The sequence below is a fragment of the Amblyomma maculatum genome, unplaced genomic scaffold (genome assembly GCF_055883805.1).
Source record: "Amblyomma maculatum isolate TAMU_Amacu unplaced genomic scaffold, ASM5588380v1 scaffold_15, whole genome shotgun sequence".
Classification (NCBI taxonomy): domain Eukaryota; kingdom Metazoa; phylum Arthropoda; class Arachnida; order Ixodida; family Ixodidae; genus Amblyomma; species Amblyomma maculatum.
In genome coordinates this window covers 10,547,921-10,620,009 of record NW_028146740.1, presented here as the reverse complement: position 1 = coordinate 10,620,009, position 72,089 = coordinate 10,547,921, and the positions used below count along the sequence as shown (strand labels likewise).

The 72,089-nt window shown below is 46.6% G+C and overlaps 1 protein-coding gene and 1 pseudogene across 1 annotated transcript; both read left to right on the top strand.

Annotated features, from left to right (window-relative positions):
- Positions 1-50,208: 50,208 nt before the first annotated feature.
- On the top strand, positions 50,209-60,084 carry LOC146172027 (uncharacterized). Its single transcript, XM_084586237.1, has 10 exons — positions 50,209-50,910; positions 51,619-51,771; positions 51,828-51,896; positions 51,960-51,986; positions 52,070-52,108; positions 52,926-53,045; positions 53,919-54,124; positions 54,895-55,054; positions 57,969-58,072; positions 58,814-60,084. The coding sequence occupies exons 1-10, from the start codon at positions 50,727-50,729 to the stop codon at positions 58,850-58,852; spliced, it is 1,101 nt and encodes a 366-aa protein (XP_084442363.1). The 5' UTR covers positions 50,209-50,726; the 3' UTR covers positions 58,853-60,084.
- Positions 60,085-70,803: 10,719 nt separating this feature from the next.
- LOC146172026 (uncharacterized) overlaps positions 70,804-72,089 on the top strand; it is a 1,355-nt pseudogene continuing 69 nt past the window's right edge.

Sequence of the window (72,089 nt, the reverse complement as noted above, 5' to 3'; positions counted from 1 at the left end):
GTGGCCGTTCATGTCCCCCACCAAAATAATATCGACCCCGTCTCCAACCGGGCTTATATCGTCACTGAGACATTCAACAAGATCCTGGTTTTCTTTCCGGCATTGGTGTCCTGTTTCTAAATAAACTACCCCTAGCCATGTCTTTATGCCGGCAATGGTTCCTGAAACCCAGATATGTTCTTTACAAGATGATTTAATTATTTGCCAGTTTGTACCAACATACCTACCCCTCCACCCTTTTTTTTTCTGTTCTCGTTCTGTTGCACCCTCGCTGCGAACAGGCAGCGCCACGAGTGGCCGGCGCGGCCGCCTGGGCAGGGCGCGCGCTTGAAAGAGGCGGCCGTGGGAATGTAATCGGGGTCTATGCAGCGAAATGGTGGTAGTTTCAATCAGTTGGAGTAATGTAGGGAAGCATGAACAATGCGGGAGCAACACGACACAAGACAGAGAGACACAGGCGAGCCCTGGCTGCCTGCTGGGCGTTTATTTCCAGGCTGGAAACACGAGAAACGGAAGACGACAGAAGAGGCGTGTGCAGTTGGAAAAAGCCAAGCAAAAAACGAAGAGTTGGGGTGGGTAAGATGAAAAAAGAAACGGTAAAAATGTAGAAAAATACATTAAAACATATGCAGCGAACACACCTCCTCCCACGTGTGGCACAACTTCACACAAATCCAGCCTCAAACGCTCCAAGCGGATCTGGTGGGAAAAAAAAAGAGGAAAGCTGTGGGGTATTGAGCGGTTGAGAAGGATGAAATGAGTATGGGAGAAGAATACGGTGAATGAAGGTGGAGCCGAAGAGGAGAAAAAAGCCTGGAAAAAAACATAAAACGCGAAATGGGTGAAAACTTAGGAACGATTACCGGGGCTTGACAATGGCTTTAGCTTATCTTTCTGGAGAGCCGGTTGCCACTTTTCTCGACTATAAAGGGAAGGATGGCGGATTCACACCGATCGCTCTGTTCTTGCGGTGTTCGTGCACGCGGTCACTGATACAGCGACATAGCCATGAGAATGGAAAACTCCATTACGGCACAACACGCGATCTAGGGTTGCTGCATGTAGGGATTGTAGCATGCAGGCTTTTCTCTTTCGTCGAAAGAACGTCTTGCCCCAAATCCCGACTTGAATGGTGGCTTTTTTTTCGTAACGATACGTATTGCCTCTTTAGCCGTACTTTCAAGTTCTCTGCCAAAAATTAAGTTAGGACAGGGGAAGGTAACGGGTGGCAGCCAGCCGGTTTTTTTTTTTTTTTCTTTATTGCCGGTCATCACTCGACCACTTGTTTGGAGCAGGATTGCGGGTACAATGAATGCAAGATTTGTTTAGAGCGTCCACGAATATGTAAAAAAAAAGTAACGTTTACCAATGTTACTACTCGATTGAGCAGTATGGCATGAGAAACAGTTCATCATTCGAGGTTGGGCGAAGCTGACAGCTGGTTCTTCCACGTCAGATAGAGAAGTTTTTTTAATTATTTTTATTACACATTTTCGTTTGGTTTGCATTACAAAAGCAATGAAAACAGGGGGAGAGCAGGCAAAAGGTGTATCGACACTTGACAAATTAAGGGCCACCCATCCGGTAAAAACACTTTACAGAGATTAACCTAAAAAAAATTGCATAAAGACATACAACACAATATGCACATAATTATACAATAGAAAACAAGTTATATTTATTTGTTTATTTATTTACTCTCAAGGTCAAGGCATTACAGAGAGGAGTGGGTTAGTGGACACATTAAGAACAAAAACAAGAACGAAGAATTGAATACATTATACAATATTAACAATGGTACAATAAACGGTATTAGCAATGGCTGTTTTGAAGAGACTGGTGTCAATAATGGCAGCGAGGGAGGCAGGAAGGTGGTTCCAGTCAGAACAAGTCTTTGGTATGAAAGAATTAAAATGTAGATTCGTCCCGCAGTTGGGTATGGCAGCCTTGAACTTGTGGGCGGTGCGGAATGAAATATATGATGGTGGCTGAAACAGAGAAGATCTAAGAGTGGAATTAAAATGAAAAATTTTATGAACTAAGAAGAGGCGCGATATTTTTCGGCGAAGAGACCGATCAGGTATATTAATTGGTTTGACTTCATTATGGAGACCCTGGCTGTACGCTGGTAGTTTGATACTATGAAATGTGCAGAACGATTTTGGATGGCTGCAACATTAATAGCGAGTGTATTGATGTGCGGATCTCACATTGATGACGCATACACGAGTTTCGGTCGGACTAGGGTTTTATAAAGCATCAACTTTATATTAGTAGGAGCAAGAAAAAAATTCCGGCGTAAGTAACCTAGTGTACGACTGGCATTTTTTGTTGCGTAGTCGATGTGAGTTTTCCATGAAAGGTCATCAGAAATTTGCAAGCCGATATATTTATAAGATGCAACTTTGGTTAGATGGGCACCATTAAGCTTGTAATCGAAGGGAATGTAGTTAGTAAGATTACTTGAATCTCTCATTGTCTTGCATTTAGTATGGTTTAGTTTCATTAACCAAGTGTCACACAGAGAACATAATATCTAGATCAGATTGAAGGTCAAGGCGATTGGCAGGATTAGGGATTTCCCGATAAATAACACAATCGTCAGCAAACAGTCTTATTGAAGAGGATATGTCAGGTAAGTCATTAATGTATATTAAAAACAGAAGAGGTCCTAATACAGATCCTTGTGGTACGCCAGAGGTTACAGGGCATGCGGGTGAATTGCAATCATTAGCTGTTATGAACTGCGTGCGGTTAGAAAGAAAGCATTCTATCCACTTAGGAACGTTTAGATCGAAGTTCAGTGCACTTAGCTTGAGCATCAGTAATCTGTGGCACATGGTGTCGAAAGCTTTAACGAAGTCGATGAATATGCAGTCTATAGTGGATAAACGATCAATAGCAGAAAATAAGTCATTAGTAAAGCAGAGCAGTTGCGTTTCACTGGAGTAGCCTTTTCCAAAGCCATGCTGATAGTTACTAAAATATGAATTGGACTCGAGGAAGGTTACAGTGTGGAAGTAAATGATGTGCTCAAACATTTTGCATGGCACACTAGTTAACGATATGGGCCTGCAATTTTGTGGACAATCAGGGTTACCTGATTTGTGCAATAGAACCACCTTCCCCACCTTCCAGTCATGAGGGAGAACACATGATTCCAAAGACTGCGAAAAAATACCTTTGTTAGTATCACTGAAGAGTATATGGAAGTATTTCTTAAAATTTTTGGGTTTATTCCATCTTCACCAGGAGAAGAAAGCTTTATATTCTTGATAATTTGCTAATGCCAACCCAGTCAACTACAATCGGGTCCATCACTGAAAAACTGCAAAAAAGTAGGAAATGAACATGGCACAATGGTACAAAATGAAAAAAAAAATGGAGTTTAAGACAGTACAACAATGATTTCTTGAAATAGGCAGATTGTCATCAGATGTAAGGTCTATGGGTTTTTCTTTTTTCCTATTAATAATGCTTCAAAACGTGCGGGGGTTGTTGTTTAACAAAGATGAAACTGTTTTATTGAAGAAAGCGTGTTTGGCGACAGATAATGCATTTGTGTATTCATCAGCCACACTGTGATAAGCGGCCCACCTTTCCTGACTCATTGTGAGCCTTGCACGTCTAAAAATGCGCTTCTTTTTGTTCAAGAGCCGTTTCAGCGTCGGCGTAAACCAAGGCGAGCTTGTACGGTTTTGTATTCTACGCAGGGGCACATATTTATTAGCCAGGTCAGCAATTTTGGATCTATAAATGAGCCAGTTGTCATCAACCGATCGCTCGGAGAACATCTCAAGGAATTCATTTATGAAATCCTGAAGTTCGATATTAATTGATGAGTAGTCCGCTCTTGCGTAATGCCTAATTAGTTTCAACCTGTTTTGCTTACGAGGTGAGGCGGTTGACACATTAAAAACAACGACTAGAGAGATCGTTCAGACCTGGTAAAACGGAAAGGGAATGAACAAAGTCTGGGTGTGTGCTTAGCACTGGATCCAAAATAGGTGCACTAGGCTGAGTAACGCGAGTTGGACTTTTAACAAGCTCAGATAGATTAAAGTCAGAACATACGTCAATGAAATAATCATATTCTGAAGAATTAACAGTAGGGGCAGGATCGGATAGGAACCAGTTGATGTTTGGAAAATTGAAGTCACCTAGGACAAAAATGGGGGACCGAGGAAACTTTTGATGCAAGGTATTCAAAGCTTCATGAAAGTCGATAGAGAAGCCGATGGGCGAACTAGGGAAACAATAGCAGGCACATAAAGGAAATCCTTGTGATTGAAACGTATGCTGACACGAACAATTTCAAGTGTAGAAACCAAGTGAACGTGAAAAGAAACAAGTGTATCGGAGACTGCAACCAAAACGCCGCCGCCAGGCCGACTGTCCCGGTCGCATCGATATATGTTGTACTTCTTTTGGCAGTCGAAAATTTCGCAGTTTTTTATGTTCGCGGAGAGCCACGTTTCAGTTAAGACAACAACTTCAGATGAGCATGTGTCTATAAAAGCTGACAAAGCTTCTCGTTTGTTTATGATGCTTCGAATGTTGCAAAGCAAAAAGAAAGTTCTTGCAGCGAAGAGCGCAGATGTCATCTCGCTTGTGGCTATGAAGGGGGAGGCGTGACATCCCTATTAGAAGATGACGGTTGGGACACATCTGGAGAGTGCTCGCGGCTTGGTTCAGCTTCAGAAACGCAGTCAGTGACAGGACAGTACACATAGCTCTTGCCGTTTGTAACCACTCTGTTGTATTTTAACTGACATTTCTTCCTGGAAGATTTGGCAAAATCAATCAGCTTTTTACGGGTGGCTCTTGTGGCTCTGCAGAAGTCTTCGCCGATTGAAATGCCGGTATCTCGCAGTTTCGACCTTTGTGACAAGATAGCGTCTTTAGTTTTAAACTTTAAAAAACGAACTACGACAGGGCGGTGCCTGTCCTGGACAAATGCACCTAATCTATGTGCACAAGAAATAGCGTCGTCGGCTAACTGCAAATCAAACAACTTCGCCATTATTTCTCGAACTTTTTCTTCAAAGGCAGCCCAAGTCTCAGATACACAATCAGAAATCCCGTAAAACACTAGGTTGTCCCTGTGCGACCGGTCTTCATATTCATCTAGCCGTGATTGAAGAGAGACACTTTCGTTTCTAGTTACAGTTGTAATAAATTTTCCAAATGCGTTTCATCGCATGTACTTTCAAATGAGTGCACCTTTTCTTCCAGCGTAGCAAGTCTCTCAGTTAGCGCGGATACTTTGCTATCCAACTGTCTTTGAGTTTCTTTTATTTCATCGATACAAGTTATCAGTTTGTCGTGTCGCTCGTCAAGATGCATGGTTAGATTCTGAATAGCAGTTAACACTTCACTGTGGCTCTTGCTGCAAAATTTGTTTGGGCCGGAGTTAAGGTCCACGTCTCCACTTAGCAGAAGCATTTTTGTAACATGAACACACTCGGCCGGCAATAGAAACCAAACTACTTGGGCATGAGAGTAGGAGCAGAACGCTTTGAAAAAAGGGGTGGAATTTCACTGACCTGGACGAATAAACAGAAATGGTTTTGAGCGACCATTGTCACCGCTGCCATCCCATGCCCACTGAAGGGCGAAAAGGTTCGGGGCGTGAATTTATAGCACGATGGAAAGGTTGGCGATGTTGATGTGGCTGTCCCAATGAATTCCCGGGTCTCACTGTACTGTAGATAGGGCCGAGCCGAATGATCAGGTTCGCAAGACTGGGGACCGTCCCAAGCCAGGCACATGTCAGTCTGGAGCCGTTGTGTAGATGCTTCAACGCAGATAGGCAACAGTAGAAGGCGAAGACAGGAAGGCACGTGGCGATGACTGTAGCCTGGACGAATAAACAGAAATGGTTTTGAGCGACCGTTTTCACCGCTGCCATCCCATGACAGCATATTGCTGGGAAACTGATTATACAGGATGTAATATCACATTACTCCGAGGAACAAAAATTGTGTGTGTACAAAAGGAATGCCAATGGCACCATGCAGATAGTGGAGATGGCTATGAGTTGACCAATTTGTTTTTGACGAGTTGAGAAAAACTGCTAACGCTAAGTGAAGGTAGTGTGTCCTTTTGTGGGAAAAACGCTTCGCGGGAAGTCTGGACGTGGCTTATCCGGGCATGATTACCAGCTCACTGCTCGTTTGACAGCAGTGACCCAAACTTAGCGTCGCTTCGCTTTGTAAAGCTTATTTGGGGACGTGAAATTTTTTTTGTCAGGCCAGTGAAAATGTGTGCAACCCAGCGACTGCAACTTAACAATGCATTTATGACCATATATAATGCCGCGAATTGAAAGAACGACCGGCGAATGCGACCCACGCACTGCAGATCCGCCGTGTCTCAGCCGCGCGGGCGCTCGCATCGCGGCCGGGCGCACCGGCCACTAGAAAAATCTCCTTCCCGCCGCGAGGGGCGCTCGCATCGCGGCGCGAGCTGCTCCTGCAGGGTGCTGTGTCATACTGGTGAGGTTCGCAACCTTCATCAGATTTTTTTGTGCGGGACCACCAAGCCATCCAAGCTTGGATGGCTGCGTCGTTATGATGAGGTTTCCATTTGCAAAGACGCAGCGAGAAGCCTGATTACCTGGATGCGTTATCTGGCAGCATGACTTGGCGTGTATTCTCAGTCTACACTCCATCCCAGCAGTTCGCTTCAGCACTACCAAAGCTTCAATGAGTGTAGAGGCGGCGTTCTGCGCTGTGGAATGTAGCCCCAGACTAAAATGGGCATACGAGCTAATCAGTGTGTATGTATGTACTCATGAAATTCTCTTTCAAATCGAGCTTTAGTGCGCGCTCGCTTTGCATAAGCGATTTCTCTAGTGCTTGCAACTTCCGCGCACGATAAAATTGCTTTGCCACCATGGCGGCGCGGTTCGAGGCCATACATCTCGCCTCGGAGTGACCTTGTACTTTTTGGTGCGTTTGTTAAACATGCATACCACTTCGGTCTTTCGTTTGGATCTTGCGTACAGCAGCCAGAATGAGCGTAAATTGCTTTTGTTTTCTTTTTATTTCGACTCATGATTCTGCCTCTCCTAGGCCTAAAGTAGAAAGTCGGCACGTTTAAAAAAATGGCTCCAGTCTGAAAAAAGATATTATTTCCCCGTAACAATATGTCTCCATTTAGCTCAAATTGTCACGCTCTCGTTTGCACAGCTGAACTAAAGATACGGAAGTGGTAAACAGCGAAACGCCGCGCGACATGCTATACTAAACCCGGGAATGTCCGTTCAGGGTTGGACATGTCCACATCGCATATGTAAGCTAGTTTAAAGCCAGATCTGTATACGACGCGAAAAGACGACTTGTAGACAACGCGGCGCGGAAGAACACATTAAATGCACTCATGTGATTCGCTCCTAGCTTCGATAGTACTGAAGTTTAGTTATAGGACGAAGTATTGCATTAATGTGCCTTCCGGTTAAACCAGTTGAAGTACGCGCTTCGTCTGTGAGTGTTTGCATGACGTCTTTCTGTACCAGTCAGCGCGACATAACCAGCATGAAACGTCAACTAGTTAGCTCCCACTCTTGTTGATGCTGCCAGCATTGACCGAAATTGCTTGATCGTGAACAAGCACGTGTCCTGCGGAAGTCAATTGCACTCAAGACTATGCTTAGCCTAAGTCGCTTTGGGACGTTAAAGGCCACAAACCAAACCAAACCAACATGCTTGCTCCGGTGACAACGCACGCTGCTCGAGTAGACCACTCTAGCGTCATTGCGGAGAATTGGGCAAAGCCGGCACTTTATTGCTTCGCTCCCATTAAGTGTCGCCTTTTATTACCAGGATATTTAGCTGGAATGACCCATCAGATATGGACACTGAAATATTAGTATTATCTGACGAGGTTTCGGTCGTGTTCGGGCGTCGTCAATGTAGAAAAGACATATGCGGTACTGTTAACTTTGTTCCTTAAGGGCCAAATAAGTAAAAAAATTATGTTCCTAAATTGCCAAATTTTTTTATTACGTAAAATGATTCAGCAGCGTGTTTGAAACACAAAAAAATCACAGAAACAATTTCTGCCAGATAATTAAATTTTATTAGTCATTACCTGCCCTCTTGTGCAATACTCCATATCTTACCCCTTTGAGGAGCATTCAGAAATTTAAAAAATAAATTCTTGAAAGTACAGATAGTACGAAGTGGCTTGGAACTGTTATGCAAAAGATGCACCATTGCTTCTAGATCCATTCAAACTAGATGAGACCACTATCCGTGTGGTAGCGTTCGAAGCATGGCACTGCGCAGAGGGCCTTCTCGCACCACCAGGTCTATCTGGCACCATTCACAGGAGCTCGCCGTCGTGTCATCGCTGCTGTCTTCCGCTTCTGACTCGCTGTCGCTAAAAATGTCATCACGATCCTCTTCACTTGAAGAACAAAAAACGGCATCGTCATCACTCGCGCTATCATCCGACGCAGAATAATCTCCCGCACCAGATCCACGCACGCATGATTCTGTGTTTTAGAAAACGCGGGAAACGGGATGCAGGAATTCCGCCATCTAGTGTTCAAAATCGCATTCAAGAAAAACGTCAGCGATGGGACCCTTGCTGCCATCTGTGTTTTATATGCTAAAGTATCGTTTTAAGAGCTGGGCTCGCCAAAAGCCCCTTGAAACATTGCGAAAAAGCTATGACGACCTCATCGCAAAAAAGTGCTTGTGACGTACTGAGCTCGTCATAAGCCCTTAAGACAAGAGGGTGCGACTAGCGTAGGCCGAGGCGAAAACCGGACTGGCCGGTCCGATGGGACTTGCCTCCCCGAACAACAGGAGGGTGAGGGAGTCCGCCATGGGGGGCGTCCCGCTGGGCGCGGACAGGGGCGAGTTCTTCCGGCGACGCGCGGAGAGGGGTGCCAGGGCCAGTCCATTAACGTGCACGTCACAGAATGAATGAGCACCCAGCACTTCAAAGACAACTATTTCCTTCTTTTAAGTAGATAAAATAATTTAGTTTAATTACACTAAATGCCTAGGCGGGCATTACATAGCGGGAAGAATCATCAAAATATCGTCAAAACATGACATTGTGTCATCACATGTTACCAATAAAAGCAAAATAAGAGCAAACGCGAAGTACAAAATTAACATATACATGCAAGTCGATGGCAACAAGAGCGCAAGTCAGGGAGGAAAAGGAGAAAAGTAAACCATCGGAAAGAGGCGCAGCTCTCATTTTGGCCTGCAATTCGCCTTTTTCGCAAGATGTGGCGCCTTCTGGGAGTGGTTGAAAACAACCACCTGCAAAATGGTGATATGTGTTCTCGATAGCTACACCTATCTGTCGCATACACCTGTCACGAATATGATTTGCGCATGGCCCCCGAGATCAGCTCCGGCTGCGCCGATCGCCAACAACTGCGCATTCGCAGCAGGGGTTGATGGTTTGTTTTCGACCAGTTGAGATGCGCGCATAACGGCCTTGTGAAAAAAGGTGGATTTTGACTAATCAATGAATATCATTACCAAAGATTCTTCAACTATTTCGCGGTTCATGCAAAGGATTTCTTTATTGAGAGCGTAGCCTTCACTAATTGCTAGATTAAGGAATGAGTACTGTAATCAGTTTGTCCTCGCAAAGATACGTTCCACTTTATGATCATGGTCGCAAGAAAGATTTAACAGGCCGGCTTTATTTTCTCGACACCGTTAACTTGAAGGGTTACATTACACTGAAGCTTGGAAAAAAAAAGAAAAAAAAATCCACGGTGAATTTTTTGCCTATATTTTATAAGCTCAACGCCTTAAATAAACATTTAAAAAAAGGAATGCTACAGTTGAATCCCGCTATAACGAAATTCACGGTGCACGAAAAAAAATTCGTTCTCGCGGAACTTCGTTATCGCAAAAATTTGACATGAAACGCAAAAAGAATTGCCCAAGCAGCAGCAAAGGCGTTTAATGCCAAAAATCTGTAAGCTTGGTTTGCTTACGCTTCACGGCGAGCAACGCCGTCACGCGATTTTCGCATTCGGTCAGCAAACCCATTGCAACATCGTCGTCTCGGACAGCAACGAAATTCCTGATGACATCAAAAGCGTCCATCACCTGTACGGCGGTTGCCGCAGCCGGCGCTTCCTGTACGTCGTCGTCTTCTTCATCGGAAGAGTCCTTATCATTCCGGGCAGCTTTTATGATCTGCTCATCACTCACATCTTCGTGAACAACAACACAAGCGTCAGCGCCGATGTATTCGTCGAGCTCGAGATTAGGCGGCACGGTTCCTATTTCTCCCAGCGTTTTCTAGGCGGCCGCGATCCCCGGAGCCGGTGACGCCTCTTCGTCGTCGTCTGTAACGCCTGGTGTTAGGCCAGCAGAGTGTACGGGTCGACCTTCGGCAAATCCGGCGTGCCTGAAACAGTTCACAATTACTGAGCGCCCCAGTGTGCTCCAGGCAGCAGACATAATCTGCAGTGCCACGTACAAGTCCACCTTCGTGTCTCGGCCGGTTTCAGTGTTAAAAAGCAGCCGCTGAATTAACCTCCCGCGGTAAGCGCGCTTCAGGCTAAGAATCACGCCCTGATCGAGAGGCTGTAAGACAGACTTGCAATTGGGAGGGAAAAACCTCAGCTCCGTGTTAGTGAGCTTGACTTCGTCGGAGTGATGCGCTGAACAATTGTCCAAAAGCAAGCAAACTTTACGGCCCTGCCGCTTCATGTCGCGGTCGAATGCCATCATCCACTCGGTGAAAATAGCGCGGGTCATCCATGACTTGTTGTTCGCCTTGTACTGCACAGGTAGGCTACGAGTTCCCTTAAAACAGCGCGGCTTGGCACTTTTGCCTATGACTAACGGCGGACGCTTGTCCGAGCCATCCATGTTTGTGCAAAGCAGCACTGTGATGCGTTTTTTGCTGTGTTTGCCGCCGTGACAGCGCTGCCCCTTGAAGTCGAGCGTCCTAGCCGGCAACATCTCGTAGAATAGCCCGGTCTCGTCGGCGTTGTAAATGTCTGCAGGCGCGAAGTTGCTTATAATTCCGGCCATGTTACTCGCCTTCCAAGCAGCTGCTCCGTCCACGTCTGCTGACATTGACTCGCCGCACAACACTTTTCCAACGATGTTATGGCGGGCCCTGAAACGGTTTAGCCAGCCAATGCTGGCTTTAAAATCATCAATGCCAAGTAGGCATGCATAGTTCAAGGCTTTCTGCTGGACGATGCTTCCGGACAGGGGGACGTTGCTGGCTCGTGCTTCCACAAACCACGCATGCACTGCTTTGTCCAACTCTTCATGGAGGGCCGCGTCACCTTTTTGTGCTTCGAGGATGTGCCTGAAGCAAGTGCCATTCTCACGCTGTCCTTATTGCCTAGAATCGTTGACAGCGAACTTGCAGGAATTCCGAAGTCTTCAGCAATTGCCGCTTTCTTCCTTCCGCTTTCTGCTTGGGCGATTATTTGAGCTTTTTGCTCAAGGGAAAGAGTTTTGCGTTTTTTCACTTGCGTTGCCATCGTGTCCTGCGGATGAAAACTCGTCGTTGTCGAAGAGAAAGGCAGCGATTGAACAACGCGACCACGACACAAAGCCAAAATGGCGGAACTGCAATCACGTGATTTCATGCTTAATGTGGCTTTGGATTTGACTTGGACTTCTCGCCAATAAAACTAGTTTCGGTTTCGATTTTGAACGCGAAAATTTCGTTGAAGCGGAAACGCTCTGCAAAAATGGTTCGTTGTGCTGAGAAATTTAGGCCATTAATTCTTATAGGATACTCGCGGGGAATAAAAAATTATTCGTTGTCGCGGAAATTTCGTTGTGGCGGTATTCGTTGTGGCGGGATTCAACTGTAGTACACGAGGAATAGTTGCATGAAATAAAACGCGCCACTTTGTTTCGCAGCTGTTCTAGTTTGGATATTAGATACGATCGACGAAGGTTCCAGATAATCGAGGCATAGCATAATCGTTTGTATAGCCGAGTTTCGGGCGTACGCTGATGTTATAAACAAGGAATTTAGTGTCATTGTTGCTATGACGTAATGACCATCGCATGAAACCTAGGGTTTTGTAAGTGACCTAAAGAGTTTGAGAAACATCGCCTGGTCGGGGTGAACCATAAAACGTGACTTCGTAGACGTCGACCAAAAACATGAAGGAAAAACACAGCAGACGTTTCGACTCCCATACGCGAGCCTTGTTCTCAGTACAACTTATGTATGCTTGAAAAGGGGACGCAGGGCGTAGGCAGTTGCCAGATTTTATTTATTGATCTACCCTCAGCGCCAAGAGGCACTGCAGTGTGGACGGGTCTCAAGAACTAAAACATTACATAAGCAGTGGTAGCCAGGGAAATACGTCAATGCCGCATCAGAAAGAACAAAACGGATAAAAGATCTCACAGCCACACAAAACTGAAACCGATATTATAACGCAGAAAAGAAAACATGATCGGGCATAATAATAAAAGCAGTGTCTGAAGGCAATTTATTCAATCGCACATTGTTTTAGAGAAAAAAGATTATCGAATTACATCTCTTTTTGAGGCAATCTCCCCGTAATTTCAAGCTGTGATCTATGCGGTCAGAAATATAATGAGGTTCCAGTACTTAATTTTCCCTTTCAGTACAAACAAAACAAGATAAACTGCCGCAACTTATGTGGACGGATTTCCAAGTGGTCCCATGACAAAAACCGAGTAGCTCCCCAGTTTTGGTGTCGTTTGTATCGTCACATTCCGGGAGAAAGCAAGGAATTTTTTCTTTCAGTTCCAACATACGTCACACCTTGAATCGCGAAACTGGAAATCTGCTTACGCACGCGCCCTCTTTCCAAGCATACCTGTCCCCTCTTCTCGTTGTTACCGTGAACAGGATTCCTCTATGGGAGCCGAAACGTCTGTTGTGTTTTCGCTTCGTATTTTTAGTCCGCATCTACGATGACACGCTTTACGGTTTTTAAGTATTCGGTAAAGTGTAGTCAATAAGCGCGTTCCAAGACAGTTCGGCTGAGAGGTATACTCCTGAGAACTTGTGACTGGGAGGGCTTTCAATGGCGACATGATTGATAGTACATGTGTAGTAATTTACTTGATTAGTTGTTTTGAACACAAAATTTTATTTTGTTCATATTAACAGTCATTCGTGAGCCAGAGAGCCATTTTTTAGGATTTATAGGTCATTTTTAAGTTGCGAACTTTCAGTGATATTAGTCATAGGGCGGTATAAACAGCGCAATCATCTGCAAACGATCTGTGCGGAGATGTAATGTTATGGCAGGTATCATTTATGTAGATCGGAAATAATGCGGAACCCTGGGATACACCGGATTTTGGTGCCTGAAATGAAGATTGGGCATGCTGTAGTTTAACGGCCTGTCGCCTATTACTCAAGCATTCCTCAACCCAGTGCTCTGAAAGTTATTGTGTCTGAATTTAAGTCGTTTATGTGCTACGCGGTCAAATGCTGTTGTTGAAAAATTAGGCAGTAATATTAGCGTCAATGGACGAGAAAGCAGTCGCAAGGCTGCGAAATTTCGCACGCCACATTTTTTAGAACTGTTCAGCTTCATGGATGGACATTTTATGTTGGAATTTATTGTTCATATGACTTTATGCAAGCTTTAAGATTACTTGGACCAAACGTTCTTTGGAAGCAATAAATTCAGAAGCAAATTGCACGTGGAACAAAGTCCGACATTGTTCTTTATTGTGTCTGAAGTAGAGATAACGGTCTTACTTCATATCTCTGGCGGTTTCTAATTGCGCCATGGTCGGTTTTAAGCGTATGGAAATGATCTGGTTGCCTTTACGGCGGGCTGACGACACAAAGGAAGTGCTTTTGAACATTTAGCTGCGTCGGGACCAGCAAGTGGTCTGTTCTGACATGCAGTGAGTAAACGAAATATGTGGAAAAGAGAATGTTTAAGCTCACAACCTAAGCGGCGCATTGTAAAAACGTTCCCAGATTAAATGTACAATCCACGCGGCATATAAATTAAACAGCATGCTACATAATCGTTATTTCTGCCTATGCAAACAAAAAGTCAGGGAGACAGAGAGAACAATACTCCAGTAAAACGGCGAGTTGAGCGAGTTGGTATATAATTAAACAAAACAACAGCGCAACAACGGAGACAAGAGAGAGGACGGGACCAGCGCTGACTAGCAACTGAACATTTTGTTGGAAAGAATACAAATATATACTCCATTTACAACCAAGAGAACGCATGAGCAGAACTAACAGCCCTGATACCTGATAACTTTAAACTTAACGACCAAGATACCGCAATTCACCGTCACGAACGAGAACGGATTGGGTGGTAACGCATGTGTCGCGGTTTTTGTGAATTTGAAATGCCTCGCTGATTCCTCTCGTCTGTTTATCGCGATGCTCGTACAGAGTCTTAGTACTTAAAGATACTAAGATTCTGTACAAGCACCGCGATAAACTAACCAGAGAAATCAGCTAGCGGACTACATGGTTCTGCGTTAGAATGAGGAGAGTTGCGGCGGCATTGTGTGCAGTGCAAGGCCAAGTTTGAGGAAGGGGTCCCATCCAAAGAAGTGTTGTGCTCACGTATGCAGGTATTCACGGATCTGCCTGTCCGGCCTATATATCATTTTACACACGTGAAGGGAATATCATACCCCGCGCCTATGGCACAAGGGACAAACTTCATGTCATGATTTATCTGGCATGCTTTCTTAGTTTTTTTTCTTTTTTGTCTTCGTCTTTTTTCTTCCTTGGATATCCTATCCAACATGGCACAAATTTCGTCTAGCTTATTAGGGGCAGAAAAGAGTAAATCTACACCGTATCTGCGGCCTACCTACTTTAAACGATGGGACAGCTAGTGAACATAGGGCAGGACAGCGATTTTCTTTTTCCCATCACTAGGAGATTCAGGGGATTCACGCCTGTGGGATAATTTTATCTTTTTTATTATCTTATTGCATGCTAGTATTATGGCTTCATCTGGAAATCCTGCTGCCCTGAGCTTGTGAACTTAATGGGTAAAACTCTGACCGACAGCATGCACACATGACGTATCAATCGCAGACCCTAGGCATGAAAGAGCTATGCCAGCTTTGACTATCTTGGAATGCCCAGAACGATATCTGAGCAAGGGCTTTCTCGACCTCTGTAGGAAAGACCAACAAACGTGGTCCTGCTGTAAAAACAATTTTATATCCAGGAATTGCAGCTCATTGTGGTCCGGAGTTTCAAAGGTGAAGTTTAAGCCTTCTCTGCAATCCTGAAAAACCCTTAAATTTATTTATTTATTTATTGATACTGCTATCCCAGTGTTGGGATTTTAGCAGGGTGGGAATACAAACTATGTAGTTTAACAAAACAGGCCCAAGAAACTTATCTAAATCTCATCTAAAATCTCATCTAACAGTCCCTGAAGGTCACCGTGGTCAACAAAACCAAGTATTCATCTACATACCTAAAGGTCTATTTGTTCGGGTGCCCAAATTATATTTTCAGGAAGACAGGGATTCATGGGAATTGGCAACTGGGGCAGAGACACACAGTCAAGACAGAGGTTCACGGGAAGCGGTAACACAAAGACACAGGCTCAAGAGTCCACAGTACTAGCTAGCCGAAGCGCGCGAGAGTCTCCAACTTCTTCGTCTTTCAAGCGCTACCTCAAACCGTTAGAACAAAAAAACCGCAAGAAAAGAACTGATCCGTAAGGCAAATACGACTTTCAGCGGGTGAAATACAGCCTTATGCGAAGCACATGCACTAGGTCAGACGAGCACTGACGACTAGAACTCGGTACAGTTCCGTCTGGAATAACCTCATGCGTAACTTCTGAGAGGCGACGCAACACGCTGTAGGGTCCAAAGTAATGATTGAGAAGTTTTTCCGACAGGCCTGGGCGCCGGACAGGTGTCCACACCCAGACTTTGTCACCAGGCTGGAACACGACATAGCGATGTCGGTCGTTATAACGTCGTGCATCTGTTGCTTGCTGTTTTGTAATGTGATTACGGGCGAGTTGGCGAGCTTCCTCAGCGTAGTTGGTGAATTCTTCTGCGTCAGCGGTAAGCAGTTGGTCGTCAGCCACACATGGCAGCATAGCGTCGAGCATGGTCTGTACATCGCGTCCGTATACTAGGCGAAACGGAGTGAATCGAGTTGTTTCTTGGATGGCCGTGTTATATGCAAATGTGACATAAGGAAATATCTCGTCCCATGTTTTATGCCGCACATCCACGTACATGGCAAGCATGTCCGCTATTGTTTTCTTTAGTTGCTCAGTAAGGCCATTAGACTGAGGATGGTAAGCAGTAGTCTTTCGGTGATGTCTGGCTTAGTAGGAAAACTTCTTCAAGAAGACGCGCTGTAAATTCCTTGCCACGATCAGTGATGACGTATGAAGGGGCGCCATGGCGGAGGAAAATCTGCGTCATGAAAAATTGTCCCACTTCGGAGGATGTTGCACGTGGCACCGCCATAGTTTCCGCGTAACGTGTCAGAGAATCTGTAGCCACGATAATCCACTTATTGCCAGCTGACGATAGAGGAAAAGGGCCGAGAAATCCATACCAATTTGGTCGAATGGTACTAGTGGGGGGGGGGGGGGAGGGGAATAGGCTGCAGGAAACCCGCTGGCTTCAATGACGGTGTCTTGCATCGCTGGCACTCGCGGCAACTTCTAACATATCGATGAACGGTGGCGGTAAGTTTGGGCCAGTAGTAGGCCTGGCGCACTCTGGTAAGAGTGCGTGCAAAGCCCGTGTCCAGCGGTGGGTTCATCATGGCAAGCATGAAGGATTTCATCGCGCAGATCTGCAGGGATGACTAGAAGATAGGCTCGGTCACAGTTGCAGCCGCTTTTCTTGTAGAGGATTCCATCGCGCGTACAGAAGGATGACAAGTTCTTAGCAAACAGTCGAGATACTGTAGAATCGAAACCCTCCAGATGATTGATTACAGTTTTGAGGTCTGGATCAGCCCGTTGCCGGGCCTTTAAATCAGAGAAACTGATAATGCCAAGAAAATGGGCGTCTTCATCCGTACTGTCATGGGCCAAGTCCACTGGTGATCGAGACAGTGGCGTTGCGAAGTAGCTCGAGCGAATCGTCGATACGGGGCAAGGGATATACATCTTTTTTTTTTGTGGTGTCATTCAGTTTCCTGTAATCAACGCAAAAACGCAGCGTGCCATCCTTTTTCTTAACCAACACGACTGGCGACGACCACGGACTTTTAGACGGCTGAATAACATCATCATTAAGCATTTCCTGGACTTGTGTCCTAATTGCCACACTTTCTTTTGGCCGAAATACGGTACGGCTGCTGTCGAATAGGTCGGGCATCGTCAGACGTTAAGATGCGATGCTTGGTGATAGAAGTTTTCCGGACGTTCGATGATGAGACAAAGCACGGGGCGTACTCCAGCAGTAAGGCACGCAGATTGCGTTCTTGACTGACAGAAAGGTCACTGCTAACATCTATGTGGTCTAGAACACTAGGAGTATCAATGTCAGACGCAAAACAATCAGAAACTTCGTTTAACAGTTCGCCGAAAGTGATGGCAGTAGAGCAATAGAGGTGGCGAGATTCATCCGTGAAGTTCGTGACAAGAAGCTCAGAGTGACCATTGCTGAGAATAATTAAGCTTCGAGCTGCACAGATGCCATGCGAAAATAAAAGCGAACGGTTGCCTTCAGCTATTATCGGCCCGTCACGAAGCCCGTCGCACACAACACTCACAAACATGCTGGAGCGGGGAGGCACTGGAACTCACTCGGCTGGAACTCGTAGGGCGCACGCACGTTGGCCGTCGGTGGGGCTGGCAGCCGCTTTCTCCGTTGAAAACGAGACCGTTCGCTGTCGGAGATCGATGATGGCGCCATATTCCCACAGGAAATCCACACCGAGAATCAAATCACGACAACATTCCCGGAGAACGACGCAGCTGACAACGAACGTTGACGTACGAATCTGGATTCTAGCTGCGCACTGTCCAATTGGAGTAAATACATGCCCCCCAGCCGTGCGTATCTGCGTGCTACACCATGGTGTCATGACATTCCTAAGATGCGCTGCCAGTTTCCCACTCAAAATCAAAAAGTCTGCTCCGGTATCCACTAAAGCGCTGACGTAATGACCATCGATGCACACAGGGATGTCCAGCGATAGCCGGTCTCGTGAACCAAATGCTGTCGTTTCTGCTCCAAAATACATATCTGTTCTCATTGGGGAAACTTCTTTGTGCTGACATTTAGCGGCCCCGCCCCCGGAGGTCGCTCTACTCCGTTTTCCCGGTGGGGGCTTGGCGAGTGACCAGGCGGTGCTCGCGGGAAGTCACCAGTTGTTGAAGGGGATTGCCGACGTGGGGATGGAGACCTGGATTGTCGGCGAGCCATCCGGAGGCTCTCTTGTGCGAGGTTGTCTACAATGTCACGAGGTAGTTGACCGAACGTGCGTCTAGGTGCGTTGGTGTAAAAATCCTCAGGTCCGAGTTCCCGATAAGGGCACCACCGGAAAATGTGACCAGGTTCCCCACAGTGGTAGCAAAGGCGGCGGCTCCGAGGGGCCCGCCAGACGTCCATTCGTCGAATGTTTGACCACGGTGGCCGCACGTACCGCTTTGGTTGCTGTACAGGAATGTATTGCGTTGGCTGCTCGACAGGCATGCACTGGGTTGGTGGTGACGCAGACAACGGAGCTTGGACGGGAACTGGGCTTCGGAGAATGTCAGCGTAAGTCGAACGAGAATAATCAGGAATAGAGGTACTTTGGGCTTCAGCAACATGCAGAGGGGGCTGCGTGACTTGCTGAATCTCTTCGCGGTTTATATCTGCGAGAGAATCACCCCTGAGTTGGAACGTGCCACAAACTTCTTGCAGTTCCTCGCATACAATTTCACGAATAAGATCTCGGAGGTGATCAGTGTTGCTTACAGCAGCTGTAAGAGGCTCGGCAGCAGTCGTAGTTAGGATTGGGCTGTCGTAGACCGCCGAGCGCTGGTGTAGGATCTTTTCCATGGTGACAAATAAGGTAACTGTAGTTGGTGGGCTACGTACAAGACCAGCAAAAAGCTGTTCTTTAACCCCACGCATCAGGTGGCGCAGCTTTCTGTCTTCAGACATGTTGGGATCCGCACGTCGAAATAGTTTCGTAATGTCCTCAACATACATGATAACGGACTCGTTTGGCATCTGTTTCCGAGATTGTAGAGTACGTTCTGCTCGTTCGCGCCTATCCAGGCCGACATACGCCTCTATGATAAGACGGCGGAATTGAGGCCAGGATGTTAATGTGCCTTCTCGGTTCTCATACCATGTCAAAGCATGGTCTTCCAGGCAGAAAATGGCGTTCCGTAGCTTTAAGTTGTCGTCCCACTGACTAAAGGATGCGACTCGTTCGAACTGAGTTAGCCAATCCTCAACGTTTTCATGAGCAGTGCCATGGAACGATTTCTGCACTCGGGGGTTTTGAAGGTAGACAGGAGTACCTTGCATGACCGACGTAGTGCTTTGCGTGGCTGGCCGGAGGCTTGTTGTTGAAGTGGACTCCAAGGACCCGTGTTCGGGAGGAAGGCCCAGGTTCCTCTGGCTGATGCGATGAACTGGCGTGTCCACAGGCAAAAGCTCAGTGTCGTTGATTCGCGGAGGGGTGTGGGACATTGAGAGGACAATTACCCAGCGGCTCCACCAAAATTGTCACGAAGACAGGGATTTATGGGAATCGGCAACTGGGGCAGAGACACACAGTAAAGACAGATGTTCACGGAAAGCGGTAACTCAAAGACACAGGCTCAAGAGTCCACAGTCCTAGCTAGCCGAAGCGCGCGAGAGTCTCCAACTTCGTCTTTCAAGCGCTACCTCAAACCGTCAGGTGGCGATATTTAATAGCCTTGTTAACTTAACTAAGAAATATATTAAAACAGGAGCTACTTTTGAACCAATACATACCCCCGATCTTTGAGTATACCCTCTGCCCTGCCATTCAACGACAGTAGCTGTATATAAGATAAAAGGGCAGCAGCTCTAAAAAGGCTCCCACAGAGATTCCATTTATCGAATTCAATCTTTCTTCATTGGTACCCTCTTTTATGCAATCGCTGACACACCGCAGAGGTGTATCATGTGGGAGAGAATAAAAAACGTCCTGCACATCAGTGCTAAGCATATTACACAAAGCTTGGTTCTGCCACTTCAAGTACTCAACGACTGTCAAAGCGTTACACACCATAAACGAATATGTTGCCAATGAATGCAGGTTCCTTTGCAGAAAACTTGACGCCTGATGTTGCCAGGTAGCGCATTCCGTAACAGTGCAGGGGAACGGAATATCGGGTTTGTGGGTTTTTGCCGAAAAATATAAATCCAGACAGACCCTTTCTGCATTCTTAACTGAGGAGTGAAGGCTCCCTAAATTCATTTCCTCTAGTAAATGCAAAGCTTCGCGCCTTTGTCTTTTCACACTCGTACGTACAGGTTTAAAGTTTTTTGTGATGGCTTTCCAGGCTTTCTCAATAAACAGATTTTTCGGCAACACAACACAAAATCCTTCGTTATCGGAAACCATTACACGCAGCTTTTCAGACTGCATAAAATTGACCAATGGCGAAAGGCTCCATTTCCTCACAGAACTGCCACTCTTCTTTATAGCCTCGACCCATTCAACAACGCACCTGGCCCGCTTATCTTGTCGAACGTGTCACGAGATGGACTTCCCAAGATCTCCCCTTTTGCAGAGTTGGCCAGGCAAAAAACTTCGGCCCTAACTTGAGCACGTCCTGTAACCTTTCTGGCACTCTTTGATTGCCCGACACCAACAGTTGGGCTTCGGATCTAGGAGGTTTTTTTCTTATCTGGCAACAAAGGGCGCGAAGACAACGAAACAAATTCCGTGTGCCTATCTGCCTGATCGCACCACTCACGGAAACGCTGCACATAGCGCTTATCCTGGCCGCATACTACCCAGAGGCAATCCTTGAAGAAGCGATGCTGTCGCCACCACTCCGAAGCCATAATCCGGCGTGTGTCAATCCCGCTACATTTAACAAACAGGGTGCCTTAGCGTCCCTGATGGCTCTGTGTGCCTTTAAAGCACGCAAAGCATCCTGGCACGCAAGATGTGCTCTTTGCCCGGCCGAGGTTCAGGCGTTGTCTGGTCCTCTGCTTCCATCGCAAGGCCACAGCCACAGGATGTGCCGGATATGGCTTCGTTGTGGTGGCGAGAGTATCGTTGCTTCAAAGGCTGCCTCTCGTTTCTTCAAGGACAGAGAATGCCGTCGCAAACCTCCTAATTGTAACACAGAGCCGTGTAGTACGCTCTTTAAAGATAGTAAGATTCTGTACAAGCACCACGAGAAACTAACCAGAGAAATAAGCGAGGCATTTCACATTCTCAAAAACCGCGCCATATTCGTTAGCACCCCATCTGTTCTCATTCATGACTGTGAACTACGGTATCTTGATCATTCAGATTCAGGTTATCAGATATCGGTGCTGTTAGCATTGCTCATGCGCACTCTTGGTTGTAAATGGACTGCAAATTTCTGTTCTTTCCAATAAAATCTTCAGTTGCTAATCAGCGCTGGTCCCATCTTCTATCTTGTCTCTGTTGTTGCGCTGTTTTTTGTTTAACAATAGTACGCCTTTGTGAACCAGTCCTTGCGAGTTGGCATTTTCCTTCTAGTAATCCAATGAGGCAAGAAAGGCGGAAAGTCTTTCTTGCCTCACGAGTGTGGGCATGACTTGTGGAGAGGAAGTGTCCGCCTCACCTGTCTTGGCTCATGGGCTGTGTAAACTTTAGGAAAAAGTGCCACTTTCAACAGGGACTAGAACTCATACCCCTCCAATCACTAGCCGAGTGCGCTAACGAACTATTCAACGCCAGGCATGTGATATATATGCCTTAATTATCCCTGTCTAGCGTTCTTGCAGTCGCCATGACAATTTAGGAGGCTCCACGACGACGGCTTTGTGACGGCTCATGCGCGTCCACGAGGCTGCGGACGCCGGTCAGTGACATTTCCGGAATACTGCTTATCGCGCCATGCCGGCGTCGAGTGGAAACCGTCCCATATGAGGACAGCTACCGACGACTCCCTTGAGACGGGACATGCGAAAGGGCGAAAGCCGCAGAGGAGCTAACAAAGCCAGCCGGCGACCGCGGAGACCGGTCAACTCAGGCGAAACAATGGAGCGGAGGGCTTAAAGAAGGAGGCGAACGGGAGAGCAGAGGAGAGCAATCGCGGGCGGCGGACGAGACGGTCGAACAGAAGACGAGCAGGGCAGAATACTGGGGCAGCGCCACGACCTGGGAGCTCGGTTTCTAGCCGCCGTTCAAGTTCGGCCCCTGTCATCCTGCCTCCACGCCGAGCAGCTCATCTCGCCGCCAGCTGGAAACGAAGGAAGCAGCGGCAGCCCTCGGCATTCCACCACCTGGCCGTGACGAACACCCAGCCCTTCTTCGGAGCTTGTGCAGCACCACGCCGAAACAGCAACGCAGCCCAGTGACGGCGAGCCGTAAGCGACGTTGAGTCAGATGTTTTAATTAAATATTGTGAGCGCGGTGCCAGAACTTTCAGCTCTTTCACCTGCACATACGCGCATCGTCATCATTCACCGATGTTTGCAAGATCACGCGCAGCGTTCCAGATTGTGGCTGGAAAAAAGACGTTTGTTCGAGCGGTGGCTCACAAGGGGCGGAGGTGCCTTTAGTATCCCAAGGCTCTCGCTTTCGACCTGCCTACTGTTCCCCCTTGAGTTCCGTTCCGGCCTTCGCTTGCCATCACACCCCTTCGGTATGAAAGAGGGCAACGGAACCCGCCCGCTCCCGGCATCTGTCCCTGCTGTTGTCACAACCCCTACCTAGACCATCACCAGCGGCCAGCGTGATCCCAGCTCTTTGCCGGCCTTCGCGGTGATGATGTCGAAGACTGGCTTAATAATTACACCAGAGTGAGTTCCTTCAACCGCTGGTATGACTTCCACAAGCTACTGAACGTTGTCGTTTACTTGAATGACGTCGCAAAAACGTGGTTTCTCAATCACGAGGACCACATCCCTGATTGGTCAACATTGACCCAGCAGTTGCGGAAAATGTTCGGCACGCCATCTGGTCGTTCTGAGCTGGCAAAGAGGAAGCTCACCGCCCGTCTTCAGCAGCCTCGTGAGTCCTACACATCATATATCGTGGACGTTTTAGCCGTTTGTCGCCGAGTCGATGCTGCTCTGACTGAAGCTGAACGCGTTAAAGGCATCGGAATCGTCGCATTCAACTCCTTCCTGGTGCAAAACCCCTCCACTGTGTCGGACATAACCACCACCTGCCAACGCCTGGACGAACATCAGTCAATGACGGCGTGCTTGCTGACGGCAACCTGCGCACCAATATCCGTGCCATTATACGAGAGGAGCTCGCCAATCAAGCAAGCTTAGTTCCTGGAAGCTCGAACCTCCCGCCATTCACTTCAGATTTGCGCAGCGTCGTCAAGGACGAACTGGCTGCCTTCACATGCGGCTTGGCAACAGCCACGTCGACTAGTGCCTGGCGCTTACCCACATACGCTGAAATGGCTTCGAGGCCACCTGCCCCAGTCCATTTTCCTTGTACTGCTCCTGTGTGTGGTCATGTGGCTCCAGTAGCTCCATGCGCTCAACCGCCCCATTTTGGTCAATCCTGGCGTCCTTCACGTCCAGTGTGCTATTATTGCGGAATCCGCGGTCACATCTCCCGCGTCTGTTGTCGGCGCCAGCAAGACGAACAGTGTGAATATGCTCCACTCGAGAATTCCCGCCTGCACCAGCCTGAAGCTTCTATGATCCCATACTCCGATTCCTTCCGTCGTTCTCCTTCGCCGCAGGATTCCCAGGATAATTTCCGACCCTCTCGTTCTACCTGATGCCGCTCCCAGTCGCATTCACGCCGCCCGTCCCCACTTCGACCGCTCTCCCAATCTTTCCTTCCTATCGCTGAAAACTAACAGAAGCAGTTTTTGGAGGGAAAGCAGCTTCACAAACGAACTCTGAAATTCTTCCCGGACATCCGTCTGACATGCTGCAAGGACTGACCGAAGGAATATACGTTGAAGCCCTCATCGATACGGGTGCCGTTTACTCCGTCATTAATAGCAACTTGTGTTATCGTCTCCGCAAAGTGATAACTCCGTACATTGGTCCCCCTCTCCGTAGAGCCAACGGTACCACCATCACACCCATAGGGCAATGCACAGCGCGCGTTCTCATCGATGAACAGCGGCATCATGTTAAGTTTGTGGTGATTCCGTTATGCGTTCATGAACTAATTTTAGGCTGAGTCTTTTTATCGTCGGCATCTGCCCTTATCTCCTGCCGTGACCGCCTCATTCACATTGCGGACACTGAGTTCGAACCAGAATCTGCCTCCTCCACTACGTGTGCTCGCGGTACTTGACTACGTTTTGAGCCCTGGTCGTGAGCACGTCATCATTGTTAACCTGGATTATGCACTCGGTGGCGATGCTTTGATGATGCCAGCACCCCGGTGGACCTCCGAAGGTATAGCGCTTGCCTCCTGCCTTACCTGTTTCAACCGCGGTTGCACGGTTCTCGCTGCGATGAACACTCGTAGCCAGCCTTTATTTTTACCGAAATGAGGAACTGTCGACTTTGTTTTTAAGGAGATCATGTTCCCCTCGCAACACTTTTCTGTGCTTCCCCACCATCTGACGCTCTACCTCAGCGACCCTTCTCGCCACTCGCGGCAACCATCAGCACTAACGTAATTTTAAAAGAGTCGGTGGCATTTCTAGCAGTCCTTTTGAAACACAGACTCTTTTGATGTGTGTACGTCAAATTTAGGCCAAACATGTGTCACTTCCCCCCGCACAGAGACTGAGGGATCAAGCATTGTTAGTCGCCGCCCATATCACGTTTCCTCCTCAGAACGCAAAATCATTGAGGCCCAAGTAGCCGACATACTTGCGCGGAACATAATCCGGCTATCGAGCAGCCCCTGGTCCTCTCCTGTTGTTCTCGCCAGGAAAAAAAATGGTTCTGTGCGGTTATGCGTGAATTACCGGGCCCTTAAGATAACCCGCAAAGATGTTTACCCGCTACCACGCATCGATGATGCACTGGACTGCCTTCAGGGAGCAGATTATTTCTCAAGTCTCGACTTGCGCTCGGGATATTGGCAAATTCCCATGCATGAATCCGACAAGAATAAGACAGCATTTGCTACTCCGGATGGTCTTTATGAATTTATTGTAATGCCTTTCGGTTTATGTAATGCTCCAGCCGCCTTCTAGCGCATGATTGACACAGTGCTTCAAGGAATAAAATGGAAGACATGCTTGTGTTATCTAGACGATATTATCATCTTTTCGTCGGACTTCGCCCAGCACGTGTACCGTATTACAGAAGGTTTCACATGTCTGGCACAAGCCTATCTCCAGGTCAACACTAAAATATGCCACTTCGCCAGCAAAACCATCAAAGTCCTCTGCCATGTCGTTAGTAAGGCGGGAATACAGCATGAACTAGACAAAATTGCAGCTGTAAATAATTTTCCTCCACCCAAGCGCCAGAAAGAACTGCGCAGCTTCATCGGGCTGGCGTCGTAATTCCGACGTTTTGACCGAAACTCCTTCACATCCAAAATGTCGAGGCGAAGTCCGATTTAATAGCACTTCAGGAGAATAGGGGATTAGTTTCACTAACCGACTATAAGGCAGATCATCAGTTAGGCGTGGCGGAGAAGCGCGATTTGCTCACCGCAATCCTAGTTCATAGGAATATCACAACGACCCAGCATGAGAAAGATGAGGCTAAGGCAGATTACACCTTAGTAGAAGTGGTACCCAAGAAAAAGGGGGAACAAAACGCATACATACTTAGTGTATACAGTTCTCTTAAGGACAAAAGCGCGGGCGTCCCGGACCTCCTCAGGCGAGTGGCAAAGCTCGTGGGTAAGGCGCAGCTTGTCGTTGTTGGCGACTTTAACACGCGCCATCCAGCGTGGGGATATCTCAAAGGCGACCCGAAAGGAACGAAACTAGGGGAAATCATTCAAGGCCTAGGTCTAACCATCTTGAACGACACACAACAACCGACCCGTATAGGCAATAGCGTTAGTAAAGACACGAGCCCTGACCTCACATTGACGAGGAATGTTTGGGCGGCTGAATGGCTGAATACGGAAGTACCACTGGGCAGCGACCACTATGTGATCTCAGTTACCTTTTACACGGCGCAGCACAAACGAGAAACGCCTCCGGCAAGAATAACCGACTGGGATAGATTCCGAAAAATGAGGGAAGCGCGGACAGGCGGTGCAATGTCCGATTTGGATGCCTGGATAAACGATCTTAAGCAAGACGCTGAGCGGGCCACCGGAGAGGTGGACACCACCGAAGAACACCCCGCGGCAGACAAACGGCTCATGCACATGTGGGAGGCGTACGCGTCTCTTTTGGCCAGGTGGAAGTTGACCAAGCACAATAGGAAGCTCAGACTCCGCATTTCCAAATTGGAAAGGGAGATTGAAAATCACGCCAATGAACTCAACAGGCAGCAGGGGGGCAGATATGTGACGGGTTAAATGGGCAATTGGGAAATAAGAAATCGTGGCTTCTGTTGCGGCACCTTCTAGACCCGACAAAGACAAAGTCTGCGGCTCGGACGCGCTTGAACCAGGTAGTGCATCAGTGCGACGGGACGGGCGAAGAACTACTACAGGACATGAGGGGTAAATACCTCAATACGACACTAGATGGGAAGGCACCCCCTCGATATATTGGGGCGGAGAATGAGGCACTAGACGCGGATATCGCCACCACGCAGGTGACAGTTGCGATGGAGAAACTCCGGACGACCTCGGCGGCGGGGCCGGACGGAATAACTAAAAAAATCATTAGAAATGTGGATGACGATCCGGTCCCGGCTTTAACAGAATATAGATGAACAATTGCTGGAAGGGGGGAAACCTTCCGTCGGCATGCAAGTCACGTTCATACCGAAACCCGGCAAAAAGCTCAACATCGAAAACATTCGACTTAGTTCCCTTACGTCGTGCCTGGGTAAACTCATGGAGCACGTATTTCTCATGCGTTTGCAGAACTACGTAGAAACGCATCGCCTCATGCCGCACACAATGATCGGATTTAGGCCGCATCTGTTCATGCAGAACGTGATGCTTCAACTCTCTAGAGAAATCATAGTCTCCGGAAACGGTCACGGCACGCGGGCCATCCTGGGGTTGGATTTAAAGAAAGCGTTTGATAACATCTCCCACGAGGCTATAGTGTCCAACCTCTCGGAACTAAACGTACGGCGACACACCTACGCCTATATAAGAGATTGTTTGTACAGCAGGACTGCGGAGCATACCATAGGGGAACTCAAGTCGGAACGCATACCGCTGGGAAACAGGGGCACGCCGCAGGGGTCAGTGTTATCCCCTTTTGTATTCAACGCTAAGCTTGACGCTATACACGGTATTAGACACACCCTATACGCCGATGACGTCACGATTTGGACGAGTCAGGGATCAGACGGGCAAATCGAGGAAGCCCTACAAGAGGCGGCAGACGTCATAGACGCCCACGCCCGTTAGGCAGGACTGGAATGCTCCCCACAGAAGTCGGAGCTGTTGGTGATCCGTAACAACTGAAGAGTTTGCAAAACAAAGCCGAACAAGATACAGCTAGAAATCCAGGGAAACTAAATACCGGGTGTAGAAACGATACGGGTGCTTGGGATGATTATACAATCTAACAGGTGCAACAAGGTAATGCTGGAAAGGTTGCCGACCTCGATCCAACAGACCATACGGCTAATTAAGCGCATGGCGACTAGGCGACAAGGTATGGGAGAGCGCGATGCATGTCGGCTCGTTCAGGCTTTTGTCCTCAGTCGGCTCGTGTATGCAACCCCCCTACCTGGACCTCAAAAAGGCCGATAGTGAAAAACTCCCCGCAGGGGGCACCTGTTAAAGCAGGTGTTTGTGTGTTTTGTGCGACACCACGGACCCCGAGCACCCACGCTTAGCCGTGCGTGGCATCGTCGTGTCTGGGGAAAAGGGGATCCTGGTGGTTGAGCCGATGCCGAGTGTTTGGACCTTTAAGGCCCCTCGGCGGAGGCAACACACCACTTTGGCCCACGCTTCCCATAGACGGCACCTCCGGGCTGACCCACCCGGGGGAAATCGGCAGTCGCCTTTTCCTGTTCTCCCCTCCATCTTTCACTTTCCTATTTTCTTTCTTAGAACTGTCCTGTCCTCTCTTACCTTCTTCATTTCTTCCTACTTCCAGGCGGCGAGGGTTAACCTTGTGTGGCTAGCTACCCTGAGTTACGCCATATTGGGTTATAGTTACGGTGTACAGCTGGCGTGGGCAGGAATTGACAATTTCTGTCCCGTCCCCTCGTTGGGCTCCATGGTGGGTGGCTGGCACTGCAGCCGAACAATACAATTTATTATGGCATCTAAACTCCTTAACCCCGATCGTCCTCCCTCTAAAAGGGGGCGCACCGAGACCACCATGTTCTTCTCAAAGAACATAAACAACTTTCCTCGTTTCCACGTGGTCCACAGTGACCACGAGGAAATCACTGCACGACTTGTGTCCCCATTTGTTGTTTCCCGAACGTTGACCGAGGCCATTGGCCAGGGCTATAAGATAAAGAAACTTGGAAACGGTGACCTGTTACTAGAATTAATGTACAATCATCAGTATCAGAAGCTAAGTGCAGTCGAATCATTTGGAGAAATACCGGTACAGATTAGCCCACACCGATCACTAAACACTGCCCGAGGAGTCATCTCTGATGATGACCTTAGGTACGTGAGTGAACAAGAACTTCTTGAAGGCCTGAAGGAACAAAATGTCACAGATGTTTACCGGATAAAGATCAGACGAGATAACAAAGAGATAGAAACAAAGCACATTGTACTCACCTTTGCTGCAAGAACTCTCCCAGAATCTGTCGAAGTAGGCTACACAAAGATAAAACTGAGGCCCTACATCCCTAACCCACGCCGTTGCTTCAAATGTCAGAAATATGGCCATGACTCTCAGAGTTGCCGTGGCCAACTCACATGTGCAAAGTGTGCCTCGCACGAACACCCTACAGACAACTGCGAAGAACAGCTGCTTCTCTGCTCAAACTGTGAAGGTAACCACCCAGCTTATTCACGCTCATGCCCATACTGGAAAAAAGAAAAAGAAATAATTACACTGAAAGTCACCGAAAACATATCTTACGGAGAGGCACGAAAGCGGCTTTCTCTTCCTCAAAAGCCACACTACTCCGTTGTGACGCAGCAGGGCGCGGCATCACAGCGGTCGTCGGCACCTGCCCAGGAAGCACACAGTTCTTCCAGGGCAGCGCCACCTGCGCCCTCGGTGGAGTCAGCTAGCGCTACTCCACCACCACCCGCAAAGCTGGCTGCGCGGACCCCCAGGTCAGCCAGCCCAAAGGCCTCGACCCATGAGTCGAGGCCTAAAACTGACAATCCTGTGCTTTCTGCACAGTCGTCCACCGCATCTGAAGATGCGATGGACACAACTTCTTCACCCCAGCTGCCTAGGCGGCAAAGCTCACTGGAGCGAAAAAGAAAGGGAAAAGTCCCAATAACAGGTCCCAAGGACCTACAAACCTAAATTTAAACTTGTCCCTTAAATAACTTTTAATTATGGCGCTCCTCATTTATTGGAACTGCCGAGGACTCTTTAAAAATTTAGATGATATATATGAAATTCTCGCGGACTATCAACCAAACATACTTTGTCTGCAAGAAACCCATTTAAAACCAGCAGACTCAAATTTCCTTAAGCAATATAATGTATTCAGGAACGACAGGCAAGGCAGCTCTCACTCCTCTGGTGGCGTTGCCATTGTAACACAAAAATCAATCCCCTCTCGATACATCTCACTCAACACAGACTTAGAGGCAGTGGCAATCAGAAGCTTAGTTTATGGCAAAATAACAACCCACCGCCGGACACCCACCGGTAAAAATGGGTACAAGCGTCCCCCGGCCTGGTGCTCGGCTTTTACAGGGGTGTGCGTTTGGGAGAAGCTCCGTAAACCCCGCTGCGCGCCCCTCCTCCGCAGTGGGCCCAAACCCAGTTTCGAACCTCGCAGCCTGCAAAGGTGGTTCTGTTTGTCTTGCAAAGGTACTTCCTTTGACCCTCACCTGAAGTGCTCCCTTAGAGCCTCAGCTGCAGCATCCCTAAAAAAACAAAACGAAAAAAAAAGGGCCACATAATGGGCTGTTGCCGCGCAAGGCGGACTTATTGTTGTCCGATGGCGGAACGAATCACTGCCACATCGGCGCAACTATTTGGGCCGTGACCCCTTTTCCCAAGCATTTCACCCCAGAAGAGCCGAGCACCAGGCCGGGGGAAAGCTTGTACCCATTTAAAAACCGGTGGGTACCCGGCGGCACCAGGGATCGAACCCGGTACCTCCCGAATGCGAGGCGGATGCAGCGTCCGTCTCGGCTGCGGGAGGTGGTTCGTTCGAAACCCGCCGCCGGACACCCACCGGTAAAAATGGGTACAAGCGTCCCCCGGCCTGGCGCCCGGCTCTCACAGGGGTGTGCGCTTGGAAGAGGCTCCGCAAACCCCGCTGCGCTCCCTCTGGGGCAAAATAGTTTCGAACACTTCAGCCTGCAAAGGTGGTTCGAGTTACCGTGTTTCACGGGGTTCAAAACTGAAAACGAGTCGTGTCCTGCACACGCGAAAACTCAGAAAATGCCTTGTTTCAAGTGCGAAACGCTTTAAGCCAGCGTGTCGAAAGACGTAAAGGTTCACTGTCACTGATGAAGTTCACTTCTCAGAGATCACTGCAGTCCCACGGCAAGTCCGGATTTCCGGCCTGTCTGACTTTGCGAGAAAAAAAAAAAGGGCCACATAATGGGCTGTTGCCGCGCAAGGCGGACTTATTGTTGTCCGATGGCGGAACGAATCACTGCCACATCGGCGCAACTATTTGGGCCGTGACCCCTTTTCCCAAGCATTTCACCCCAGAAGAGCCGAGCACCAGGCCGGGGGAAAGCTTGTACCCATTTAAAAACCGGTGGGTAACCGGCGGCACCAGGGATCGAACCCGGTACCTACCGAATGCGAGGCGGATGCTCTACCACAAGGCCACCGCCTCGGTGGCCTTGTGGTAGAGCATCCGCCTCGCGTTCGGGAGGTACCGGGTTCGATCCCTGGTGCCGCCGGGCACCCACCGGTTATAAAATGGGTACAAGCTATCCCCCGGCCTGGTGCTCGGCTCTTCTGGGGTGAAATGCTTGGGAAAAGGGGTCACGGCCCAAATAGTTGCGCCGATGTGGCAGTGATTCGTTCCGCCATCGGACAACAATAAGTCCGCCTTGCGCGGCAACAGCCCATTATGTGGCCCTTTTTAGGACTGCTGCAGCTGAGGCTCTAAGGGAGCACTTCAGGTGAGGGTCAAAGGAAGTACCTTTGCAAGACAAACAGAACCACCTTTTTCAGGCTGCGAGGTTCGAAACTGGGTTTGGGCCCACTGCGGAGGAGGGGCGCGCAGCGGGGTTTACGGAGCTTCTCCCAAACGCACACCCCTGTAAAAGCCGAGCACCAGGCCGGGGGACGCTTGTACCCATTTTTACCGGTGGGTGTCCGGCGGTGGGTTTCGAACTGACCACCTCCCGCAGCCGAGACGGGCGCTCTAACCACTAGGCCACGGCCATTTTTTTTCTCGCAAAGTCAGACAGGCCGGAAATCCGGACTTGCCGTGGGACTGCAGTGATCTCTGAGAAGTGAACTTCATCAGTGACAGTGAACCTTTACGTCTTTCGACACGCTGGCTTAAAGCGTTTCGCACTTGAAACAAGGCATTTTCTGAGTTTTCGCGTGTGCAGGACACGACTCGTTTTCGTTTTCTCGCAAAGTCAGACAGGCCGGAAATCCGGACTTGCCGTGGGACTGCAGTGATCTCTGAGAAGTGAACTTCATCAGTGACAGTGAACCTTTACGTCTTTCGACACGCTGGCTTAAAGCGTTTCGCACTTGAAACAAGGCATTTTCTGAGTTTTCGCGTGTGCAGGACACGACTCGTTTTCAGTTTTGAACCCCGTGAAACACGGTAACTCGAACCACCTTTGCAGGCTGAAGTGTTCGAAACTATTTTGCCCCAGAAGGAGCGCAGCGGGGTTTGCGGAGCCTCTTCCAAGCGCACACCCCTGAGAGTAGCGAAAGTTTTGAAAAATTGATTGATCAACTTCCGGAACCTTGGTTGCTGGTCGGAGACTTTAATGCTCACCACCCATTATGGGGATGTACAAGAACGGACTCCCGAGGCGTTCTAATCGAAAAATTCTTATTGTCCTCGGGATCATGCTTACTAAACACGAAACAGCCAACTTACTACAATATAGCTTATAACTCTTACACATCCATAGATCTAGCCATTGGCTCCTCGATGTTCCTGGCAGCTAGAGTGGACTGTCATTAACAATCTATACGGAAGTGACCATTTTCCGATCTTAATAAAATATACTGGGAACGGAAATGAAAATGTGTCGAATCCCAGAAAATTCTAAGAAAATGCAGCCAACTGGAAGATGTTCAGGGAACACTCATCATTGTCCAGTTCATCAGTTACTGACTTGGGCGTTTATGAAACTCAACGCTTAATCACGCTGCACATCATAGAGGCAGCAGAAAAATACATTCCACAGACGTCAAGTAAGCCACGAAATAAACGAAGACCCTGGTGGAATGCAGAATGTAAGACTGCTCGTGAAACTCAAAACAGGGCATGGTCGAAACTACGCCGATACCCCAAAGCCGAAAACCTAATAGCCTTTAAGCGTGCAAAGGCAAATGGCAGGCGTATTCGACGCATCTCCAAGCGAGAAAGCTGGTCATCATTCCTTTCTTCAGTGAACTCCTATTCTGACGCACACAAAGTTCACAACAGGATAAGAGCACATAAAGGATATAGCACAGTCCCAACGCACCTTGTCAGCACCAGTGGTGACTCTCTTGAACATCAAGCAGACACACTAGGGCAACACTTTGAATACATATTCAGCTCAGCACACTATACAGATTCCTTTTTGCGGCACAAGGCAAGAGAGGAGAGGACGCACATACATGATAAAAGGCCATCCTCAGGAGGATACAATAGCCCATTCACCATGCAGGAGCTGAAGATTGCACTAGACACATGTGGTAACACAGCACCAGGTCCTGACAGGATCACATATGGAATGCTCAGGCATCTGCATGTGAACACTGTTGAAACCCTACTCTACCTGTATAATAAAGAATGGGCCACAGGACGCTTTCCTAAAGCATGGAAGGAAGCGATCATCATCCCAATATTAAAACCCGGAAAAGAACCCACACTTGCTGCTGGTTATCGGCCTATCGCACTAACCAGCTGTCTATGCAAGCTTTTTGAGAAAATGGTAAATCGTCGCCTTCTCCATTTCCTTTGTAGGGGTGTGTTTATTCGGTGAACCCAGGTGATTCCAGCCGCTCAGGGGAGACTCGCAGCGAAGCGTCAGGCGTGGCGAAAGAGCAAGGCAGCGAACAACTTCTTCGTCCTTGAGAGCGGCAGCACGCGACGCATGTCAGTGGTTATATCGATGAAGATTACCACACTACAGTTTCCCCCCGGGCAGAGAAGGAGCCATCCTGGCGACTCATGGTGCCGAAAGGACAGACGGATCGTAGTAGGGCTTGATTCGGTCCACATGAACTATTTCGCGTCCACGGCGACGCAAGTCCGCAGATGGCGTAACCGGCTCAACTACGTAGTTCACAGGAGATGTTTTTTGAAGGACTCGGTATGGACCGTGATACCGAGCAAGAAGCTTCTTTGACAGGCCGGCGGTTGTGGCAGGAACCCAGAGCCACACCAGGGAGTTGGGCGCATATGAAGGCGCCTCACCAGTGTCACGATGGTGTTTTTGTTGCCACTGATTTTCCTTTGTAAGCGAACGAGCGAGCTGACGGCATTCTTCTGCGTACTGGGCGGCGTCCGAGAGTGGCGTCGATTCAGAAACATCAGGGCGGTAGGGAAAAAGCGCGTCCATTGTGCAGGTTGGCTCGCGCCCGTAAAGAAGAAAAAAGGGAGAAAATCCGGTGGTGGTCTGTATCGCAGTGTTGTACGCGTAGGTTACGAAGGGAAGAACGTGGTCCCAGTTGGAATGAGCGTCGTTGACGTACATGGCCAGCATGTCACTCAGAGTACGGTTGAAGCGTTCTGTCAGGCCATTCGTCTGAGGGTGGTAAGAAGTAGCGGTGCGATGAATGATGCGACATTCTTTCAGTAGGGCCTCGAGAGCGTCGCACAAGAAAACGCGTCCGCGGTCACTGAGCAGTTCCTTCGGAGTCCCGTGGCGAAGAATCAAGTTGTTGAGAATCAACAAAGCAACGTCTCTTGCAGAGGCAGAGGGTAACGGTGATGTTTCAGTGTAGCGAGTCAGATGGTCTACTGCCACAATAATCCACCGGTTTCCAGCAGGAGTAGTCGGAAGAGGGCCATAGAGATCTATGCCAACGCGGTCAAACGGACGAGCAGGGCAGGGTAACGGCTGCAACGAAACAGAGGACTTCTGAGGAGTTTTTCGGCGTTGACAAGATTCGCAAGCGCGCACGAAATGTCTTACGAAGCGGTACATTCCACGCCAGTAAAATCGCAGACGTAGGCGCGTGTAGGTTTTCAATACGCCACCGTGAGCACATTGTGGGTCACCATGGTACGCAGCACAAATGTCGGCACGGAGATGACGCGGGATGACTAGAAGCCACTTCCGTCCATCAAGCAAATAATTGCGGCGATAGAGAAGACCGTCACGAATGGAGAAGTGGTGGGCTTGGCGGACGAGCGCTTTGGATGAATGACCGGGAGTAGGACTTGAGAGAAAATCCAAAAGTGCATTGATCCAGGGGTCATTCCGCTGCTCGGTAGCCATGTCGATAGTTGTAAGAGTCGACAAATCGTAGGCACAGACGTGGTCAGACGAATTATCTCTAGGCAATGGCGAGCGGGAAAGAGCAACCGCGTCCGTATGCTTTAGGCCTGATCGATAAATGACATGAATGTCAAACTCCTGGAGACGAAGAGCCCAGCGAGCAAGGCGACCGGATGGGTCTTTCAGAGAGGCAAGCCAGCACAAAGCGTGGTGATCGGTCACAACGTAAAATGGTCGACCATACACATAAGGACGAAATTTTCCGATAGCCCAAATAATGGCCAAACATTCCCTTTCTGTGACTGAATAATTAGATTCTGCCTTTGTCAATGTTCGGCTGGCGTATGCCACAACATACTCGCTGTAACCAGGCTTACGTTGGGTAAGGACGGCACCAAGCCCAATACCGCTGGCATCAGTGTGGATCTCCGTAGGCGCAGCCGGATCAAAGTGGCGTAGAATGGGCGGCGAAACCAAAAGGCGGCGTAAAGTGTCGAAGGCTTTATCGCAGGCTGGAGTCCAGGCGGAAAGGTCGGAGCTGCCGGCAAGGAGCTGGGTCAGAGGAGCGATGATAGAGGCGAAGTTCAAGATGAAACGTCGAAAGTAGGAGCAGAGGCCGATAAAGCTCCGAAGCTGCTTCAGGGAGGTTGGCTTCGGGAACTCTGCAACTGCGCGGAGTTTGGTGGGGTCGGGAAGAATGCCGTCCTTAGAAACTACGTGGCCTAAAATTGTGAGTTTTCGTGCGGCAAAGTGGCACTTCTTCAAATTCAACTGAAGCCCAGCGCCGGCGAGACACGTGATGACATCCTTTAGGCGGAGAAGGTGAGAAGAAAAGTCGGCAGAAAAAACTACGATGTCGTCCAGATAACAAAGACAGGTCTGCCACTTGAGTCCACGAAGAACAGTGTCCATCAGGCGCTCGAAAGTAGCCGGGGCATTGCAGAGGCCAAAGGGCATAACGTTGAACTCGTATAATCCATCCGGTGTTATAAAGGCAGTTTTCGAGCGGTCATTATCAGCCATCGGTACTTGCCAGTAGCCGGAGCGCAAATCCAAAGAGGAGAAATACTCGGCTCCCTGTAAACAGTCCAAGGCGTCGTCGATTCGCGGCAAAGGATAGACATCTTTGCGCGTGATTTTGTTAAGCCTACGGTAATCGACGCAAAACCGGATGGAACCATCTTTCTTGGTGACCAAAACAACCGGAGAAGCCCATGGGCTGCTAGATGGTTGTATGACGCCCCGGCGAAGCATGTCGTCCACGTTGTCAGCAATGACTTGGCGCTCAGAGGCCGACACGCGATAAGGACGCTGTCGTAAAGGTGCGTTTGTACCAGTGTCGATTGCGTGCGTAAGGACAGACGTGCGACCCAGAGCAGTGTGAGGAAGGTCGAAGGCAGAAGTGAAGTTCTGTAGAAGAGCAGCGAGTTGATCGCGTTGTGCGGGTGGGAGATCTGCGTCAATAGCTTGTTGAAGAACATCGGGTGGTGTCGAAGCGGTCGCTGTATCGCAAGAGCTGAGCACATTAACGTCTAATGAAGTAGGCGTTGCAGGAAGAGTATTTACAAGCTCGGGATCAAGTTCTTCAATACGACCGAGACACTCGCCGCGTAGCAGGACGGACGGGCACGAAAATGGATTTGAGACATACATTGCACTAAGGCCATCTTCGAACTTGAGGACAGCAAATGGAAGCAGGAGGCAGGGATGGCGTGAAGCGGCGTCGGAAGGTGTGAAGAAGACAGTCGAACTAATAACGCTTTCACAGGAGAGTGGAACGAGGGCAGCAGAAAATGGAGGAATGTCTGTGTCACTGGCGACGAGGAGTTTTGCAGGCCGGGTAGGGACGTCACACAAGACGGTATCACAAAGAGGTAAAAAGGAAACTTCCGCGCGGGCGCAGTCAATAACGGCATGATGAGCGGAAAGGAAATCGTAGCCCAGGATGATGTCGTGTGAGCAGTGAGCCAGTACAATAAACTCGATGGTGTATAAGACGTCTTCGATGAGAACACGGGCCGTGCACGCTGCTGAGGGATGAATGCGCTGGGATGAAGCGGTGCGGAGCGAAAAGTCGGGTAGTGCGGTGGTCACCTTGCGAAGACGACGGCAAAGAGATTCACTGATGACGGATACGGCAGCGCCCGTGTCAACAAGAGCGAGTATTGCGACACCGTCGACGAACACTTGTATTACGTTAGCGGGAGAAGACGGAGGACTTGAAGAGTTCGAACCAAGCGCAGTTCTTGCCCCGGGAACTGCGACTGTTAGTTTCCCTCAACAGCGCCGGTAGAACGTCGGGGAAGCGGTGATGGTGAACGGCGACGAGGGGAAGATGATCGGCGAGAGGTATACGTTTGATTGTCCCGAGGAACGAACTCGGAACCGGGTTGAGTTCTCGGCGAGGGCTGGTCGGCGTCGTACGTGTAGTTCCAGGGGTCAGGGCAAGAAGGTGGAAGGCGTTGGCGGCAAAGACGGGCTACATGACCCGGCAGCCCACAAGAGTAGCAAATTGGCCGGTTGTCTGCGGTGCGCCAAGGGTTCGTAGGGCGTTGGCGTACCCTTGGAATACGGACATGGAACGCCGACCCAGGCGATGGTGAAGGATGGTTGGAAGGGGCGGCCTGGTAGGAAACAGGTGCGGTTGGCATTAGCGGCCTGGCCGCAACTTGGGCGTACGTTAGTGGTGCCGTTACTTGCGGTGGCACGGGGCTGGTCGGAAGCACTGGGCTGGGCGAAAGGACATCAGCGATATGGTCTTGCACGGCACGCCGTATGGTAGGGGCCAAAGACGGAGCCATGTCAGGAACAAGGCGACCAGTGTCTTGTAATTGAGGGACCAGGGATAGCTGGCGGGCGACCTCTTCGCGAACGAAGGCTTTTATCTGTTGAATCAAAGGGCTGTCCTCAGATGAAGTAGAACCACCCAGTGCTAGTGTAGAAATGGTGTCGTCTCTAAAACCGGACCGCCGGGTAGAAGCGCGCTGCTTTCGAAGCTCGTCGTAGCTCTGGCAAAGTTTAATCACTTCACTGACGGAGGCAGGATTTTTCAGCCAGAGCATCTGACACGCGTCCTCGGAGATACCTTTCAAGATGTGTCCGATCTTAGCCGCTTCGGACATTACTGGGTCGACACGTTTGCACAGGTCAACGATGTCCTCTATATAACTTGTGAATGACTCTTCGGCATGCTGTGTGCGCTCACGCAAGCGTTGTTCTGCTCGGAGTTTGCGAACTGCAGGACGGCCAAACACTTCCGAAAAATTCTTCTTAAATGCAGACCAAGATGGCAGGTCTGCCTCATGGTTGCGAAACCAGAGGTTCGCCACGTCGGTCAAGTAAAAGATTACGTTACCTAGCTTAATAGTGTCGTCCCATCTGTTATAACTGCTGACACGTTCATACGCCGACAACCAGTCGTCGACGTCTTGGTCAGCCGTGCCACTGAAGAGGCATGGATCACGCTGCCGTAGAACGCCAGAACACAGTACCGTGGTTGGTAGGGGCGCCGATGTCGAGGTGGTCTCGTCTGGCATGGTGGAAGCAGTGGTCAACGTGCGGCTTCTAAGTTCCAGGGTGGATGGGAACGTACCCAGCAGCACCTGCACCAATTGTAGGGGTGTGTTTATTCGGTGAACCCAGGTGATTCCAGCCGCTCAGGGGAGACTCGCAGCGAAGCGTCAGGCGTGGCGAAAGAGCAAGGCAGCGAACAACTTCTTCGTCCTTGAGAGCGGCAGCACGCGACGCATGTCAGTGGTTATATCGATGAAGATTACCACACTACACCTTGAATACAATGGTCTTCTTTATCAAAACCAAGCTGGTTTTAGAGCTGGGCGATCAACAGCTGATCAGCTCATTGCCTTTGAGTCTTATGCAAGGGATGCTTTTGTACATAAACAACATTGTTTATCTGTCTTTTTCGATCTTGAAAAAGCATATGATACCACTTGGCGCTATGGTATCATCCGCGACCTCTTCTCTCTTGGCATCACAGGAAACATGTTGAGCACAATTCGAAGTTACTTGTCTGAACGGACCTTCAAAGTTCGTGTTGGCAATGCATATTCAAAGCAGTACATTCAAGAAAATGGTGTCCCTCAAGGTGGTGTTATCAGTTGCACACTTTTTGTAGTCAAAATGAACTCTTTAAAAAGCGTGCTGCCAAAAACTATTTCTTGTTCTGTATATGTTGATGACGTCCAGATAAGCTTCAAATCTTGCAACTTGGCCATCTGTGAACGACAAATTCAGCTAGGTGTAAACAAATTGTCCAGGTGGGCTGATGACAATGGGTTTAAATTTAACTCTGGAAAGAGTGTTTGTGTACTTTTCTCTAAGCAGCGTGGCATCAGGCCTGACCCCAACATTACACTGAATGGCCAGAGCCTTGCCTTTAAAAAAGAACATAAATTTCTTGGCGTAGTTGTTGACGAAAAACTTTCCTTCATTCCCCACATAAAACAGTTGCGACTGAAGTGTCTCAAAGCGATGAATTTGCTAAAAATTCTCTCTCACCGGTCATGGGGCACAGACCGCGACTGCCTTCTGAACCTTCTGAATAGTGTAGTTCTATCACGCATTGACTATTGCTCGATGGTTTATGGGTCAGCATCATCCTCTGCGCTAAAATTGCTCGATCCCGTGCACCACCTCGGCCTTCGCCTCGCTACGGGCGCTTTCCGAACTAGCCCAATTGCTAGCCTCTATGTCGAGGCGAACCGATGCTCACTGCAACGAAGGAGACAATTTACTTCTCTAACTTATGCTATGAAGGTACTATGCCAACTGGACCATCCATGTCGTCGGCTCCTGCTTGACAAAACTGGCACAGCACTTTTCTCAAAAAAACCATCTCTAACACCACCATATCCAATCAGAGTTGCCACGCTCATTGAATATCTGAATGTTTCGGTTACCAGTCTTCATACATCTTCCATAAAAGACCTAATTGCTCCTTGGGAAATGCATGGTGTTAATTGCGACCTGTCGTTTCTTGAAGTGGGCAAACATGCATCCCCTATTGCCATACAGCAGCACTTCATGTCACTACAGGAGAAGTACACTTGGGATGAATATTACACTGATGCTTCGAAGTCTGCTCAAGTCTCCTGTGCAGCACATGGACCACAGTTTTCACAGTCAAAAACCCTGAACAGACATACTAGTATATTTACCGCTGAATGCCATGGTATCCTTTTAGCTGTGAGACACATTATAGAAAATAAAATACAGACGTCGATCATCTACACAGACTCCCTCAGTGTTTTAAAGTCCCTATCCTTTTGGAAATGGCAAAATAAGAACCCAGTACTGAACTCTCTTTATAACACCCTTATGTTTGCCCATGAACAAGAAATTAAAATTACACTGTGTTGGGTGCCAGGCCACCGCTGTATACCTGGTAATGAGGCAGCTGATAGGCTAGCTGCTTCAGCTGCCCTTCGAAATGACACAGACATTGATAAGATAACTTATCATGACCTCAAACCACACATAAAAAACATAATTCGACAACAATGGCAAGAGGAATGGGACGCAGCATCAGGAAATAAACTACACACAATAAAGGCAAAAATAGGCAGGTAAACCACAGAAAAACAAGACAGATTTAAAGAAGTAGCCCTGTGCAGGCTGAGAATTGGCCATACATACATAACCCATACATATCTTTTAACCAACTCTCCTGCACCGCACTGCTCGAGATGTGGTGATCGACTCACTGTCATACATGTTTTAATCATATGTGCACAACTGGAACCAGAAAGAAGACGTCATTTTCCCTCCTTGTTCACTCATCAAATACCTCCACATCCATCCATTTTTATTGGCGAGAACCCAATGTTTCCTTTAAAACAGGTGCTTAAATTTTTATCACAAGTAGGCTTTTTACATGAAATTTCTTATCGGCGTGGGTCTCAGCCCGCTCCTCCTTGAGAGGACGGATGAGATCTTTTAATACATCTACTTATACATTGCGCATCCATTATATATCACAAATGAATTTTAGGCTCTATACACCATTGTTTTTAGCGATATTACAGAGCGAATACATTTTTAGGCCCTATACACCAGTTTTTTATCCCTTCATGAAAAATCACAACTATTCCATCATATAAACTTGTGTGCACCATTAACCTTGAGTTTGGCGCTCTTTGGCCTGAGTCGCCCTTGCGCCATTAAAATCCATCATCATCATCACCGATAGTGAAAAATTGAATTGCCTGATAAGGCAGGCATACAAAGCGGCTCTCGGTCTCCCCAGAAACACGTCCATCGCGAGACTTCTATCACTAGGGGTCCCCAACACCCTCGAAGAGCTCATTGAGGCACAATTAACATCGCAAGAGCAACGGCTCAGGCAAACTGAGGTGGGGCTGTGTATCCTGAGAAGCCTAGGCATAAGGGGCGAGGACCCTTCAAGCCAGGTGATCTTGCCAGTAGAGATGCGTGAACGCATTCGGGTCAAACCACTTCCCAAGAACATGCAAGCGGATCGCCACGAACGTCGGAGGAGGGCCAGGGCGAAGATGTTAGGCAAAAAGTATCAAGGGGATGATAGTGCCGTGTATGTCGATGCGGCAAAATACAACATTACAGGAAAGTAGGCTTTCGCTGTGAGCGCGGTGAGCATCTCCCGCAGGATAGCAGCAACGGTGGTCACGGGCCAAGCAGAAGAGGCAGAAGAGGCCGCAATAGCCCTAGGAATTGTTCAAAACGGAACCAGCACTATTCTCAGTGATTCCAAAACGGCCCTTCGCAACATCGCCAGGGGTCGTATCTCCGCCACTGAATTTAAAATTCTTAGTGCGTTGCCAAAAGATAGGAATGTAGTGGATCTCGTATGGGTCCCGGCTCACTCGGGCTACCCGGGGAACGAGGCCGCTCAGCAATATGCTCGAGGTTTTGTCAGCCGAGCTGGTGAGGGGATCTCTAACGCGGGTGCCCGACGGAGTGAGACTCTGGATACCTACCAGGACATTACCACTTACTACAAAGAGCTCCGGGCGAGCCTGCCTCCTCCGCATGCTTCGCTCAGCCGAGACCAGGCTACCACGTGGCGGCGGCCGCAAACGCGGTCGCAGCCAAACCCTTGGACTTATGCCAAGATCTTTCCCGATATAGTAAATCCGTACTGCCAACTGTGCGGCGAGCCTGCCACCTTGGACCATATAATCTGGGACTGCGCGGAGGATCCGCCTCCAGCAGATCTAGTACCATCTCCCTTACTGGAACACTGGGAAGCTGTGCTCGCCAGCCAGGATACAGACGTCCAGTCCCGGGCCTTGGCAAGAGCGCAAGAGGTCGCTGACAGACTTGGACTGCCGGCCACCTGGAGCAGCTGAATGCAGCCCAAGGCAAATATCAATCGCTGACAAATAAAGCTTTTCTCTCTCTCTCTTGCTTCTATTGCAGCCCCTTTACACACCCTCCTGAAGTCTGACGCGCTTTTCGTTTCGTCCAATGAATCCCTCAAGCAAGCGCTCACTTCAACTCCTATGCTTCGACATTTTGATGAGACAGCTCCCACCATTCTTCATACTGACGCCAGTGGACAAGGCATCGGTGCCGTTCTTTTGCAACCCAACGCTGCGTCCGAAGAGCAGGTTGTGGCATACGCTAGCCGTTCTCTCACAGAAGCTGAGCGTAACTACAGCATTACGGAACAGGAATGCCTTGCTGTTGTTTGGTTTGTCCAAACATTTCGACCCTATTTGTGTGGCCGCCACTTCACAATCGTCACCCGCCATCCCGCGCTCTGTTGGCGGTCGTCATTAAAGAGCTTATCAGGTCGGCTCGGCCATGTTGTGCTACGTTTACAAGAGTATACCTTCACCATCACGTACAAATCCAGCAGGAAACACCTCGATGCTGATGCACTCTCTCATTGCCCGCTGTCGTCTACTCCAACCAACTCCCATGCGGCCACTACACTCTGCCCCTCACGTCGGCCTTCTGGTGATTGTCTAGATTTCGTACCCATCGAGGTCCCTCCGCTGGACCTGAGCAGTAACTTCCCGGCATTGCAGCAGGCTGATGCTTACTGCTGCACAAGGAGGAGGAGGAGGAAACAACTTTATTTAACGCACTGCATTAAGCGTTAAGTATGTCCCGGGCCAGGGTCACCAAGGCCAACTGATCTTGCAGCTGGTCAGAGGCTAACCAAGCCCGCCACGTTGTGGGAGGAGGGTGTGGAAAGTGAGGAGATTGGAGGGCGACAGGGCATGAAAAGATGCAATGCTCGCTCGCCTCCACGGTCAATCACCGGCACCCAACAGTCGCCTGTGACGTCAGCTCCACCTTTTCCGGATTCAACACGAAACGCTTTACCGCTCTGTATACCACACGACTGGTCACCGGTGGGTTCCCGTTGTTCCTAACTCCCTCCATCGAGTGTTGGAGGCTTACCATGACGATGCTACAGATGTGCGCCTTGCCAACATCGTAAGCGGTCAATATCTGTTCTTTCCGGCCCCCTGCAACCTCTTCCTTGCCCATCCGTGCCTTTCGATCATGTCGCCATTGACTTATTCGGCCCTGTAACTCTCACAGTCGCCGGTCATAGATGGGTTGTAACCGCCATTGACCATCTGACGCGCTAAGCTGAACAGCCCCTCTTTGCTTCGGTGCCGCTTCTGAAGTTGCTGAGTTTTTCCTGCGAGCGATCGTCTTGCGTCACGGTGTTCCCCGTATCTTGATTAGCGACCGTGGGAAGGCATTTCTTTCCCAAGTCCTGGCGGAAGCACTCCAAGCTGCCAACACCGTCCAGAAGACATCTTCTAGTTATGATCGTCAGACCAATGGCCTCATCGACGCTTTCACCGCGCCTTGTCCGACATGATATTGCCGCGAAACCTTTAAAACTGTGGTGTTTTTTAGCAGCCGCCGGCAAGAGGGCTTATCACTGTAATCCTGACACGCCTATTAATTCTGTTTCCCGTGTTTATCCATGCTCGTTGTCGCGATACGACGCGTCATCATTTTCTTTGTCGCGAAAGGTGCGCCGAGATCTGTTTCGAAAATTCCGAACACTAGCGTATGTTTCTACAATGTTCCAGTTTGTTCTAGTAGCCGTTTGCGATGTTATCTAGATCGTTCTGAGCCGCCTTTAAATTGAGTGTTGACGAGTGTGACGAGCATTCTTTGTTCGACGATCGATGAGCACATTTGTTGCTTTCGGCGCCGCCGAGTTGCTTAGTTCTTTTGCGGGCGCAAGTCAGTCCAATAAACGTTAATTTCAGCACCATCAAGCTTGTGTCTTTTGGTGTCTACGGCCTTGTCACCACTACGTAGACCCCAGCCTTGTTCCTGTTACCCTGGAGGACCAGCCAACAGGCCACCGAATCAGTCGCCGGCTTCAAGGGCTCCACCCTGAACACGGTCTGCTGCCGGACCCCATTCGATCTCGGAAGGCATCGATGCTGACAACGGCCCAGCCTACAGCACCGGTTGTTTTCGTCCAACACCTGCTTCCATGGACGACCGGACGATATTGCGGAAGACTGGATTGACCTTTTCGACCGTGTGGCAGAATTCAACGGCTGAACGACGCTGCGAAACTCAGGCAAGTCTACTTTGTTCTTCAAGGACATGCCCGAGTTTGGTTCGAAAATCACGATACTTCTTTAAAGGATTGGGAAATGTTCAAAGCAGATTTTTTGATGGTTTTTGCAAGTTCTGTCCGAAAGGAAAGAGCTCAGGCCCTCCTCCAATCAAGACTTCAACTCCCAAATGAGCCCGTTCTGGTATACGTAGAGGAGATGAAGGGCTTGTTTCGCCGTGCTGACCCTAATATGACCGAAGGTGAGCGAGTGAAATTTTTAATGCAGGGCGTTAAAGAGTCGCTTTTTGCAAGACGTTTCTGGAACCCGCCGAAAACTGTGGACGAATTTGAAAAGGAAGCATCGACCATCGAGAAGACGTTGCAGACCCGGATGCGCCACTACGAGCGACCACTTCAGCCGAAGTGCTGAAGCCACTACCACAGCTCATCTGCAAGCGGAGAGAACCATGGGGACCTCATACGGGAGATCGTGCGAGAGGAGCTCCGCCGATTGATGCCATCATCGCAACAACCCCAGGTTGCGACGCTCGCGGACGTCGTCTGTGAAGAAGTCCAACAGGCACTGGGCGTTCCTCAAGTGACGGCTGCGACTGTTCCAGCACAAGAGGCAACAGCGATGAACTACGCTGCTGCATTACGTCGCCCTGCGCCCCGACGGGATGACTTTCCAAGCCCTCGCTGCTACCATCATGTTCCTGATTGTTGGTGCTATATCCTGCTACTGTGTTTTCTTTTTGTGCGCTATTGCCCCGTTGTCATCTCTTGGGCCTTATTCAAGATTCTTGAGGAGCGTTTAGCCCAGGAGATCACCCAGCTTGTTTTCTGGAAAAATAAAGTACATTGATTGATTGATTTATTGATTATTTGCAAGTGCAATAAACACCATTCGAGTATCAACGCTGTGTCATCTCCGGCACCCGCGGAGTGGCGGTGGGGCGGAAGACCGGGCCACTCATACCGCCACAATGACAACCCAATGTGTAGCAAACCCTTGGGACAAAGTGTTCGCGGCGTGAAGTGCCTGCCCGGACTTTATTTAACAGCGTTAGGCATGATCCGACATCTCAGTCCTAGCAAGGCTAATATGCTTTCTTGACGGCGAGGGGAGAGGAATAGTGCGAGAACAGGTGGGCGTGCATGTATTTTTTTGTGTGTTTTTTGGTGGCGAGAGTTTTGAGATCTGCAGCTACGAGATCCGCACACGGAGCGCGAGATTGACCCGTTCACGGAGAACACCAAGCCGGAAGCAAGTGACTGCATTAGCCGGAACGGCGGCCCAACGTTTCTCGTATATAGTTGTAAATAGTTTCTCTTCTGTCACTTTGGCTCCGGGAGCCGGGTGCCGCATTCTGCGGTACTGCGGCCATAATTGCCGGAAAGCACCTGGCCACTCCGACACCGATGGATGTGGTGGGCGCCGTTCGCTCAGAGTTTACTTTGGATGGCAGCGAGCGAGTAGGGCAACCTTTGATTCCTTGGCGGAGCAGCACGTCCTCGTGGCATTATGTTTGTGACAATATCCTTAGTCCTAAAGCGATGAGGCTTAAGGCTCCTTTTGGGAGCTGCCTGTCGCGGGCTGGAGGACAACCTAACCGTGGCATACAAGATATGGTGGCTACAGGATGAGCCAATGTGTTTTGTTTGTTATGCATTCAGCTCGCTGTAGCCGAAACACCTCGCTTAACTAGAGAAAGCTAATTTCGTTCAGATTGTATTGAAAAACTAACTAATGACGATCCACCGTGAGCTCATAATAACGGCTACCCTAGATGCTTTATCTGCAAGTCTAAGAAGCGGATATCAAACAACAGAGGAAAAAGACATTCCAAACACGCGCAGTTATTCCTATCTGCAAGGGATCAGCGAGGCACTGTCACTCGTGTTTTCAAAATACAACATGACCGTTGCCCACATTCCGACCAGCAAGCTCATGAACCAACTCATGAACGGGAAAGATAGGTTGTCGATTAAGGCTTTTCCAGGCGTTCTTTACCAGATTCCATGCGCAGTTTGCCCCCAAGTCTACATTGGTGAAACAAGAACGTTTACAAGATGACTTAGCTACAACCGTGACGTGAGAAATAAACATTAGAGGACATTTTGGCGACTAAAGTGATGAAAGGTGAAAGCCTGAGTGCTGCATTCTGCTACGCGATTTTACTGGGTGCGCTGCATTAACTAGTATTTAATTACGCAATGCCCAGCTAACCAGATTCCTCCCCTGGATATCCCTGCAAAGTCCAAAATGTCCTGGAGAAAACTAACATCTATTGCATATCTACCATAGGTGCTTTTGGTGTGTTTTATCGCCGAGGATGTGCTGCGCACGTCTATAGTTTAATGATTCGGTACGGCTATAGTACGTCTAAAAGTTAGTGCGATATATGTGCATTGGACAGTTACATGGTGTTTGTGACAACTCTGCAGTATTTCTGAGCATCGGAGTCAATAAACATTGGCTGTGGTGTTTTTTGTTCTTAAACAGTTCTGCATGAAGCTAATTTATGCGATTGCAATAACATGAGCGACTTCCTGCAAATTAATTATTGCCATCACATAGCTGTAATAAATTATTGGCAAATAAATTAAAATGTCAAAATTAGGCACCCGGATTTTGACCATATATATACTGTGACAGGTATGGTGACTTAACTTTTGTGATTGACCGTGATATGTATTACTTCTAGTCTGCGTTGCCCCAAAAGTAGCGAGCGGTCATACGTGGCACAATATTCGGCTGAGCATTACTTTTGAAGTTCGCGCTTTATGTGAACTAGTCTTGGACTAGGCTAAGCAGCGCAAATTATAAGCATCTCGCGCACTCCCACGGCCGTTCCGCTCCTGCGCAGGAGCTGCAAAACTTCGGAAACCTTACTTTTTAAATATTTACCGATTTTCCGCGCAAAACCTACGGACAATTCCTAAATAACGGCGGGACTGTTTTTTTTACTTTCTGACAACTTTTCGTCTTTTTTTTTCTCGTTTTAAGTTCTCAAATGCCGGTAGTTTATAGTACCGACGATAACGATGCCGGCACCGCTTACCGCACTAATGCGCACAAATAGTCGGAGCAGTTTTGTTTCGGTTCCATTCTTTTGAAACATTTTAGAAAGTTATTTTTTTTTAATATAAAAGTAAAATAAAGTATTATACAATAGTTTTCCTATACGAAAAATTACTGAAAAGTGCTGACATAAACATTTGTAATTTTTTTACATGCGAATTATCCCACTAGGTGGCTAACAAGACTAACGGCTAAGCGGCTTGTTCATGCTTGCTGCCAATTTCCCGCGCATCCAAGTCCAAGGCTCAGCTACCTCAGCGCATTTCTCGTGTCTTGTCCTCTCTTCTGGCCTCTGGCGTGGCTTCGTCCATTTCTCCAAGGTCTAACGGCTCTTCGCACTCAAAGGAGAGTACGTATTTTCTGAGAATCTGCATTGGAGTGCCATTTTGCATGTCAATTGGCGGATTCGCATGCTTGGTGCATGAGCTGTGCAGTTATGGTGGCTAGGTGCAGTCGTTCTGGTTCCAGCGCTCATCGCGTTTTTCACTAGTGGTCGAATGTCATTCGTCTTCCAGTAAATATGTATACATTGAGCATGCTGTCTCTGTAGATGTGAGTTCGAAATAGTAGAACCATTTCATTTTTTGTATACTGGTACAGTGGTATAGTTCGTTTGTTGTTGTTTTCATTTCTTTTTCCCGCCATGCCGAAATGCAAGCCGAATGTTCGGAAAAGAGCTCGGATAGAAGTAAACGCTTGTTTTGAAGTTTCAGCTCACTCAAAAAATTTGTGTTCACTTTCGGGACCAACTAACCCAATTGAACAGGACTCTGTGGAAGTTGCGGCGGAAGTTTCTCCTGGTAAAATGTCGCACTCATTAGGTGTTTCCAGTGAAACCATCTACTCATCTAAAGCAGGTACTTCTGGTGAAAGCTTGAGCGTCACGAACTGTGGTAGCGGCGTATTTTCCTCTCAGTCTGTCGGACTTCAGATTTCAGGAGTGTCATACCAGAGCGATGACAATTCCAGTAGTGACAGCAACGTATCTGGACCCGAGTTACTTGCTAGTGAAAACGACGGCGGATTGATGTCTAGCGGGTTGAGTGGAGCGGCCGGGAAAGTTTGTGAGCGAATTGTAGAATGCATCAACAGTGGCTCTGACCTTGTGGCAGGTTTAGCAAGGTGGGCGGTGGAGGAAAACATATCGCATCAATCTTTGAACTCACTTCTGGCTTTGTTAAAAATGCACGGTTGCTTTTCAGACCTACCGAAGGATGCTCGCACGCTACTTAAGACACCGAGGACTCAGCATGTAGCTAATGTTAAAGAGGTGCCCCCTGGACATTACTGTCACTTGGCCTAGAGAGAGGATTGATGGATGTGCTTCTCAGTGCTCCACACTTGCATGAAGTAGCCAACCTATCATTTAATATTGATGGCTTGCCCCTTTCAAAAAGTTCGCGACAGCAGCTATGGCCAATCCAGTGCTTAGTGCACTTCAGTAACTGTGACAAGCTTGGTCCATTTGTAGTTGGTGCCTACGCTGGTGGCTCAAAACCAAATGATGCTAATTTGTTTCTATCCCCTTTTGTCTGCGAGTTGGGAACGTTGATTGAGAGAGGGATTACTGTCTGCAGGCAGAGAGTTGAAGTTGAAATCAAACATTTCATCTGTGATGCTCCAGCACGCGCATTCATCTTCAAAACTAAGGGACACAGTGGCTACTCTGGTTGTCCAAAATGTGTCGTTGAGGGTGACTTCGGTGGAAAAACGTTTTACCCCACTGAACCTGCAGCACTTAGGACAGACGATTCTTTCCGCAGTCAAGCTGATGCCGAACACCATCTAGGTACATCAGTTTTGACTGAGCTTCCACTTGATTGCATTAACATGGTGCCTTTGGACCCGATGCACTTGGTGTACCTTGGTGCAATGAGGAAACTAGTTAACCTGTGGTTTTCAGGGTCATTATCTGTTCGACTTGGTCCCACAGACCGCAAAGACCTGGCGGCAAAGAGTGCAGCATTAGAAAAATGTGTTCCTAAAGAGTTTGTCAGAAAGCCAAGAACACTAGATGAAAAAGATCGCTGGAAAGCCACAGAATTTAGAATGTTGCTTCATTACACTGGACCAGTAATTCTGAAAGAAGTGCTGTCCACACCTGCTTTTTCAAATTTCTTGACATTGCATGTGGCTACCACTATTCTAAGCACACACTCTCTTTGCCGTGACTTTACGGACTATGCTGACAGCCTTCTCAGGCATTTTGTAGAAGGATTTGCAATGCTGTATGGTGCCGAAGAGGTGTCATATAACATTCATTGCTTGTTGCACCTTGCAGCGGATGCTCGTGTACATGGCACTCTAGATTCATTTTCTGCCTTTCCGTTCGAGAACAACCTTCAGTTTATCAAAAAGCTTCTGCGCAAGCCTGGCTGTACGCTTAGCCAGCTCTATAACAGGCTGGAGGAAAGAAATGCACTTGTGAGATCATCATCAGTTCAGGGCGGAAAGAAAGATGAGTTTGTTCTTTTGGGAAGTCATGATCAAGGAGACCTTCCCCCTCAGTGCCAGTTCCCCATGTACACCAGTGTCAAGTTTGAGTCATTCACTCTAAGCTTATCTCGAGGTGACAGCTGTTGTAAAATCAAAGATGACATTATTCATATTGAGAACTTTGCTCACAGCAAGCTGGAGGGAAAGCCATGTATAATTGGAAAGAAGTTTTGTTGCATTGAGTCGTTATATCAGTATCCACTTGAATCAACTAAACTTGGAATTGCTGTTGTCAGCAAACTGTCTGCTACGAAGTGCTGGCCTGTTGATAATGCACAGAAACTTGTCAGGCTGACATACAAGGATAAATTTGTTGTTTTGCCCCTTTTACATGCTGCTTAAATGCGTTTTCCATCCCTATTCTCTTTCCAGTTGCGTGCTGCTTAAATTTTTTTTCTTATGACAAAGCTAGCTATTTCACAGGGTACAGAGCATAGAACATAGCAGCTATTGCAAACTTCACCTTAGTGTTCACATAATATTTTAATTGTTTATATTTTACTTGGCTGTGCAATTACATAGCTATGTGATTCGGACAGCTCGCATGTTTGGTGCATTGCAGCAGAATTTTCGCTTCCCACTATTTATGCTGTGGTATTGAAGGCCATGTCCGTCTGCTTTTTGTGATGTGTGACGTTCTGTTCAGCCTTTGGTCTATCTGTTTGTATTTTTGTGCACATCAGATCACCATATGAAGTCATATTTCAGATGAGGTACTGCATCGTTGAATTTGTTGACGAAGAAACCATTGAGCTTGTCCCAGAAACATGGGTCGTAGGCGGGAGGTGCTTTTGGCCACCCGGCCCGGGGAACAAAATGGCACTTATAAAGAAGGCGCAGGCACCAGGCTCAGACTGGAAGATATTCCGGATTGCAGTAAAGGGGACATACGGTAAGACCTTTTCATAATATCTCAAGCACTACAAGTTGAGGTTTGGGTTCCTGAGTTTAAATTAAAAAAGCATTAAATTATGCTTGATTTAAATTTTTCTGTGGTTGCAATAAAACGGTTAGTATTCGTGTGCACACAGAAGCTAACTGGTTATCAAGCAATAGTTTGCAATATGTCAAAGGATAGGAATAATTTATGGAAGTAAGCAGCATACTGAGACTGCATACTGTTTGATAAAGTGCAAGGTTATAAGTCTTGAGGTATCACTTTTCTCGCTTAAACACCTTTGCATGTTGGAGGCTTGAACTTGTAGCCAAACATTGTTTACTAACTCAGTGCTCTTCAATGTCTTCACCTGCTAGAGACCTGTACTGTTATGCATGTTCCTCCATTCAGTCCAATGGCTCTCACAATCGTTCATAGTGGTTACTAAAAGGTGGCACGTTCTAACTGCCATGAATCAGTGTCTATGTCCCATCAGTGGAGATATATCAACTCACATTTTGACAGCAATACCATGTTACATTACAGAAGAAAAGCCAATCCATGCACATGAAATATTTCCTGAAGGAAAAAAGACTGAAAATGAGTACATAAACACTTAATGAGTGTCAAATCGTCGAAAAATACAAACCGAGAAATCCAGCCTCTGGATACCAACAGACAATTTGCCAAAGCAGTAGTACCCCTTCTATATTTTACTTACAGACAAATATGAAGACGGTCGGAGAAAGCTCAGTTTAGCGGAATACACATCTGACCTGGACTCTAATGATGAAAGAAGGAAGCGGAGAATTCCAGTTCGCTATGCTGACATCTCTCAGCCACCAACACCGCCACCAAGCTTTCCTGGGACATCAAGTAAATGCAAGCACTTTTGAGCAAAGAGCTGCAGTACTTATGACTTTTTATTACAGCTGGTGGCGTGAGCTTTTCTCAACCACCCCTGCCGCCTCAAAGTTTCCCTGGAACTTCAGCAAGTCAATGTAAGCTGCTTTTTGGATGAAAAAGCCAGGTGACTGATGAATGTTTCCTTTTTCATGTTTTAGCTGCCACTATGGACCTTTCAGAAGAAGGTAATACTCAGTGGCAATGTTACATCGAATATAAATTACTTATTAGCGATGCTTATCACTTATGACACTGCTTTCTTTTCTAGATGAAGAATGCAACATAACAACGCACGACTCCAGTTGTAGTAATTATATTTTGATATTCTTTAGATTCTATGACTGCACTAGCACCTTATTTGTCTCGGGCGGAGAAAATCAAGTGTTTTTCAAGAGCTGTGGAGCTTTTATTTAGAATGTCCAAAAAATGAAGCAAATGCTTTTAGAATAAGAAACAGAAAATAAAAACGGTACCACTTATTCTCTGTTAAAAAGTAGTGGATGCTACTACAGCCTGAAATTATCGAACATTATGTCATGTAGACTAACGGTGGTGGCTCAGTTCAGGAAACCTATTGCGAAGTTTTGAATTTTATATTGGTAATGCATGCAGAAATGTAGAATTGTAATTCAAAACAAGAAAAGGCACTCCATGCATTATAGTATAGAGCAAACTTGTTACAGTACTTATATTACACGACATATAATAGTTTGCCTAATAATGGACTATTACAATCAGTTTTAGATGAAGCTACGCCATTTCTCTTAAAAATGTCTTCTGGGCAACATATCCATAGTATTCGATGCTTCTTTTCTTATTAGTAGGACTGCTGATATGAGATGGTATACCCTTTTAGTAATTTGAAATGTGTGTGGAAATTTTGCCATTATCGAAATTTGGCTGCTACAAATTTAATTCAAATTCAGGACCCTGTATTAAGCAGCAAGGTACTTTATGCACTGAGCAAGCTCTTGCACAATTTTATGCACCTTACTTGGGGTGAAATACTTGGAGAAATGGTTTTTGACACAGTCTTGTTTGCACAAAAGCACATGCAATGGAGCTTTTTGGCCAGAGTTGCCGTAGCAGCATGAAAAAACTGTGGTTTGAAATGTTAACTTAAGTTGGTGGCACTTTTTGTATGTGTATCACAGGAAGCTTCAGCAGCAATCATGAAGCACCAGGCAGGCCTACTCCAACAGCCAAGCAGCAGAGCCGACGCCGAGAGAGGCTTTCTGAAGAAGGTAGTAGCCTTTAGAAGTGTTCCAAAATATCCAGCATCCATTATGTATATTGTCATGCTTTCTAGTGCATAACAAAAGGTATAAGAATTGCTTCTGTCACAAAAATTATGAAGTGCTCAGTAATTGCAGTGTATGTTTTTCATCATATGTTGCATGTAGCAGCATTGGGAAAAGTTTAAATCATTAGTTGAAACCTGAAATGTCTGTTATCTTTGTCCTCAAAATGCCAAGCAGCATATGATAGTCACTCGCTGGTATGAAAGACAGGACGTTGCCTATCAACACTATGTCTATCTTCTATGCCATTTCTTACTTTCTATTACAAAGTTGCTAGCTTTTCCTGTTTCTTTTTTTTTGTAAAGGGAGGAAGGAGATTGAATATAATATGGAGCTTTATTTAGGCCTAGGTGCAAATTTTTCTTAGTGTGACTTCTTTCTTTTTTGGTAGCCTTCTTGGTGTGGCTGATTTTTATACTGAACATAAGTGCAAGGTGCCCGTGTACTTTGGTGTCAGCCTTTGTTCCAGTCAAAATTATCTTGAACCCTCCTTTATGGCATATCCCTTACTTCCAGGATTGCTTTAGAGGGCCACATGTCATAAACCAAACATATTTGTTTAGTATGCAAATTCTGTGTTCATTTCTTTCACTTTGCCTATTTTTGCTTCCTTGTGCTAAGATTTGCAGGCTACAAAAAGTGACCATCTAATTGGACTGACAGCGTTTTTATCTTTACAATCTGGTTAAAGGGCTAATGTCTCTCAGTTCGTGCATACTAGTTTCATTTAAGCCAAAACTTTTAGTTCTTAGTTTAGCAGAAGTCTTTATCTGGCTCATAGTTTCGTTTCAGTAAAAAGCCCTTTTTGTTTTACAGAATTTCAGCGAGAAGTGCTTACACGTCTAAGCGTACTGAGGATCATACAACAGCAGCAGGGGGAAATATTAACTGCATTAGCCTGCAGAGTCAGCAAGCAGAACAACACTGGAACCTATGAAAATGTTATCTCAGAGCAGTTTGATGATTTAAAAGACCTGCAGTGCTTTGACAGCAGCCTAACGGAAGTCAGCAGAGAAGCCCTTGTAAGTTGGCCTTTATTTTTTATTTTTGTAATCATGTATCTTTGCTCTGCCATGTGCATTTAGTCTTTATAAAAGATTCACACAAGTACTTAAGCTTATACAGCTTTCAAATTATTGTACCAGGCCTCCAAAGAGCCTGTTGTGAATTTTTTTTTGTGTATTAGCTCTTTTCAAAGCCATTGACTAGTTTGGCTTGGCCACAGTTTCTAATAAGGTACTGATACTTCACTTGATCTTTCTTGTATCATAACTGTGTTTTGATTTTCAGTTTTAGTTCTTGTCGAAGATGATATGTACTTCATACCATTTTACTAAGTTTAGGGCGGATGTACAGCCTCGTTTGCCTTAAAGGTAGATATAATATATATATATATATATATACATATTCTGATGTTTCTTTTTTTGTGAATTGTATCTGCCAGTGGTACAGCACCGGAAGTCCTGATGTTGCTAAAATTCTCAACTGCTGTGGTGCTGTAGTTATGATGCTTAGCTACCGATTCTAAAGTCACTGGGCAAAACCCGGCTTTGATGACTGAATTTTTTGCACAAAATATCTTGTCCTTAACTATGAATGACAACGGTTTCAGCATGCATTAACTAGTAATTCACGCTGCGGCTATCTACTGCTTTGTACTTTTTTCCAGGTAATGTTCCAACTGGACTTTCATCCAATGTTAAGGTGTTCATGCTTTTTTATGTTGCGTGCACTTTTGCTCCTAACAAAATTTTGTTTTTTGTTCAAAACAATTTTTATTCAAACTTCATAGGTTCACCAGTTCTCCAGCATAGGAGGAACAAATGCGGAATCGTGCACGAGGAGGATCCTGCGGACCATTATGACTGACAAGCTAGCGGCATCATTTTCCTGGCATGGAAAGAAAGGAAAGCAGCCCTTCAGCTGCCTCACTGTGTCCAAGTGCATTGTTGGTAAGTCAAGCCAAGAATCTCAATGTCAAGCAAAAATTTTATAGATCTTCACTCCGGATTTGTCATGAAGGTGCATGCAGTGGCGCTGTCATTGTCAGTAACTTTCGTGTGGTTGGCAAAACAACATTTCAGACGCTTTTGCCTACCGTGATTGCGGGGCGGTTTGCTGGTTCGGTGCACCATGCCGACTAGTTGCCTTGCCGTGGCATGCGCCACAAGGTACAGAAAGAGAAGTTTAGTAAGCATCCATAACTTTCTTGTCAACAAAGGTGATCGTAAACAGCGGGTTGCCTTCACAGCGGCTAATTCTGAATGTGAGTCATGGGGTTCAGCACCGCCGATCGACATATAGACTCGTAGCCGGTGGCCAGGATTGAACTGGGTCGCCCTAAGTACGGAACCACTGCAACTGCTGCAGCTTGCAATTGTAACACAACTGAAAGCGAGAATACCCGTAATGCGAAAGCGAACGTTGATGCTAACAGCCACCCACGAACAGAGCAGATACAACAAAGACGCAGCGTGATTTCAATGAATAACGCAAGGATAGTCAAATTTGTGCGGTTTCAAGGCGCACTGCCATTGCTACTGTTTGCTATGCTTACCTAAAAGCCGCTCGACGCTAGTGAGGGGCTGAGTGTTTACCAACGATGCTCATTTACCGCTCACTGTGAAGAATAACCCGAGAGTGGCTTCCAGCGGATAGCTTTGCAGCTGGTTTGCGCGCACTGTTTACGAGCGAGAACAATCACCGTCTACTTACTCGAGTAGTTGTAAGCATCTGAAGCTTTGCAGTTCTCGACGTGTTCTGAGGGTTAATTTGCTCGGCAAAAACACCAAAAGTTAACAACGTTGCTTGTTTCTCCTGCCGGGCAGCAACGCTTCGCTTGTGCGCCTTGAACCACTCTGTTTGTACAATATGGTACCCGGGATCGGACGCTGCACGCAGTGTATTAGGAGTTTTTCCATGTATTGCTTTTGCCCTCACTGCTTATGCTCATGCCTTGTGTACACAAACTTCACACAGAATGCTTGTCGAGTCGATTATTCAAAAGAAAGAGCAAGTTTTGAATTTGAATGGGAGACGAGTGTTTGGTGTTTTGCTCTCTTCCTCTACCTTTTGCCCTTTCTCTAAAAGGGGACCCGGCTTGACTTTTGTCGTGTTCATGTAAACCCCCTGAGCACATGCATGGTTAGCTCTGCCAAAAAGACTCCCGTACATTACAATAACAATAACACGTTCTTGACAAGCTTGGCCGCACTGCCGCTCCTGTGCTTTTTGCCTACCGCGGGATTTAGACTGCAGCACCACCTCGATCACTTTGTAAACATGCGAGGTCTATGCATTTGGCCGACTATGTGAGCCTGTGCAATGTTGCTATGGGCTAAGATGTGTGCATTTTCTTTTTTAATAGTAGGGCTGCAAACTAGGGTGCCTTTGCACATATTCATGATCTGGTAATGTATTTTTAGCTATTGCGACGTTTGGCATCTTTGGCAGAGGTGTTTGTAAACACATGGTTTCAGTTACTGTTACTGCCAGAGACCTTGTGATACTACTTGGGCATGTTGGCGCACACTTATTGATGTTGGCGCACACGTCTCACAGTTACAGTGAGAATTTAGTTTATGCAATGTCTTTTTGTTGTTTGTATACCATAATCGAAGCTATGACAAATGCTAGCAAGGCTGCTACGTATCATAGTTTATGACGGTTGTGTGAGAATTTTTTAATGACCAAGAAGAAACAGTATTTTGCACCCGGCTGTGGAGCTCTGTAGTTAAGGCAATCGGCTGCTGGTCCAAAGGACATGGGTTTTATCCCTGCCACTACATCTGCTTTTCAATACAGGTGAATAGCAAGGCACCTGTTGACTGTGCTATGTCAGTGCATGTAGAAGAGCTCTAGGTTTTTGAAATTTCTGGAGTCCTACATTCTGGAACCCCTCTTATATAGCCTAACTGTAATTGGGAAGTTAAACTCTATTAACCAAACTCAATTGCAGCTGGAAAGTTTAGAGCTCATTATTCGGCTGTTAATCATAATTTACACATTTGTCCTCGTTTTTGTTTCCTGTGTGCGTTGCATGATTTCTGCTTGTCTGCTTACTGTAGAGCTGTCCCTTATAATGTAGTGCCGTGTTCTCATTTCAGCACGGTGCCAGAAACAATTTTTTTATTTAAAAGAAAGGCTTTTGTGACATACTTGAAAGAAACATTTAATCTGTGAGTTCATAGCTGACCAATTACTACTGTTTCTTTTTCTTAATGTGGCAAATGAGATGAATGATGGGTAACTGGTGCTCTCCCCATGATTAAATCCCAGGCCATTATTTCTCGGAAAAAAAAAAGAATTAGTGGAACATGACATGAACAGAATGAACATATTCCTCTTTACATACCTGTTCATTGCATTACTTTCTTTTTCAACTCATTACGAAATTAGGCCAGCATACCTTGCAAAAATATTTAAGAACATGCTGATATTACTTGATTTCATTCTTAGTTGCTGCACGAATGAAAGAGCCTTAAAGCAAATGAGGCATCTTGGTATGATGATGCATACCTGTTTAATATTTTAAAGAAAGCCATTTTGTAATGAGCCGCTTGTTAGCTGTAACTAGCGTTCATCAAAGATGCGAATTTCACTGTTAAATGTGTAGGTCATAGGCTGCTTGCACAGGCCACAACATAAGCTCAGTATGTCTTGGTACTAAGCCTGCATGACTACCATAAGAGTCTGCGAGAAGATGGTAACTGACATGAAAATGACGCTTGTTTTTTGATGGGTCACCACTTGTAACATTGAAACCTATGTTGGAATTAATGCCAGCTTCCACGCGTTGCTAACTTTGATATTTTGTTGAAAAAGACAAAACACGTAGGCACATTTTCTCTTATTTTTTTTTTTCAGATGCTGTTAAAGCAGTGTTAAACTGCAGTGACTTCACGGCAGAAACTGCCATCAAAGACTGGTTGCGCCACGCTCCTGCAAGGCACAGGGACAGCTCGGGAAAGGTGGGTTCAGTGAGCTTTTGGGTATTCATCAGTTCCTTATGTGCACATAAATAACTGGAACTTAGCTGTGTGCTGTTTTAAAATGAGCTACAAAATAGATTCATGTGGTTTAAACTCTAACTTCAAGGAATTGGACAAGTACAAATTAACAGACGAGGGAAAAGTGCCATCGTTGCACTGCACTAACATACAGGATGCAAGCCCGCTGGGGTGGCGCAGTCGTTGCAGCGCTCAACTACTGTGCCCAAGGATGCGGGATTGAATCCCGACCTCAGCGGTGGCTTTTCGATGGAGGCGAAAAGTATGGCACCCGTGTGCTGTGCAATCTCAGTGCACGTTAAAGAACCCCAGGTGGTGGAAATCCCTCTGGAGCCCTCAACTATGCCATCTCATATCTTGAGCCGCTTTGTGACGTTATACACCCACAAACCAAATAATCTTCCTTAATTTTCTCTTCTACCCTGATACGTGAGCATTTTTTGCACTTCTTGCTTGTCTTTATGAGTGCTAAAGTACTCGCAACTCACATGACAACCTACTTATTTAAAGTTGCATGTTTATTACTGTAAAAATTCGGTTGTACTGAGAGGACACAATGAATGATCCTTCAATAGCCCTAATTAAAATACTGAAAGAAGCTTAAAGGTACCCCTGTAAGCTTTCATTGCACCCTCAAAAAAGCACTCAATTAGCTTGCTTGGACCCACAATTAAAATACTAAAATACATTTTGTTTATTTAGCTTGCTCACACCGGCACCCAACAAGTTGGTCCCAAGTGAGAGTTCTTCAGGCGCAGGCTAGCAACCAACGTTGGCCCCAAGGGAGAGGAGTTCTTCAGCCCAGGCCACTATTCTGTGCGCGCAAGCATGCCGTGTGTGAGCTCAGATCATAAGCACTCTGGACATCTGAGAGAGAGAGACTCTCTATATGTATGTTCTAGGTGCCTGAAATTGGCTTCAGCAATGCTGGGACGCTTTTGTTGCATAATTATTTCATGTTTTTAATTTCTTTTATTGTATATGAAAAAAGCGCATACTTCAGAACTATGATTTAATATTTATTTCAGCGTAAAAATGATGTCTTTATTTTTGTCTGATCTCTTGTGGACTCTTAAGGACTGCAGGGTATTTTATTTTGCCTTTAATGTATGAGTTTTATGTTTTCAAATTTTTTACTCGGGCCTTCATTTTGTCTTAAGGTGTAGACCATTTTGTGTAACAGCTCCTTTCCTTGGATGTCTCTTTTTTTGCCTTTTTTTATATCTTATTTGAGCTTTTTTAATGTTTTAAATTTTGTTCTTAGGGCTTTAGTTTTGGTTTAGAGGTACAGACCATTTTTGTAACAGCTTTTTTCCTTGGATGTCATTTTTTGCCTCGTTTAATGTTCTTTTTTTTTTTCACTTTTTTACTCAGGCCTTTAGTTAGTTTTGTCTTACAGGTGCAGCCTATGTTATGTAGTAGCTCTTTCTCTGGAATGTCACTTTTTTGCCTTTCTTTAATATTTTATTTGAATTCTTTTAATGTTTTAAATTTTTTTCTTACAGCTTTAATTTTGTTTGAGGTGCAGACTATTTTTTGTAACAGCTCTTTTCTTGGATGTCTTTTTTTTCTTGTTTATTTTTTTGTTTTTTCCAAATTTTCTTTTATTGTGGGCTTTAGTTTTGTCTGACAGGTGCAGACCATTTTTGATAGCAGCTCGTTTCCTTCAATGCATTTTTGCCTTTTATTGTATGTTTTTTTTTTAGTGTTCTCATTTTTGTTCTAACGGCTTTAGTTTTGTCTTCTGGTGCAGACTGTTTTGTGTAACATTACACCTTTTCCTTGATGCGTTTATCTGGTCACTCTTCTAGTCATTTCTCTAAGACATGTTTATTCCATTATTTTTGTAGCAATTTGTTTTAAAGGTCAACATTGTCAAAGTCGATTAGATACTTTCTTAATATATATGTATATTAGTTTGATTTTTAGCTTGTTTTGTTGCAAAGTTTCAATAAACAGTTCTACCCAACCTTATTGACTTCATTTTGCTGCTGGATGCCATGTTTCAATTCATGATTAGATGGTCACCAATTTTGCCGCAGCTGTTAAACTGCCCTCCTACACACATCTGCTTGCAATGTGACATTTTTTAAGTCTGCACGATCCGATTAAAAATTTAAAGGCAGCTAAGCTCATATTTTAATTTAGGTTCATTTATAAAATATCACTGCTGACTAATTATGTCTAGCCAAAAAGCATGCACGTTGGGATATATCCCTCTTTTGTGTGTCGCTTCGAAGCAAGATCGAGCTTCCTGCCAAGATGAAAACGTGCGTAGCTGAAACTATGCGTCTCAATGTGAGTAGTTATTGCCTGCAGATATATGGCCTTTAGTGTCGAATCAAAATACAGGTCTTTGGTGACAATAACAGCTACAGGAAGTTCAGATCTAGCGTCCTTTGGCTTAAACTGAATGTCTATAACATGTCTCAAATGTCCATGAGGAAAGTCCACGGTACGTACCAGATTACAGTTCCGGATGAGCTTCCGATGGTCCACTGCATGTTAGTATAATGTCGGGTAGACAAATCTGGATATCTACTAGACCTGTCAAAGATCCAGTGCTCTACATTTTTTAGATGTCCCAAGGATGTTTGTGGTTTGCTGGGTGGTCACTGATTGGTAATTATTATTCAATCAGTCAATAATTAGTAATTATTAGACATTGATTAATTTGTCATTAGTTAGGAAGTGGTTACTGATAGTCATATATGGTCGTTTAAGGCGACATTAATTATTAATTGATTACGCAGTTGCCATAATTAGTACTTATTTAATTTGCGATAATCAGTAATCATTTAATAGTAATAAATTAGTTAGTAATTAAGTGATTGCTTATTGCCTGCCATATGGCCATATAAGGCTGCAATAATTATTAAGTACTTGATTACGCAACTGTAACTGATTAGTAAGGGAGTGATTTGTCATCAATTGGTTAATAATTAAACATTCTTCAAATATTTATTATTCAATTATTTTCAGAAATTAGAAATTATTTAGCAATTAGCTCTAAGAATTAGTCATAAATTAGTATTTAAGCTTTGGTTGGTATATGACCTTATAAGGCTCGCATGTGCGCATACGACTCGGCATTAATTAGTAATTATTAAGCTCATTACGCAACTGTCCCTGTTTAGTAATGAGTGGTTATTTAGTAATCAGCAAGTAGTAATTAGTAATCAGTGTTCAGTAATTAAGAAATTATTATTGTTTCAGTGCGCAACTACTACTAATGAGTAATCATTAATTAAATTGTCGTTAATTAGTAATTAATCATTGATTGCCTTATGGCAATATAAGACACGCATTCGCGCATGCTGTGGTGGTGCTCTGTGATTGGTAGATACCTCCATGACGTCATTTCGTCTCGAACAAACAGAGCCGCCGCAAGAGCTTGACACTTTTGCTGACGACAACGATGAGGCTATAAAGGCTTTCATTAATAATCACGCGGCGAAGGCCACTGCCGAGCATGTGCAAGAACATACAAGATTGACTGGGACAATGCCACTGTTGTCGCCAAGGGAAGGAACGTGTCATCGCGGCGTCTGCTGGAATCACTAATAATTCTGTCGACACCATCTTCCATGAACCGGACGCAAGGGACTATGTCAGCCATCTACGCCCGCTCGTTACGTCACGTGCTGCGTATATAAGTGGTGACGATTTTTGTCCAGCTCAGTGAACAAGGATCCCATATGCGGTTCCGAAAAGTCTAAAAGATCTTTCAGACTTGGTCAGTGACCGCGATTCACTTCATTCAAAATGCCTGACCAGACGAATGTTCGTCAAACCATTTATTATAAAGCAAATACAGTTTAAGATGATCCATTCCCAAAGATTCAGTCGCAAGTTCCAGCTTCAGCAAAATGTGGCCCGCTCTTTGGCGGCTTTACCACTAGCTGGCTCTGCGCAACCACAAATATCGTCTTAACGCCGCTCCATCTAGCACTGGTTCGCACATCTCCCGATTCAGGCGGAGGAGGGCAGCTGCTACTTGGGAGAACAGATAGAGAGAAGAAAACGCAGGAGAGGATAACACGTAGCGAGGGAAAGAGGGCAAACGCGGAAAGTGCGGGCGCACCTCGGGACTTGATTAGAACCGGCTTCTTTTTCCAGCCGAGCGATTCTTTACTTTTGCTCGAGCTGCCGCGGCACTACCTCTACGCTTATTTCTACTATTCGCGCGGGCAGCCGACCCTTTGTTTTTAAGCTGCGTCCAGGAAAGGGAGAAAGGTTGGCGCGGAGCGGTAGAGCAATGAGAGAGGGATAGAAAGAGAGAGAGTGGCCGGGCGCTGCGAATAACCTTGACACCGCACGGAGGCATCGTCCTCTTCCGAGGCTGCGCCTGGAGGAGAAAAATAGCAGAGGAGTCGCTCGCAGCTGACGTAAGCACATTGAGCGGCGTTCTACTGCGCGCGCTATTTCAGCTGTCGCATCACGCGCACAAAGCTGCCCCAGCTGCACCCCTCTCGCGGTCATCTCCGCAATAAGCCTGGTCGGCCTGGTTGCACGAGGCAGGTGCGTTGGGCTGTGTCCTCCTTGTGGAGAAATTCGTCCACCGTACGAGCCTTTCGTTCATTCCTTGAGATAGCCAAGACTACAGCTTCGCGGCCGACTAAGCTACTCGAGCATCATGATGTGCCCGCGAAATGATAGGTGGTGGTGGAAACGTTTATTGGTTAATTGGAGTTTGGGAGCCACAGTTTGGGTGAGTTGCTGTTATGCGCCAGGTAATTTTGCCCAATACGCCTTCGATAATGCAGCATCCTTCCTGCCAGTGTTATCAGGATGTAGCTAGGTCGTAAACAAATTTTTGAGGTCTGCTACGGTACTGGTGCGGTTCTAGGAGAAAACGTGTGACGCTTACCGATGAAGAATCCCAGATACCACAGCTGTCGAATGTAGCCCCGCAGCGCTGCTGGCTGGTTCCATCCTCGTGTTATTTTGAATTCGTCGTCCACACTTTCTCACAGTCATCTCAGCCTGAGTAGTTTTGGGGCGTTAAACCTTATAAACCAAAGAATTTCTCGGGTTTTACAACCATGGGCCATCTTTAACACTGACGCCTATTTCTACGTTCGACCCTCAACATAAACATGCACTCGTCCTGTGTGCTTCTTCTCCTGTCCCGTCCTTTTTTGCGCACTTCGGTTTTAAATCAGCCATTCTTTTATTCACTTTTTTTGTGCTTTACTTCGCGCGAAAAAACAAAGGGTATGAAAATATGTTTTCCAATTTTACGCTGTTGTTTTACCTTAGTTTACTTGTTGAGGACCCTTAAAGTATCTTTCGAGTTGGCAGTGGGAACCTCTGTGAGCAATGAAATGACATCTAAGTTTAGGCGCTTACTTAAACTCCACCGTTAACTGTATGAGGCGATAGCGTTTCACACACACGGACGATGTTTTTTTATTGTTATTTTCATTTAGTTTCTTTTTTTATACACCTATACTTAGCACAACTAAACATTGGCTTTCCATTCTGTGGAGTTTGACACTTTCAACGCGCCTTCATTTTTCAACTAAACCAAATAAATAATTGATCAATTACACACTCTAAATTTTTTTAACTAGCACCACCAAGCATTGGCTTCTCATTCTGGTCATTTAGAGACTTTTGAACCCGATTTTCCAAGAGAGCATATTGGATGATGCATGGAATAAAAAACAGCGCGAGAACGAAGACATGACTGAGGCATCGATTAGCAACTGGTATTTATTTACAAACAGAAGGAACGTATATTCACAAAAACGATTCGGGCAAGGTTGAGATTATCACACGCGCCTATTCTGCGTCAAGGAATCTCAACCTTGTATCAGACTGATAACAGCCCGACTCGTTTTTGTGACTATAAATTCCTCCGGTTCGTAAATATATATCAGTTACTAGTCAGCGCCTGTGTTGCGTGGTCTCGTCTTAGTTTTCGCTCTGTTTTTATTACCTGCTACCGCTTTTCCAACTTTAAATGTTTCGATTATTTAGGTTAGGCACTTGTACAATCACAAACTTTAATTTTATTAGCACCAGAAAGCATTGCCTTTTCATTCTGAGCACTTTGACACCTTTGAACCACTCTTTTCGAGTTTTCCAGTTTTTCAATTGATGAATTAACCAATTACAATAATTTCATTAAGTAAAAAAGTAGGAAAGGGGACTTAAAAGGCGCCAAAATGCTGAAAATAAAAGCTAATGCTTGAGAAGCGAGATAGGAAAATTGGAGCCTATAATTTATCAATTAATTGCTAAATAATAAAAAAACCAAAAACAGGAAAAAAGTGGTTGAGATCGCTTAACAAATCACGTTCCTGGGCTAGCTGGTGAAGCATGGGTTAGTAAAAACACGGCCGCTCGATGGAAGTGCACTAGGTACGGCCTGCTACGTCGCCCGAAACCGGCGGGAGGCGCCTACTTCCAGTCGCCACCGCCGCGGCGCCACCGTTCGGGGACAGCCGCGCGCGGAGAGTTGCGCCTGGCTGCGCTTTGAGGGAGGCGTCGGCGTGGTAGAAGCCTTTTATTTTAAGGATATAAGAGCTCCGCTTCACACAATTTGGCAACACAAATTAGTATATACTGTCATGTCTAGTGTGACCATGTCAGCACTTAGCGCCTGCTCGGCAAGGATATATACTGGAGTGTACCCCGAAAAATGGTGGCTCAAGGCCACTCGATTGGAGAGCTCGCATTACCGTGATGTTGCATTCGGATCCAGTTGTTTGTCACATGAATATGTGACCCAGCTGTGAGCAATTCGAAGCTGTTCAGCTGCCATGGTAGCCTAATGCATAACCACTTAATTAACTATGTCGCGAATTACGTGTGTCATTTTCACACCATTTACTCATTCCTGCATACAGCTTTTATACACAAATTGATGTCAACCTGTTCTAAGCTGCCAGCGCTATCCAATAAAAAAATGTCCTACTATGAGCAACCTCTGTGAAAATGCGACATGTAACCAACCTTTCTATCTCATTCTGACAAATGTTACGATGGAAATATGAAGATGATTATTAGGTTAAATCTAGATGATAACCTCGGATCTTCGACTCAGTTGGAGACCTTAAACTTTGTACGCCAGAACGCTATCCATCATGGCTTTCCGGATTTTGCATGACCGGACAAAGTAAGCACGCTTGATAGAGCCGGTCTGCCTCAAGGTGCTACGAATATGAGCCGAAAATTTTTATTAATATTTTTATTGGCTGCTCGCTAGCCCATAAAACTTTGCTGGTTCGTAATTTTCAATGGAAGAACGCGCATCGAGTGTTCCTGTTGGGAAACTCTTAGCTGCGATCACAAGAATGTTCACGCTTCAGAGCGCAACTGCAGCCGAGTACGCTTATTTAATGGCCACACACAAAAAGGAAGACAATTGCCAATCGTGGACGGAAAACCTTTCTTGAGAGAGGTTTATGCCACAGCCATAAACGTCGCTCCACTGGTGAGTTGACATTTCCAGCCCAGCTCGCTATCAGTGGGTGCAGCAACTTAACGATATCTTGCATAGCGCCTTAGCATGCGCATGATCATGGTTTTTATAGATTAGCTGCAGGTACTGTGTACAGTTAGAAAAGAATGATGAAATCAAAAGTTTACACAGCTTGCTACTTCGCCGGATCCTTTCAGACTTATCATCCTGTTAATGAAGGTGCTCGTAAGCTGACAAAGCTTGATTACTTCCTTTGTGGGGTACATCAAGCCTCCATTGTCCTTGGTTTTCATTAACCTGTAACTGGTCCAGTTGACTCATATTTCCTGCAAACAACTCTTGCATGACTGACACGTCGCCTCAAAACCATTACCAAATGCCACATAAATTAAGCAACAACCTAGTAGCGATAAACAAAACTTGGGGTTCTTAAGTCTCCTTGAGGAGCCTCGTTAGAATGCCCGCACTTCGCTACCTGCTTATTCACCGTATCCCGTAATTGCTGCCTCTGTCGCATATTATTAGAATGCAGCCTTAAGCCACCGCATTTATATGAAATAGCACCCTACACATAGCTATATAAAGCCCCTCTTTACCGAAGTCGTACGAACGTGCCCTATAGGAGTATAGTTTGCCTGACTTGGGATCTAAACCCCCCGCTTTCCATAATTCCCATTTCACCCTTACATGTCATCGACTCCCTTTGGTTTGGCAGCTCCTGTCGCATTGAACATGTCATGTGTTCTCATTGCGCCAAAGGTGTCTGGCCATATCACCAACTAAAGTGCTCCTTACCAGAGAGGTTTTTTTCCGACTTTCCGCCGACAGAGCGGGCGCCGGATTTTCTGTGGAGCGTGGCTTTTCATTTTATCGCATCGGCTCAGTCTCGAGTATAAACAAATGTTGTGTGCACAGGCTCCTTTGCTTGCAAGGCCATTCAGACTAGCGCGGAAAAATTTAGAACAAATTGCATGCTTATGTAAAAAAAAAAAAAAAAAAAAAAAAAAAAAACCTTTGTAGCTTTTTCTGATATGTCCTCGAAACATAACCTGCGAGAAAAGCTTCTGGTGCTACCTCATCGTGTTCATCTGCTTCACAACACATCGTGAAAAATCCTAGTTCACTGGCTAGCTCCCTGGTAACTAAATAGGTTAAACAACGGGACGAGACCATAGGAAAAGAGGCCGACACAACTAGCGCGGTTGTGCCGTCTTCTTCTCCTGTGTTCCCGTCACGTTGTTTGCATACCTATAATTAATCACAAACAAGTCCAATCTGATGTCCCTTGTAGCAAATTCATTGGCAGCTGATAGGGTATTATGCTTCAGCATCTGGACTTTTTAACCTCTGCGCCGCTTTCATTTCAGAGGAAGCGAGTGCATTTCCACTCCTCGCTGCTGTCTTTGCCTGAAGCGAGCTCAGCAGATAAAATTAGAGGGTCTCTTCGATGCCTCTTAAGCGGAGGACGGCTAAAGCCTACCCTTCTCCTATCATTTGCCTCTCATCGTTTGCCACAGTTCGTCATTTCAAGTCGCCGTTTGATATATTGATCGTTTCCCAGTCATGATGAGTCTGCCTACGTAGTCATAGTAGCCCTTATCACTCATAACTAAGCAGGTTACTCATTTAGAATCAGCAGTGGTCATTACATGTCATTTCACATATTGGTCATTTCATAGTCATTAACAGCAATGATGAGTCATGCCTAGCTATTATAGTCATTACCACACATCGCTAAGCACTTTTTCTCATTTGTAATCAGTTGCGGTCATTACATGTCGTAGTTTGATATACTGGTCATTAATAATCATTTTAGCCATAATTAACCATTATTAGTCATTAGCATTAGTCATTACCTCTATCAATGTCTATAACTTTTATTGATTACCTATCCCCAGCAATCATTTTCATTCTTAATCTCCCTCCTTGCATGTCCGCTTTTGCGACTGACACACCAGTGCACAGATGCGACGCACAGATTACAGGCACAGCTTTTGCGCACAGATTTTTGCTCCATGAGCCTAGAACGGCTTTCGCCTTAAAAAACAAACGCATCCCGTCTCAACGTTAACGTGTTTGCACACGCGCACACAAAAAAAGTTTGCGTTTACGACGCAGACGCGAGGCGAACGCGCCGAAAAAGGAAGCAAACCGCGCGCTCGGAGCCGGCGACGACGTGTCCCCGAACAGTGGCGCCCTCAGCAGAAATAGCGGGCGCAACTGTAAACTCCCCAAGGACGCGCTCGCCCATTGACGGCGGCGCGACGCAGCAGGCCGCACCCTGTGCGCTTCCATCGAGCGGCCGTGGTAAAAATATATTCAGTGCTACATAAAAGACACGAACACTGGAAGAAAACACAGGACGGGAGTAAACAGCGCAAAAAAGGCGAGGACGAACGAAGTACACAAACGAGCGCTGACTTTCAACTCGCTTTACTGCTTGTCCCGCGAAAATATATACATGGAATAAAAAACAAAATAAAACGTGAAGACATTGATAATCAATGATACATAATATCTCCAGCTGCGAATGACAACAGCGGCGTCATTGCCTTGCATTCAGAAACCTGATTTCCTTGGCTGTTAGAGCCACCGAAGCACTACTAACACAATCATCCTCTATCTTCGCGATTTCAACGGCTTCCAGAATTTCACGGGTTAGCTGATCGCGGTGTTTCTTTATCACTCTCGTTTGTTCAAATTGTGACGTGCAATTATCACAATCTCTGCAGTGAATGCCAAGGTGCCCTTTCACTGCTTCGTGCACATTGTAATGATGTTCTTTGAGGCGTTCATTGAGGCAACGCCCCGTCTGCCTGATATATTGTTTACCGCAAGAAAGCGGAATAGTGTAAACAACACTTTCCTGACAGGGCACAAATTGTTTTTTTGTGTCTAACTGAGCAACGTTGTGCAACGAACGCGGCGTTGTTAACTTTCTTGCAAATCATCCCCAGCTTGTTGGGTGCCGAAAGGGCGACTCTGATATTAAATCGGCTTCCTATTTTCTTCAACTTGTGTGGAAGCCCGTGAATATATGGAACCACTGAAACTTTTCCTTTTTTCTGAATGGTCGCAGGTGGAGCCTCGTTCCTTTTCTTCGACCTCAGGCCTGAAAGAATTGATTCTGCTGTTGTGACAAGCAGCTGCTTGGGATACCCGGCATTCACTAGACGTTGGGTTTGATACTCGAAGCTGTCTTTCATGGAGTGGAAGCATGACTTTTTAAGTGCATTGATATAACAGGACTTGACAGCAGCTCTTTTTACTAGTTTTGAATGAAATGATGCAAATGGAAGTAATGGTTTACTGTTTCGTGGTTCGTACATCCAGCATGTATGACTAGGTGAAAAGGACAGCTTGAGGTCAAGAAATATGATCGTGTTATCTTTAGGAAACTAACAGGTTAACATCAGCGGATAAAGGCACTCTTCAAAAATAGATGTAATGTCTGGCATAATTCTCTCAAAGTGATTAACGTTAGTGTCGATCAGGACAAGAAAGTCATCAACGAAACGGAAGCACTGCACAACCTTCGACTCTTCCAAACGATTTCTCAACTTTCTGCCTTTTTGCGCTAAAAGAAGATCACTTAGCACTGGTGCAATAGATGAGCCAATGCATACCCCTTGTTTTTGCAAGTAGGTTTCGTTATTCCAGGTGGCAAAGGTGGAAGTCAGATACGTTAGTAATAATTCTAAAAAACCTGCCACAGACATGCCTGTCTTGTTCTGGAACGACAAGACACCTTGACGGTCAATACAGTCTTCTATGCACGAAAGGAGCTCGTCATGCGGTAGCGAGTAGTACAAATCTTTCACGTCAAACGAGCAAGCCATTAGACCTTTGTTCTTATGCACTTCAAAAGATTTTAACACATGCTCCGAATTCTTTACCTGGAAAGGGTCGTCTAAGGATAATGAATCTAAGAGTTTCTTTAAATAAGTTGCCACAGAGCTTTGCCGCGTGCCTTTCTCGGAAAAAATTACTCGAAATGGGCAGTCAAGTTTATGGGTCTTAGTGCTAAAGAATAACTGTAAACTAAGACCTTTACTATTACCAAGTGAATTTCTTAGAGCTTCAAGGTTACGTTTCTTACAAACTTTCTTTGCATTAGCTTTAGCCTTTGCCAAAGTGACATTTTTAATGGGATTGGAACATGAGAGGATAGCTTCTCGGCCTTTCGCAACAAAGCTGTGAAGGTAGCACAAGAAAATCTCCTTCCTTGTCTGCCGGGAACAGGCTTAACGAATGTCTCTTCAAGTACAAAATAGTCTTTCTTACAGGTAGGCTTTTCACTGGGGGTTTGTGACGAAGTACAGCGTCCACTCCTTCGGACACACACCTGTCAACTTCCGATGCCGGTGCCAACCTGGAGACTTGCCTGGCCATCCCTAGAAGTTCAGCTGAAGACTTCCTGGGTTCCGTAGCGAACTTCGGTCCTTGGGATAGGACGTGTCGTACGTCCTTTGGGAGATTAACGTTGCCTATGGTGTGGACGACGCCTTCTGTCTTTTGTTCCTTGGCTTGAGAAGAACGGATCTGTTGAAGAGTTCGTTGCCATAAGAAGTCCGCGGTTGAATTGGCCAGGTTGGAAAATTGGTCCTCGTCTTTTTTGCGCTGTTTACCCTCAATGGATTACCAACTTGCCCAAGCGTCTGTTTTAGACAGGACGGGAGCCTGTGCTGTGTTTTCTTCCAGTGTCGGTGTCTTTTATGTAGCGCTGAATATCTTTTTCTGAAATGTGGTTGAGAGGTGCCGAAATGCTCAGAATTAAACGCGAACGCTTGCTGATGGGAATTAAGAAAACTTAAGGCGTAATTGATTAATCAAACGAAACAATTCAATGATAGTGCGAAATTGCAAAAAGGGGTTTTAAAGGTATCAAAATTCTCAGCTTTGTGGGGTCGGTAGCTGTGCGACAGCGCAGTCTACTAATCCTTTGCTTTTCACAATGCAGGCATTTACCCTCGCACTTCACCTGCTTCTCGCCGCTGTGCCGTCTGCAGCCTGCACGTCCGTCTCTTCCGTGACCCTGATGCGCCATGAAGATGAAATTTTTTGTCAACCTGCGCAATCACCATTGTTGCACCTGCCTTCACCACCGCCAGAGCACGTCATCGAGGATCTTCATTGGCCAGTCCCATCACCAGGAATATCAACACATCTGATCTTTATAAAGAGCATGCTGTCATCACCGCCGCTCTGTGGGCTCGGTAGCTGTGCGACAACGCAGTCTACTAATCCTCTGCTATTCACAATGCAGGTATTTACCCTCGCACTTCACCTGCTTCTCGCCGCTGTGCCGTCTGCAGCCTGCACGTCCGTCTCTCCCGTGACCCTGATGCGCCATGAAGATGAAATTTTTTGTCAACCTGGGCGATCACCATTGTTGCACCTGCCTTCACCGCCGCCAGAGTACGTCATCGAGGATCTTCATTGGCCAGTCCCATCACCAGGAACATCAACACATCTGATCTTTATAAAGAGCATGCTGTCATCACCGCCGCTCTGTAGGCTCGGTAGCTGTGCGACAGCGCAGTCTACTAATCCTGTGCTTTTCACAATGCAGGTTAGTAATAAGTTTCCCTATTTGCTAAAAAAAACAGTAACTACTTCTTAATGCAGCTGCCGAGTCCTCAGTGCTGCTGTGATATTGTTGCCGAATGTTTGCGTGTTATCCGTCTTCTCTTGCTATTGTCAGGGGATGTTGAAACTAACCCCGGCCCCGACCATACCGACAGCGCAATTTCCGAGCTCCAGAAACTAACTGCCGGCCAAGCTACAGTAATCTGCGATCTACAGGACATTAAAATACAACTGAAGACTACTGAAACAACCTTAAGTGACTTAAACGCATGGACGCTCTGGAATCACACTACGCTTCACTTTCCACTCTCCATTCCGAAATAGACGCCCTGAAAACTCTGAACTCTGAACTTACCTGCAAGATTGACAAGCTGGAAGCACGTATGGACGATGCTGAAAATCGCTCTCGTCGCAACAACCTCATATTTTACAACATACCCGACACTAACCCCGCTGAAACATATGAAGACTCGGAAGAAACAGTCATTCGCCATTGCTCCACCCAACTAGATTTTGCCATCGAACCTAACCTAATCGAGCGTGCTCACCGCCTTGGACGCCACTCCACTGATCGTAAAAGGCAGATTATCGTGAAATTCACCTCATCCAAAACCAAAGAAAACATCCTTTCCTTAGGCACCAAACTAAAAGGCACTGACTACAGTATTGGCGAAGATTTTTCCCTTCCTGTACGTAACGCTCGCAAACATCTTGTAGCCTTTGCCAGATCGGTAACCGACAAGTTCTCCTTGCGCTTCTAAACTTTACACATTGGTCCCAAACGATACACGTTCGATGAATCCTCACAAACCGTAAAAGAGGTAAAATAGCAACCACCTCATCACCAATCGACAGGCTGTTCTAAACATGCACAACAAGCACTTTCATTGTCAGCGATCTTTACTAACATCCGAAGTTTGATTTCAAAGCGCGACATTATTTCCAATATCGTCACAT

Excerpts from the sequence above, each read along its gene's own strand:
- LOC146172027 (XM_084586237.1), top strand. The coding sequence starts at position 50,727 with ATGAGGTACTGCATCGTTGAATTTGTTGACGAAGAAACCATTGAGCTT. Across the intron at positions 51,772-51,827 it reads AAGCTTTCCTGGGACATCAA|CTGGTGGCGTGAGCTTTTCT; the intron begins GTAAATGCAAGC and ends TTTTTATTACAG. Across the intron at positions 54,125-54,894 it reads AAGTCAGCAGAGAAGCCCTT|GTTCACCAGTTCTCCAGCAT; the intron begins GTAAGTTGGCCT and ends CAAACTTCATAG.